Here is a 59411-nt window from a genome sequence, read left to right on the forward strand (position 1 = left end):
AAGAGATACTTACAGTTGGGGTGTCACATCTTGCTCTCACACAAACTCTTGCCTTCTTTGCAGGATTTTGTTCGGGAACCTCAACCTCTCCAACATCTCTGTTTGTCTTGTGTCCCTTGCTTGCTGGCCAACTCTCTCCAGCAGCTTCTTCCTTTGGCACTTCTTCAACACTATTGGTAGGGCTTGGATTTGGCACGTGTTCAGTTGTGCTTCCAGATTTTGATGTTTCATATTTGCACTCCAATCCCAGGGACAACCCTTCTTCATCTTCTTCCTCTTCCAATGTTTTAGGGACTTTACCTTTCTCGTTGTTTCTTGGAATTGGAATTCTTCCAAGACTCAGGGAAACTAGTTCTGATTCCTCCCTCATTTCTTCATCATTCTTCGGTTTATCAGAACAATCTTTTGTCTCCTGTTCAGTTATACTGTGGAATTGCATTTGCAGTGTTCGGTAATCATTAAGTATTCGGTTCAAACGCATCTTTAATCTTTGATTTTCCTCTATAACTTCACCCATTTCGGCTTTTGCATTTTGAAGTTCATCAACCTGCAACCATGCATGGATCATGATCAATCATACTATAATTTAATTACTGTTGAAAAAGTTCATATCCCATGCACTATTTTTAATTTCGGACGTTTTTTCAGAAAATGATCACTTTTTTTTTCCTAAATTTATACGTACTGTCACATTAATTAGTCCCAAAATTGAAAGAATTAAAAAAATTAATCTGAAAGCATAATTAATTTATAAAAGAAAGAGAAGGAAACACGTTAAACCTAAAGTCCGATCCAAATGAATAGATAACTTATAGTTAAACTTTATTTTCCTTAAGAATTAAACCCTAAGTCTGACCAATATTAAAAATACAAGATAATAATATAAATATTATAATTATTCAACTATCTAACCTCTTCTTTTTTGGATAAGCAAGAAACGTTTGGTCCAACCTCAACCAAGGATCTTTCTGGAGTTGCTAGGGATGCTTCCTGTAAACATCGCAAACCATTAAAAACTCAATATGCATATATACAAATGCAATTTAATTTCTCATTATTTTTCATTTTCTGGATCCAAAGTATCTAACTAGGTTTACCAAGGGAAACATTAGAATTCCACTACATGAAATAATTAGCATAGTGTTTATGTAATGATGATGAAGTTAGATCTTAATAACTTTTGCCCTTATTTTGATATAAGAAGAAACTGAGAATCTTCCCGTTTTGTATGTGAAATGAATTGTCATATTTTAGATATCAATAACATGACTGCTAGCTTTCCGCCACATGCATGAGTCAACTTAAAGAAGCAGATTTAAGATTCTTTTCAAAATCTATTAAAATGGTAATATGCTGAATTATATATATACACGCATGGCCATGAGTTCAATTTTCCTTAAACCAAACAATTATTAAATATATTAGTGTATGTGTTAAGGTTATAATTAATCACTTCGTTGCACAGATCAATTGAGTATTAAGTTACATAGTGCACTTCATGTAAAGACAAAGACAAAAAAAAAATATGTAGAAACTCATTCTTTCTATATCTAATAATAGATCTCTGCAAGTATGCAGTGTATTAAGCCATTAAATCACAGCAAGGATTTATAATCTTCCATCAAAATTTCATTTTTTTCAATCAAAACTTGACATATGCCGAATTCAATAATTTCAACAATTAACTAGTTTTTATTTGCAGATACAACACACCCCTTCTTAAGTATTTAAAATTAATTTTAACTATATTGCATAAATAAATAAAAAATAAAAGGTTTGAACCGATTATCCGAGTGCTAACAATAGGATGTGTTGAGAAACAAAAAGAATTTGGAGATCAGAAGAGTTTGATTCTTGTTTTTAACCTAAATCAACAAATGAAAGACCATACATATATACACAGACATATTAGATAACAGCACAGAATTAACTTCACCTGCATAACAATCTCTTGTTGACGACGATGTTCTTGACCTCCAAGAGTGGATTCAGTTCTCTTCTCTTCCTTGACTTCTTGAGCAGATCTTTCTGAACCAAACTCCATATTGAGAAAAGAACTGTTCTTTCTTTCTTTCTTTCTTTCTCATGGTCCCTCTTCATCTGTTAATATAGAGAGAGGACCTGCATGAAGTATTTGACTATTGAAAATAAAATGAAAAAAAAAAAAAGAATGAGTAATTGCAGATGGAGGAAGCCAACACGGATACACACGTACAAGTAAAATGTCAAACGTAGACCAATCCAGTTGCACTAAAAGAAAAGAAGAAAAGAAGAAGGAAAGACGTTGGAAGAATATTAAAGTATTGTTTCAATGTGGAGAATATATGTATGTAATATAAGTGGAAGAATTCAACTTCAACGTTTGAGAAAAGATGTCAGAGAAAGTGAAAGAGGGGTTGAAGCCGCAATGCTCGGACACCGCCTACTATACAAGTGGCACCGTTGAACTTTTGAGCATTGCAAGAGTCACATGTGGCCCAATTATGCCTTTCACATGGTCAAACTTTTCCCACTCCTAATCACCAAACTAACCCTTTTTTCACCAACATTTCTTCCCCTCCAAACCTCTTCTATCTCACATCTATTATTCAAAATACATTTATGTTACCTTTGTGGGACAACTTTGCCTTCTTTTTTTCTTCTTTTAATCATCATACCTTAACTAAAGATTAGATAAGATTATAATAAATGGGTTGGTAGATAAAGATTAATGGTTTTAATTAGAACTCGTTCTAAAAATTCTCAATGTCTAGGAGTTTCATATTAGCATCATAATTCTAAGGATATAAGCCACAATAGAGTCACTAGTTTCAAAACAAAATCAACCATACTTTGAAGGGTAATAATAATATGTTGACACTCTCTTAATACAATCCCATTTAACACTAAGTAATTTTTCAAAATTTACATTATATTTATCAAATTTTCATTTACACATCAATCCCACTTATCATATATTTATCATAAAGACAATAAAATTTTAAAAAATGAATGTCAAATAAACTTTTTTTCCAAATTAAATGATTGAATATCTAAATAAAACTTGATATTGAAACAATAAATTTATGACAAATTGCATAATGATATTAAACATAAGAACTTTATGAAAAAAAAATATGGTCGGTTTTAGGTTGAAGAATTTATACCAACATTATTAAATTGTATGAACCTAACACCACTTAATTTTGATTTGAAAGTGATAATAAGTAGCAAAAATGAGACGAATTTCGTCAAAAACTCCAGTTTGTTTGTGGCTAATAAATATCTGGCAGAGAGGGATGAGTCCGTACATGAAACAAATAATGTATTAGACTCGTTATATGTGCTGACTTTAAAACTAATTAAATAATACCAACTCTTTAACTTTTCTACTAACAACACCACGCTATCTCCTTTTACTTTTCTCTTTTTGGCTATGTATATGTTTCCTTTGTCTTTTCTGGCAAAGACTAGAATACAGAGAGAGCATTGGATCAATAGTAGGGTTTACGAGAATAACGCTTCCTCATTGGTGCATGTTAAGGATACTTTCAAACCACTACCTTCTTCATGCCTACCTTTAGTGTATATAACATAGACCCATAGAGTCAAAATTTAAAAGGTCAAATAAAAAAATAAACAAAGTTCTTCATTATTTTTTTTTATATATAATCAAATTCATATTTTTATAATTATATATATTTTTAAAATGTTAACTACATTATTAATCTATTAAAATTAATGAATATATATACGATAAATAATGCACTACTTTTTAAATAAGATTACAACTGCAAATCATTAGTTTTATTGGCTACTACGAATATTTGTAATTATGATATTTATGTTATAATCATTTTTTTTTGAAAAAAAAAGGTTAATTATGTTAAAAGTCTACTATATCAATTGAGATAATTATCATTGCATATATTCCGTAATTTAGTTTGTTTAACTAAAGTCTACAACAGTGTCTGAATGTATATATTTGAGAATACACGAAAAACTAGTATTAGGAAAAGATAATATTACAAGAGTGTCTTAAATTTCAAGTTGCCAATCCCTTAAACAATGTTAGTGACATGATAAAAGTTAATAATAACATTTATTTCTTAAACAATTATAATCAAGTCATTGAAATTGATAAAGTTGATTTCAATGCATGAAAATGATATATGAAAATAAAAATATATTGAAGAATAATAATTAATTAAAATATAATTACTCTCCTTTTATATATGAAGTTGAGACCTTTGATAAACTACATTGTCTACTCATACTTAGGTGGAAGAGGCTTTTTGGGATTTCAGGAATGCATATGCTGCCTCTGGTGGATAAGTTTGTCTCGACTAATGTCTTTCAACTCTACTTTATCATTTTGATGGTATACTTTTACTACATCCAATTGAGCCTTGTTTGTTTGTATCCTTAGGTTTTTTTCCTTTTGGTATCCATCAGAGTGTCAAACACATTCATGAATACATTTCTCTTTGTGTGCATAACATTAATATTAATATTACGACGTAAAAGTTAGGTTTTCCAATATGACAACCTGCAAAATATATTTTGTTTCTTCCAATTATGTTTAATATCATATTTAAAAATATTTTCTTATTATTGTAATTCAATGCAAACTGATAAGTGTGCAACCCTATTCCAAATATCAAGACTAGACAAATATGGAAGAGCATAGTTAGTCTCAACAAATTTTTTTTTTAAATGTTTTTTTATTTCTCCTAAATGGATAATCATGTGAGAGAGATTGATGGTGATAATCAAAATATGAGATCTTGTGGCTATGGTTGAGAAAAAACATCTTTGTTCTTTCCATACATATAGGAAAAGCAAGTCTACTAGAAATTATCCAATATGATAAGATGTCATAAACTTGGAAGTGATTAATTGCCCACATTAACATTGTATTTGTTTCCACATTTTTACTATTTGCAAGGATGGAATGAAGAGTGAGTTGGGTGTTTGTTTTCATGGGTGTGAAAGTATTTGCGGGTGACAATTTGAGGATGAGTACCTTATGTCTCTTCCATGCACTGAAAAGCAATGAGATAGACCATGTGAAATTATATATTTGCCTTAATCTTTGCCTGAACCTTCATACCATATAACTTTATTTTTTATTTTTAATGGAGTCAAACTTTATGGAGAACATTGCACTTGCAAGATCCATTTCAATGTGTGTTATGTATTAAATTTTATAAAATAATAATAATATTTAAAACTAATTTATAAAATAGTGATAAAATTATAAATAATAATATTAATTAAAATAAAATTTAAAATAATAATAATAAATATAAATTAAAAAATAAATAATGATTAAATAATATATATATTTTTTAACAAATATTTACTAATATTAATATTAATAATATAATTATAATATAATAAAAATAAATATATAGAATAATAATGATATTAATTATAAAAAAATAAATATAAAAATAATATTATTATTTAAATTTAATATAAAAATGTTTTTTAATTTTATTTTTATAATTATAACTATTAAAATATTGTTTATTTTTATCTAATAAATTTTTTCTGATAATTTTATATAATTCATATTTTTTTAAGTAAGCTCTTACACGGTATCAGAAATAATATTTTAATTACAAATAATTAAAATATATAAAATTATTCAACGGTATCCGGAATAATTTATAAAATTTTAATTATCTCAAATCTACACAAAATTACCTCATATTTCATTATTCAAATATTTTTAAAAATAAGGATAAATTTGTAAACTTACATTTTAAACCGTTTAAAAAATTAAAATTTTTCTCACAATCATCACACACATAAACTTCAATAAATCTTCCTCACACATCTATTCTACCTCAATCCAAACACATTTACTTCACACTTTCTTATCAAATCCTAACACATTCACTCCTCAAATCTTCACATATCTACTATTTAATCCAAACACAACCTAATAAGTCCATATCCCTTTAGTTCATAGGGTGCACAACTCATCTATAAGTGATTGAAAGAACACGTCAATCTTATACTTTAGATTTGAAGCATCTGAAATAGACGTCTAATTGTTTTCAATTTTGATTTATTCTATATTTCCAAAAAACATTTTAAAAAATTTATTTTTATAATCTTATTTGAATTTGTAAATACTCATATTATATGTGATACTTTTTATTTTAAAATTAGGGGTATTGAAATATTATATTGAAAATTCGACTAACACTACAAGAAAATCATGAAATAGAAACCAATTTTTAGATACCAAAATATTAGTTACAATAGGAACTAAAATAGAGATCATTTTAGAAACTAAAAAAAAATTGGTTTCTAAAATAGTTTCTATTATTTTCTATTATTGTTAAATAGTTTCTAAATTAGTATCTAATTAGCAACTAAGGTTTTAACTACCAATTATTTAGTTTCTAAATTTGGTAGCAAAAACCTTGGTTGCTAATTAGATACCAATTTAGAAACTATTTAACAATAATAGGAAATAATAGAAACTAATTTAGAAACCAAATTTCTTTTTAATTTCTAAAATGGTCTCTAATTTAGTTACTATTGCAACTAATTATTTTGATTTCTACAAATTGATTTTTATTTCATGATTTTCTTGTAGTGTAATATATTAGGTACATGTGGTAGTTTATGAATTGTTGGATCTGATATTAATATTAAAAAACCTAATTATATATACCTAAATAGAATTAAAAGAAAGAGAAAGTTAATATAAAAACCGATTACTAAAGGAATTTGGTTTTGAATCACTCAAACAATCGTTTATTATTAATATAAATAATACTCAGAAATAAAATAAAAATTATAATTATAATTAAGAAAAAAAACCCGATTACTCTTTTTCATTCACTTTTCTCTTTACCAATTGGACATAATTAGAAGCAACAAGCTTAAGACTTTAAAGTTGAATAATTTTCAAGTTGATGGTATAATATAATTTAAAATTTAGCTAAAAAAGGGGGGAATATTATTGAGAAAAGGAACAAGAATCAATTTACCTCCATCTCCTTAACAATAAAGAAACAATAAAATTTATATTATTGAAAGTTGAAAGTTGATAGAGACCATTGAAACCTTGTATTGACTTTTTGGGCGTTTAATTTTATATTAAACTATTTTTAAGTTCAACTCTAAAATGCAATTAAAAACAGGTAGATCATTAACTCCATGAGATCTATCTCATGACGACAAAAGTATCTTAGTTTATTGATGACACTGTGTGAACATATAATTAAGCAGATAGTGAGGCAATAAAATTTTCACTTCTAATGTTCTTTATATAATCAATTTTTATATAATGCGCTAAATTATTTCTAAATTTTATTTTTACTCTTATTTTCTATTTCATTTTAATTTCTTAAAAAACATTCACGAATAAAACTTTTAGTTGTAATATTTTCAGAAAGATCAACTGTGTTAGTAAAATTATAAAAAAAAATATTATTTTGGTATGTGAAATTATGAATCTTTGGGCATTTTTTAATTTTTTATAAATAATTAAATTGATAATTGTTTGACATATATATTATAGGCCAAAAGAAGTTGTTTAATAATTACTGGGACTAACTAATTTACTATATTATTCATTTTTATTACATTGTAAAAAATGACATCATCCATCACGTCGTTTATGAAGCAAAGTAAACAACATTTGGTGAATTAATTAGTAATACTTGCATACTTGTCAATTTAAAATGAAGGGAAGTTTAAGATATAAACTTGTGAATCGAAAATAATGAACTGTATATACAAGTTATTTTAAACTTTCTAATAGCATCTATAATGTATAGTTAGTTAAATATTTTAATTTTGAAGTAATTAAAATGTTATAGATAGGTTTAAGCATCCTACAAAACAAAGTTAGTCATTATTGAGGTGGTTAAAGTAAATGTGTTTAATTCCTTTTGTAAATCTTACCATTAACTAAATATTAATATTAAAAATATTCTCTACACTAATTTCTCATATTCAAAAAATAGTTTTCTTAAAACCTTTATATAAATAATGCTACATCATTTCCTCTAATAATAAAATTTGTTAAATTAATATTATTTAATTTAAACAAATTTTGTAATTCAAAGATAACCTAATACACGAATTAAATTCCTGTAAAAAAGATAGCTATCAATTGTGTGTGATGATTCATCACATAAATTATTAAGAAAAGTAAGCAAACTTTGATCAACAATTAATCAATAGTGTATAAGTAGTGTGAAAACAAACTCGTTACGCAACAAATAAGATTTGTCATAAAAAGAAAAATTTTGTCATACAATAATCAATGATAGATTTTATGATAAAAACATTTGTCACAAATTGACATCACAAGATTTTTGAAAAAGATTTTTCATTTCATTCCGATAAAGTAGAATATTTAATGTTTTTCCTTCACTACTTATGAGGGAATATTTCTCACAAATTATATCAAATATTAATTCCTTCACGAAATATGACTGACATTTGGTAACGAATTTCATCTCATACAAAAACTAAAAAATGTTTTTTTAATTTATCAAAATTATATATTTATTATTTATTGTATACATTTTTAACATTAATAAAATTTTAGTTAATTATAAAATATTAATAGTTATCAATTATATTATATGTAATATATACATGCTATTTTAAATAATTATATATATATATATATATATATTTATATACATATACTCTCGCACTCAAATAAGATATATTTATCCAATAAATATACTCATCGTGGTATTTTCTTTAACAATTATTTTTTTACTATCTCTATAAATAATAAAATAATCAAGACATGATTTATATTAATTATAATCCTAATTAGTTAATTAACAGGCAAGTTCATATCAACTTCTTCGTGTTAGTTGATTTAGTCAATGATCTAAACAATAAATTAAGAAAATTGGTTAGTTTTGTTTATAAAGTCTCCCCAATAATAATTGTAAATATTCATCATGTTGATTAAAGTTATGATCAACCAAAGGTAGATTACAAATTGACTAAAAAGAAAAGTGTTATGAGTAAGAACACGCATTTAATAAAAATTATATTAAATTACTAAATAGAAATTAATTTTAGATATAATAAATAATTAGTTATTATATTAAATAAATTCAAGACTATTTTAAAGATAAAGTTATTGATATTTAAATTAGTTTTTACTATTAATAAATAGTTTGTAAGTTAATATCTAATTAATTACTATTTATCAATAATAGAAATTAATTTAAAAACTAATATTTTTAATCTCTAAAAGATATTTAATTTAATTAATATAATAATTAATTATTTGTTATCTTTAAATTAGATTTTTATATAATAATTTTTTAATAATAACGTGTGCAACTCAACATTAAAATTCTACCTCATAAACAAATAACACGAAAAATTCTTTTATAACGGACAAGAATATACCCTGCACTCAGTAACGAGACAATATACAGTAATTTAAATTTAAAGTTTAAATAATTAATGTTGATAACAATTTGCAGACATAATGCATTGTGCATTAGTACTGAACCCAGATCAACCCTAATGAATCACACAGATGAATCCAGGACGTGAGATGAACAAGTTATCCTAACACAAACTATGATGGCTTACGAATCTCTCCAACCACACTACACTACACTCTTTGATGGCTCGGTTTCTTTGATTTTCTGTGAATGGAGGAACCACCTTCATGCTGTTATATAGCCAGCTTCACGCCCACCTACCTCACCCACTGCATTCACTCACCTTTCACAGTTTCACACACAGTCAAACAATTCCTGAGCTAAGTCAGGAATCTCATGGTTTCATGTGGCATGCATGCAGGGCCACTGTTCCTCTTGATTTCAGCAAAAACAAGGGCAACATGGTAAGTTCCTTCGGATGACTTGGCACTCCCACTCTACAGTGCAACTTTCTCTTCTTCTTTGAGCAGAAGGAGAATTGACTCACCTTTCTCCTTCCTTCCACCCTCACTCTCAAGAAAGCATGGATCCAAACGGGGTGCTGTTGTGACTTCCGTCATCGACAACAGTACCACCCCTGGATCCAAACGGGGCCTTAGGGTGTGTTTGGATTAGAGGGTGTGGGGGAGTGGAAAGTTGAGGACGAGTGGGAGTGGAAGTGTGAAGAAAGTGTGAAGAAAGTTGAGGTTGTTTGGATTGGGGTATGTTAGAGTGGATGTGTGAGGAAAATTTATTGAAAATTGTAAGTGATGTGATAGTTGTAAGAATATTATAAATTATTTTGAATAGTAAAGTTTGTGAAATTACAATTTTACCCTTGTATATAAAAAAAGAATAAATAATGATTAATCCTATTTCATATTTTAGTTAATTATAATTTAAAATTAAAGTATAATTATATTATTTAACATTTTATTAATTAAGAATTATTTTTTATTTAAGTTAATTTATTTACATAATTTTAATATTATAAATGATTTTATAAATTATGTTATGTTATATATATATATATATACAAATATATATAAAATTAATTTGAATAATAATTTTCATTATTATGAATAGCAAAATGAATATATTTTAAAAAGAAAATAGAAATTTAGAATATAACATGAATATTAAGTAGGTGTCAAAATATATAATATAAAATCATTACATGAAGAACATAATAATGTTAATTAGAAAAAGAAAAGACATTCCCACTAATAACATTTGAATCCTTCTTGTGGAGACCTTCAAACGGTTTTCTAAAAGACATATCTTATTCCGTTGTATGATAATAATTTCATCTTTTTCATCGGCAATGTCTTCAATGCACCATTTGAAAAAATTACAGCCTAGAACCATGCCCATTCTAAACTGTTTTGAAGAAAACAATAAAATTGAACAATGAATAATTTTAAAATAACATTCTTAAGTTCGTTAAATCTATAAAAATGAAAACCCTATAAAAATATTTTTAAAATATTGAATTTGATTCTGTCTAAATTACTACAACATTTTTTTAATGTTTTTAATTATAACATTAATAAATTATGTAAATCTTTTTTATAAACAATTCATTTTTAAATAAATAATAACTTTGTACATTTATTATTAAAATATCAATTAAAAATACAACTTATAGAATATCAATTACTTTTTAAAAAACCTACGAATTACAAATTTCTATTTCAAATTGTAAAAATATTCATTTTAAATACATTAATTTTTTTCTTATAAACAATTAAATCTTATAACAAAAATAACTAAAACAATTTTTTTAATACTTTTAATGATAATATTAATAATTTTTGTCCAATCATTTTAAATAAATAAATTTATTCTCTTATAAACAATATTTAACTTAACTTTTTCAGTTTTTCTTTAATCACTATAATAAAAATATTATTTACAAATAAAATATTATTTCTTATAAACAATGTAATTTTGAAACACTAATAACTATCTAAAATTATTATTAAAAGTTCATATTTCTTATGTAAAGTTTTTCTGACTTTTTAAATTACTATAACTTTTTTTATAACATTTAATTCTAAAACCAATAATTAATGTGAAATACAAATTAAAAAAAAATTAAGTCAAAATCATATTTTTACTCAACACTTTGACTTTTTTTTTTTAATTACTACAACATTTTTTTAATGTTTTTAATTATAATATTAATAAATTATGTTAAATCTATAAAAATGAAAACCCTATAAAAATATTTTTAAAATTTTGAATTTCATTCTTTCTAAATTAAATTTTGTATATTTTTTTTTAAAAACAATTCATTTCTAAATAAATAATAACTTTGTACAAAAATCATTCATTTCATACAAATAAATATTTTTTTAAATCTTTCAAAAATTATAACTATCTACAAAAATTAAAACAATAAATCAAATAATAAAATTAATTTACTAACTCCTTAACATAATTAACTAAGCTAAAGTCTACAAAAATTATATTACAACCAACATTAATTTACTAACTCCTTAACATAATTAACTAAACTAAATTCTAAACAAATTATATTACAAAACCATAATCATGCAAACATAAATATAAATCAGAAATAAAAAAAAAAATTTACATAAAAAAAATTAAAAACCTGAAGATAAGCAAGAACAGCAAAATAGGATGACTGATAGGATGAAGAACACCATTGCTTGAAAATCACATAAAAAAAATTAAGATACACAGAATTTCAAAAAATTTAGAACATAATCGATTATGCATTCAGTTATACACATACGATAATCGATTATCCATGGATAATCGATTATGTTAGTAGGCAAAAATCAAGCATAATCGATTATGGCAAAGAATAATCGATTATGGCCCTTTTTCCACACTTTAGATAATCGATTATGGCTCTAAATTTTTACAGATAATCGATTACTAACTTTGAAAAATCGATTATCTGCACCATAATCGATTATATGACCGGTTCTAATTCAGGCATAATCGATTATGCACCATTCCAAAAAAAGCTCTCACCTCAGACGAACCCAAAGATGAACCCAGATCAACCCTAATGAATCACACAGATGAACCCAGGACGTGAGATGAACAAGCTATCCTAACACAAACTATGATGGCTTACGAATCTCTCCAACCACACTACACTACACTCTCTGATGGCTCGGTTTCTTTGATTTTCTGTGAATGGAGGAACCACCTTCATGCTGTTATATAGCCAGCTTCACGCCCACCTACCTCACCCACTGCATTCACTCACCTTTCACAGTTTCATACACAGTCAAACGATTCCTGAGCCAAGTCAGGAATCTCATGGTTTCATGTGGTATGCATGCAGGGCCACTGTTCCTCTTGATTCCAACAAAAGCAAGGGCAACATGGTAAGTTCCTTCGGATGACTTGGCACTCCCACTCTACGGTGCAACTTTCTCTTCATCTTTGAGCAGAAGGAGAATTGACTCACCTTTCTCCTTCCTTCCACCCTCACTCTCAAGAAAGCATGGATCCAAACGGGGTGCTGTTGTGACTTCTGTCGTCGACAACAGTACCACCCCTGGATCCAAACGGGGAGCTTCTTTGATTTTTATAATTCAAAAATGAAGTGAAAGTTTTGTTTTGTTCCTATATCAAAAACAGCAAGTTGGGAATTTTGTATAAAAATCTAAAATTTAAAATCAAAATTCCATTTTGGATAAAAAAAAATTGTACAAAAAATTTGTTTTGGAAAAAAAAAATCCATAGAAACTTATTCTAGAAAAAGAGAATCGAAATGTATTTTTATGTATATAATTTTATTTAAAAGCATTTTCGTCATTTCATACTGATATTGGGTGGTGCAAGTAATTACCTTCCATGTGATAAAGAATAAGTACATGGGCTTTTACTGGTTAATAGATTTGGGGTATTACATTATGCACCCACTATACTTTTCAAGCTGTACCCTTACAAAATTTAAAATTCTAAATTTACCCTTCTAAAAATATATTATGGTGTTTTCGCTTTTTTAGTTCCAAATCCTAATTATGCAATTCGCTACCCTTCAGGATTGCAAATTCTGAAACGTTAAAAAGTAATATTTTGTATTTTAAATTGTATATTTTTTAATACAAATATTGTAATTCAAAAAATACATCCAAGAAGGATGCAAAATTTATATTTTAGAATGTATAATTTAAAATATATTTTTTATTTTTTATTTTGAAACATACATTTTAGAATACAATTTATATTAGAATCCAAAATAGAAATTTTGTGTTTCAGAATATACACGTTATAGAATGTATTTTTTTTATTTTAGAATTATAATTCAAATACATAAGTTGTATTCTAAAATGTACATTCTAAAATTCACTTTTCATTTTTTAATCCAAAATAAGCATTCTGAAATACAAAATAAAAATGCATTTTAGATATGATATTTCAAAAGATATTTTAGAATTTTTCATTCGTGCAATCCAAAATGTATTTTTTATTTTGTAATCCAGAATATACATTAATTACAAAATAAAAAATGCATTCCATATTGTGTATTTTATAGGTTATATTTAGATGCTAAAAATACATTCGGGAATCTTTCAAAATGTATTTTTTTTTTCAAGTATAACTCTGTCATTTCATTCCTCATGGGATGCAGAATAAAACCTTGAAATTTTTAGGTGTTTGGGCTTTTCATTATTTATGTTTCGTTATATATATATATATATATATATATATATATATATATATATATATATATATATATATATATATATATATATATATATATATATATATATATAACCCCGTGAGGTTTTCACCTAATGCATGTAAATGCTGATAAAAAAAAATAATGTAAATAATTATACAAATTATTTCCCTCTCTTTTTGTTAGTTCGAGTTTTCTTTTCATGCTTTCTTGTTCATTGAATTTTGTTTACTTACACCCTCAGATAATTGAGTATTAGTCTAGGTTTTATCTTTTTAACAATAGGTATATATCAGAAGCACTAGGGGTAATGAGGCATGGGATTATATTGGAATTAGGATTCAAAGGAAACTTGGGCTTTTATTACTTGGACTGTTTTTGCGATTTATATACATACTAGAAAAAATAAATAAAAATTGGAATTATAGATTCTTCGATAGTCGCTCCATTGGCTTTCACATAATTTTGATAGGTTATGTAGGGATAAATTTTTTAGGAATAGGAGTACATATTTATGGTTCATTTACATCTAATTAAATTAAAAAAAAATTCACAAATAGGGAACATTTGATAGAATAAGAAAAAAAACTCTCAATAAAATCATTAAGAACCCATTGAATCAAGTAATGTAATAGTGATTTAAAAGTTTCTTACAAACAACAAACATATTCAATTAGAATTTAAATTCATTTTTATGTAATTAATAAAATATAAAAAGAAATCCATTTTTTTATGGTGTCTCGGATTTTTTCTCATCACTCCTACATTAATTGGAGCCAACAATTACTGGCATAAATGTAACCATTTACAATGTATTTTAAACCATTATTTCTCAATAATCGCCTTACAAAAGGAACAATAATAAATTTGAAATTTTCAAATCATTTCTAACAATGATTATTTGTTAATCAAACGTGAAGAAGTGATGACAATTATAAAAGGGACATCATCGAAAAGGTGATGATGACAATTTTGTAATTAATTTAATGCTAATATAGATATTTGACAATGGTTCTAGGTCAATCATTGTCTAAAATGGATAAATTTTAAAATGGATAAACTTTTGAATGTAATTGTACCTTCATAAGAGAAGAAAAAGAAAAATGGTTGTGTCTCCCCTAGAAGAAGAACAATTGTAATGCTGCTACTACTGTGATTGTTATTGTATATTAATGAAAACAATGACAATTGCAACCATTATCGTATTATTTGATTTTTAACAATAACTAAATCAACAATGGTTCTAAAATCATCATTATAAGTTGTTTTTAACTATTGCTAGAAGTGTTTTTTTCTAGTGGTGTATCGTTCTTGAACAAACTAAAGTTTATCAATAATAAAATTGTAGAACTAATGCAAAACAATGTTATGTTTTATGCTTGGAAACGATGTAATGCTATGATGATTTCTTTGATAACTCAAACTTTGTCTCCAAAAATCACACAGAGCATAACTTATATTGAAAATATCGATCTTTTCAAAAGTGATCACTTCATATATATATATATATTCTTCTTCAAAGATAAATTTCATCAAACAAAGAAAAAGAAAGCATTTTTTAATCTAATATTTATTTTTTTAAATTGGTTGTCATACTTTCTTGTCCAAAACCACAACCAAATTTAAAAATGGTTGAATTAGTTCTAAGAAATTGTTTGTCAAAAGTTTGGATCAACATTAATCTTCAAACAACTCAGGTTTTCTTCCTTCTACCTTTCTTTATCTGCATCTATTTTATGATTTTTTCCTTCCTGTTAGTGCTTCAATATCCATTTTGTTGCAGATATGTAATGTAATATATATACCTGCACCAACTTTAACATCCCTTTTCGTTACTTTAGGTTACTATAAAATTAAAAAAAATTCTTAGGGGATATTCGGGTGAAGGGTGGTAGCATAGTTCCAAGCAAAGACAATTTGCAAAAGTTAAAGAAATTTTTTTAGAGTAATATCTGGACTGAATTATTGTTGTTCTGCATGCATTCCCATTTGACTCAGTCCTTCCGATGCCGCAATCAAATTCTGCACAACTATTTCTTTCATTTACTCCTATGTAATTGTCACACATTCAAGAAGTGTTTCCATGCAAATGCTTGGAATTCGTTATATAAAATAAGGCAAATGGTTTTAACATGTGGAAATTAAGTGTATGTGATATTACGATTATTGAGGTCACATAATTAGGATGTTAAATTTTAATAATGTACTTGATAAAAACTTGATGAAATATTGTGCTGCTCTCAAGAATAACTTGATCTTAAGATTGAATTTAATTAAAAAAATTGGCCATGTCTATAAAAAATTTACTACCTTGAAGCAAGAACAACAAACTAAGAGAGACACTCATGGTGGAGACAATAAAGACACAAGGAAAAATCATGGCAAAGGACAAGGTCGGAAATGGCAAGTGAAATGTTATAAATAGTGGTCATCAAAACCCAAGCAAGACAATTCTTACATATACCTCCACCACCACTCTAGCCAAGAACCCTTAGCTCAACAAGGACACCATTTGTTCTTTGCCTCCTAACAATCACATACTCATATGTTTTTCTTCCACTTCAAGATTGGGGATTTGAATAGGGACACAATTTCAAATGCATTCACTGTATATTGCGGTTTGTCAATGCAAACACTAAGGGTTTCAAAGATTACTTACTAGATTTGTAATAATCTAACTTTAGAGATTATCAATGTCACATGGAATGCAAGGATTAGGGGAGGTGAAACCAAAGATTTTGGAAAAAGGATGAAAGTAAGAAACAAGTGTTTATGTTTTACACGTGCGCACTCAAATCATTTTACTTATTTAATTTTCTTATATCCCTCAATAATGTTAGTACCTAAAGTCTCAATTTAGTTGACATTAATATAATAAATTTCTTTTTCGCCCATGCAACATTTGATTATATTTTTCTATTTTTTTGTTATGGATGCCATTGTTTAATTATTTAATAGAAAAATGTATTCTCATTGTCATTTTTTTGTGTCGTGAAGTTCGCATTGATGAATTTTTTATTATTTATTTTAACAATTGTTAATATTGATTTAGAGTGCACTTAATTAACTCAATGTTTTAGAATTAATTTAGTGTCACATTAAAGTTGATTTGACTGACTTTTTTTAATAATGTCTCCTTCATTGAGAGGCACTATGCTATGGTAGCTAACTAATAGTTAACATTATATGCTAGTCTAAAGTATTTTTTTACAACTTTACTTAACTTGATATATCAATAAACATTCTACACCATATAATTAATGACCATCTTTGAAAGAATTAACACGACAGATGATTTTTTTTTTTAATTTATTAATTTTTGGTATATAGTCAAAGTCGTTATACAATTTTGACGTGATACAACTTTGAAGACTCAAGTGTATTATATTAAGTCTTTTATAAATTGTCATTTAAGCATTTCTCATCATACTCTTGCATGTGCAAGGAAGTGTGTACCTATCATTTCATTCTACTCCCCTCATCTTACATTTGGATAGTTGCGTAAGGCATAAGATTATATTCTTTTCCTGATGTTGTATACAAACAAATTTTGTTTTCACTGAGATTAAGTTTGTATTATTTTTGTTCGTTTGTGTAACAGAATGATAATTATCAAAATCAATTTGAAACAAATTTCTGGGAGGAATTTCTATACAAAATTATGATAACTGGGCACGAAATTTCGGAATTATTGAAGATGAAAATTTGGTATAGAAAGAAAGAAATAGGATTGAGAACTTCATCCATGGCTTAAGAAATCTGGCTTTGTATTGTTCATTGACTGTACATTCTAGTTCTACAGTTGTCTTCATCTCTGATCCCTAAAATTACAATATATATGGGAAAAGGAAGAACAAAGCGTTCTCCAATTGTCTTCATCTCTGATCCCTAAACTTAAAATATATGGGAAAAGGAAGAACAAAGCGACAGAAAGAAATTAAAAAACCCAGAAGCATTGATCACATCGGGTGACCTGTAAATGACTTATATATAGTGTGTGTATGTTACAACCTATGTGTTTTGAGCCTCCACTTCTCCATGTTTGGTTCAGCAGGGCTTGTTTGGAATACATTTTATAGGACCTGCATCTTTAGTGAGAAAAGCTACGGATTTAGCAGACACTGCTTTGGCGTCTGTCTTGGGAAATTTTGTAACTTTTTTCCCAGACTCAACAAAGAATGCTCCATTCTCGAATAAATCACCCTCTGATCTCCAATTCCAATTCTTCCACTCACTTTCCGGAGCGTAATCCCTTTTTGTCACCTGTGTATATCATGCAACACAATGTTGTTAGTGCATGTATAGAAATTGAAAGAAATGAAAAACAAAATGTTTAAGGTTTTGTTTGAAAATTTGTTGCATGAATATGTAACATTGCGTACTTCTTTTGCATTTCTGTCTTTCGGGGCGACAAAACGGTTTCCTTGGCTGATGATGGTGGGTTGCTGGCTGCCACCTACGGCGTACATTAGCCAATGAGTGTAGTCGTTGTTAACAATGTGAAAGAAGCCCCATCTGCACCTTGGCATTCTCTGAACCAATCCTTTCCCGAAATGGTTGAAAGCCAAAGTCACTTGCATCACTTTATCTCTTGAGAAGCTATCAGTGGCGCCGAATAACAAAACCTGAAAAACCACAATGCTATTTTATGCCACACAACTACACAAGGAGGAAGAAGATCACAAAGAAAGTGTTTTAAGAGGTAGAAAGTAGAATTAGGTATAATTACGTCGTTATGCTTGACAAAATGGCAGTTGGAGATGGTAACAGCCGTTGATGCACTAACGACATCGATGAGGCCATCAGAGCAATTGGTCATGGAAACATGATCAATCCAAATATGTGTTGATCCAAACACTGAAATCCCATCGCCATCACTCATGGCGCGAACTCCGTAGTGGCTCATGGAGTCTCTTATGAAGCCACCACTAATTGGCTGAATGTCGTGGATGTGCAATCCGTGAATGATGATATTTTTCACAAATTGTATCGTCATTTGGGCACCATCTAGAATGTGCACATTGGCACCACGTGCATCGATGGTCTTGTTATCCGTTATGAGAAGCTCTGCAGTGAGCCTAATGTTCATGTTTCGCGAAAAAATGATCCACAGTGGCTCTGTCTGAATAACTGCATGTCTCAATGTCCCTGGTTTAGGGTTCACCAGGTCCTTGTCGGAATTGTCGCCTACCACGTAGATTTTCCCATCTTTCCCCCCGGTTGTGCCGTGACCAAACCCAATCGCACAATCTGCTAGCTTCTTGCGGTTTTTCTCCCAATCTGGGTCACATCTCCAACATTTGTCAATGGGGTTTGCTGCCTCGCATTCGTCATTTTTTTTCCCCAAGCCCCTTCTCGTGCTGTTGGACCCTTTCATCGCTCTGCAAACCCATACATTTTTCTCTTAATTCATATTCATCTATGGCTCATGAGTTTTTGCCAAGAAATGAAACTTTAACACATATTTTTCATTTACGTGTGTGTGCAAAAGAACAAACAATTTAATACGCAAACACAACCATGCATGCTTTATGCAGTGAAGAATGAAGAAGGAGGAAGGAAATTTAAATGATGCATATATATATACCTCATGACGTGTGTATTGAATTCAGCGGTAACTTTCATGGGGTTTGGCTTGTAAGCCTGTTTTGCAGCTTCCCTTGCTTCCTTTAATCGCCTATGCCATACATGATCGAACTGACCTATGTTAGCCTGAAGGGTGGGGAGTATAGCAAGAAAAATGACGTAAAAGAAGAGCAAACTGAAGTTGCTAGATTCCATATATAATTGTTGTTTCTCTGTCTTGAAGATCTTTGATCGTGTTGTTATGTTTTCTTTTCTGTGCTTTGTAATCTATATAGTTTTATAGCATTTGATGTTCCCGTGATTTATGCTAGAACTGATATAATTGCTGTAAAAGATATAGTTGGATGCTATAGTTGGATGCTATATCCTTGTGTGTACGAATATGATACCAATTACCAAGAGGAGTGGATATGAGTTGATTTCGGTATTTGCTATATTTTCGCTGGTGATTGTAGCCTTTTACATATAGAAATTATATGATATATCAAAAGCTTCCAATTATATAAATAGATACAAGATACAAAAATGAGAGGAAAGCCTTTTCCCTTGTTTTTAGTTTCTGCTTTCTTTGTCCAATATTTTAGTTCAAAAATGATAGGTTACTTGTAAGCAACCCGATTTAAGTGATTTTTTCAATAAAATTATTTAATTCAGTTTCTAAGTTCCTAATAAATTTTAATATTTTTAATATCAAAAGTCCATTTTATTACACGTGAAAGCAAATACTTACATAGAGAAAATAGTACCGATACTTTGACACTCATGTAATCTAAATTCACTTTACAATAAATTATTGTTTTATTATAATAATATTTTATTCTAAAAAATCTTTGTAAGATAGATATAGTTTTTTAATAGTGATATCAAAAAGGATATTCCCCTTAGGAAATTAGGGTACATATTTACACGGAACACTGAATAATTGGAGAATTTGTCAAACTCATCATCACTCATATTGAGCATGATCATTTACATATTACGAATGAGAAGTTTCAACCTTAAAACATCATTAAATAAAAATTAATATTAAAATTAAAAAATAAATAATTACTATATTAATTAAATTAGATATTATTTTAAATTTTTTAAAAATGTTAATATATAAGTAGTTTTTATTATTAATAAAATTTACAAACTAATTTCTAAATTAATATTAATTTATAAATTTTATTAATAATAAAAAATTATTTAATTTTATTAATATAGTAATTAATTATTTTTTGTCTCTAAATTTAATTTCTATTTAATAATTTTATTATAGTGCAAGAAATTTTATATTTTCATGTTAAAAACAATTTTAAAAAATAATAAATTAGGGTCTAGTGGATACTATTTATTTTATGACTATGCATGAGTATAAATGGTGGGTGTATAATTTTTTTGTTCTAAAATTGTTTATAGGAAATCTAAAATTCCATTGAACATTAAATATTATATGAATTATAATAAACGAAGCAAGGTATTGCTTTTGCATAGTGAGAAGCTACCTACATAGGTTACATTACACGGTCTTGCGGTACAAGCAGGGAATAAGAATGTTGAACCATGCAAAGCAACCCATTTCCAATTTCGTTATATCAATCCTATAAGAACATTTAGCTTCATCTGTTTTATCATACAAATTATTAATCGCTGTCACATCTTTGAGACACAAACATCTTTGGAATTTTGAGGTTTAAACTCATTCTCAATGGCCACTGAGACAGGTACAAGATCAAGACGGGTTGGAACAAGAACAAATTCATCATCACAAGCACCAGAGGTTGAAGAGATCGTACCTAATTCAGGATGGACAGACGATCATTCAGGCCATTTTCTTCTTGTTGATCTTCCTGGTATTCAAACAAACTCATCATGGTTTTCTGTTTAACATATTTTTTATATATTGAGTTGTTCATGAAATAATAATCGGGTGGTTTAATTTGAATATTGATGAAGCTATTTATCTTTATAATTGTTTCAGATTTCATGAACCTCTTTGTCATCTTGTTTCAGAATTCAAGAAGGAGGAGGTGAGCCTTCAAGTTGATGGCTCCAGTGGGCACATAATAGTGAAAGGCGAAAGGTATACAAATGAACAGAAACGTGTTCACTTTGAGCTGAAATTTGCAGTGCCAGCAGATGCAGATATGGAGAACATATCCGGAAACTTTGATAATGAAATCCTTCACGTTCACGTCCCCAAGCGAGGTTCACAAGAGCACAGAGAAAGTGGCATAGAGAAAGCTTCAAATGGCCATTCTGAAAGGCCACATGAAACTGAAAATGAGGAACACGATGGTGTTAAAGAGGAACACGATGGTGTTACCCAAAGGTATCACACTGCACACGACGAGGACAGCGAGAATGAAGAAAGAAGAAACAAGCATACGCATAAGATAGATGGTTATTCTCAAAACTTAACAAGGAAGTGGGAGCAAAAACACATATCAAGAGCTATAGTGGAGGTTCTGATGAGAAACAAGGGAGTTGTTACAACTGCTGTTCTGGCTTTTTCCTTTGGTTTGTATGTATCTCATAAGTTCCATTCATGGAATCAACCATAAGTGAAGTCCCTTAATTCACAAGTATGCATGAATATGTACACAAGTAAATAATATGGGTATCATGTTCATATTATAATAATACGTTTATTTTATCTTCTTCTTATTTTAATTAGGAAAATGATAGATTGAGAGTTTACGTTGTATATAATTATTGATGTGATTGGTTTAAAAATAAATATATATAATAAATGGTAAACTTATAATTAAATAATATGAAAAAATATTAAAATAATAATATTGAGAGTTGTAACGTGGTTGTATAAAAAATTGAGATTGTAAATTTATTATTATCTTTCCATTAAGGAAAAAAAAAGAATAATTTGGTTATGATTTTTCTTATTTCAATTAATGACAAGCATAATTTAGTTATGAGTTTTGAGGTTATTGATATTTTTACACTATATTTTAATTTAAAAATATTATTATATTATTATAAATCGTGTCAAATGTATATTTTTACTCATAGTGTCAAAGAAACTTTTATTTGATATGTTGACAACTAACATTATATTTTTCATATTATAAGTACTGTTTAATATTACAACTGATAAAAGTAGTAGAAGAAATAATTTTTTATTAAAATAAGGACCATGTGAAAAAATGATTTTTTTTTAAAGTTTGTAAATTTGTGCTATATAATTATCCAAATAACATTTTTCTTTAATTATATTCTCTTAAAAAATATTATCACATTTTGGCTACTTACATTTTTTTATAAAAAATTATTATGATAGATATTATTATAAAATTTGAAATTCTAATAGACGGACTTAGATTTCAACAATTATGTCTCATAGGATTACTAAAAAAATAAAAATAAAATAAAATACAAACAAATATTAACAATTAAGCCAAAACTCGTAAAAATAGGAATAGAATTCTTACATTTTTAAGTTATTTTTATTGATTAATATTCATCTATCATTAGTTTTTAATTTTTTTAACTGAAAATGATTGACACGTAAATTACTGAAGTGATAATGTGACACTCAGGTATATTGAAACAAATAATCTAACAAATCAACCCATATTCACTTGACACTAAATCATAAGTTGTCGTGGCACTAATCCATTTAAGTACATTAGAAACCAAAATCATACTTATAATTTTAGGAGAAAAATTGTATAATCGTTATACCCAAACAACTAAAACTATAATCTTAATTTTTGCTTAACTTTTTATTTTATTTTATTTTTTAATTTTTTTCTTTCTCTTAATTTAAGCATTTCTTAAATTAAAATAATATTCATAAACAAATAAATATTAAAAAAAAAACTTTAACCGAGCACTATAATTTTGTGAACACCCACTACAAGAAAATCAGGTATTAGCTTCCAAACTTTTGCGTCCGCCATTTTCGGACGCTGTTATCGTCGGCTAAAATGTCAAAGAACTCACGCAAGAACGTAAAATGGACGCACTTACGGATTTAATTTTTTTTTAAAAAAAATCCAGTTTGCGTCGGTCGTGGCCCACGCATATGCGTCGGCCAAGACCCACGCACGGCCCACGCATATGCGTCGGCCATGGCCACGCATGTTTATATTTTAGGATTTTAAAATTATTTATTTAAATTTATTTTAAAATTATTTCTTTAATATTATAATAAATTATTTAATTTATCAATTTTTAATATAAATTAGTTAAATTAAATTTATTAAATTAATTAAGTAAAAAAAATGTATTTAAATTATTTAAATGTTATATAAAATATTTTATTATTTTAAAGATTATTTATTCTTGTCATAAATGTTTTATTTTTCAAATTATGATGTAAATTAGTTAAATTAAATTTATTAAATTGATGAAGTGTTTAATTTTGAAATTATTTAAAAGAAGTTATCTTAAAAAGTTTATAAAGATTTGAAAACATGTAGAAAAATAATAATTAATTAAAAAATAGTGAAAAAAAAGTTTAAAAAAAATGCGTATTTAAATTTTGTAAATATTATATAAAATATACATAAATTTAAGAATATAAATTAAAGATAAAGTAATTAATTAATGCAAATGGTAATGGATGTATTTAAAAATAGAGAATAAATTTTATCTAAAAATGTTTTATTTGATTTAAGAAAAAAAAGTTAGATAAAACTTTTGATTAGTAACTTAAATAAATTTAAATGTTATATGTGTGAAATAGATGAATGAACTAGGATTTTACTTTTGATATCCATTATAATTTTGAAAATGTTATTTCTCATAAATGAATCATAACATCATCTTAAAGAATTAGTGAACATGTATATGATACAAACATATTAATGTCATTGTTATAGTTACTGAGTATGATCTCGAAAAGAAATTAATGTTTTTTCAACTGAAGCACATAATAATGTAGTAAGTTGTAAGTAACGAGATGACACATATGCAATATTCGTTATAAGTGTGTTAATATAGTTTCCCAATATACTAAATAATAGGTCTTTGACATAGTAATTAAATAATAGGTCTTTGACATAGTAATTTTAGTAGAGTTAGTTCTTAATAAATGTAACATAAATAAGTAAGTTTCGACTGGGTGTGATATAAAATGAACTTAAAATCATGGAATAGAGTTCATGATTACATTTTGGATTATAAGTTATGTACCGGTATGGGCGAGATCGACACTTGGTCTCCCTGACCGAGACTCACCTGGCTGTTTGAGACCTGGTGTACCTGACCAAGACTAGGGGGAACCAGGTCGAGACCTGAGAGACTTGACCGAGGCGATCGAGACCTGAGAGACTGGGCTGAGACCATGGAAGCTTGGTCGAGACGAGTGGAATCATCACGGTCGGCCTGGCCGGCCGACCCATACTACCGTTAACGTTCAAACTAAGGTCAGTGAAGCTAATCCGTCATTAAGGATAAGGTAATACAACCCTAAGCGAGATTCACTCCACTAATCAGGCCCAATAAGGTAAGCCCATTAAAATAAAATAAATAGCACACATCCCAAGGAGAAATGTACGTTATTTATTATTGTTCACCTACGAGAATACTGATCACCCGCTTCACTGACTTGAGCGTCGAAGTGTCTTCGCAGGTACCCCCATCCGGTCTTCGCTCGAGACCGAGAGCCGAGGGAGAAGCACGAAGACGAGAAGGACCCCAATCAAGCACTCAACAACTTGCCCGACTGAGGGAAAAAGACGAAGACTTCAATAGTTCTCTAGGTCCCATCTCCCTAGCAGGAAGAAGTTAATAACCCTAGTCCATTGTCAAGGTAAAAGTTGAACTAAGAAGTGCATTGTAAAGGTTGAAAGAGAGTATCATAAGCAATTTGAGAAATATGATTCATTTCGTGATAGTTATAGAATTAACTTAGAATCATGGAATACAGTTGATTATTAGATTTTGGATTATAAGTTAGAAGGGATGATTAGGGTATCATGAGCAATTTCAATAATAGGGTTCATTGATATTTGTGGTAGTAGATGTTATGTCACATAGAAATTATACTTAATTTAGTTTTTGTATAAATTAAAATTGTTTATTAAATCATTTTATATAAATTAAAGTAAATTTTTATTGTATAAATTAAATATAGATTAAATAATTTTTTAAAAAAAATTTAAATTAAATTATTTTATATAAATTAAAGTAAATTTTTATTGTATAAATTAAAGTAAATTTTTATTGTATAAATTAAATTTAATATTTTTGTATAAATTAAATATAAATTAAATAAAGTTTTTTTTACAATTTAAATTAAATTGATATTGTAGAAATTAAATTAAATTATTTTATATAAATTAAAGTAAACTTTTATGGTATAAATTAAATTTAATATTTTTGTATAAATTAAATAAAGTTTTTTTTTCAATTTAAATTAATTTGATGTTGTAGAAATTAAATTAAATTATTTTATATAAATTAAAGTAAATTTTTATTGTATAAATTAAATTTAATACTTTTGTATAAATTTAATTAATTTTTGTATTGTATAAATTAAATTGAATTGTATTTTATAAATTAATAAAAGTTTTTGAAATTTTGAAATCGATTTTAAATTAAAATAAAAATAAAAATTTTAAAGTATGTGTCGGATGTGGCCGACGCATACTGGACTATATATAAATTTTTTGTTTCCGGTTTTCCAACACCCCCAAATCCGAAAACCTAATTTTCTAAATTCCCTCTCCGCGCGAGCTTTCCAATTTCAGTTCCCTCCGCGCGAGCTTCCTCTACTTCCAGCTTCCTCCGTGCGAGCTCTTCATCCGCGTCGAGCTTCCTCCCCGTCATGCTCTCCCTTCGCCTCCAGCTCCGCTTCCGGTCCAGGTCTACCTCCGTGGTGAGTTGTGTTTTGAGTTTGAGTTTATGCCTCTGCACTATGTATGTTGTGTTGTCGCGTTTATACGAGCTCGTGGGTCACTCGCAATTTCTTAACAATGCTAAATTTGGTCTTTCCGATTTTGGATTCATCCACTTTTGTTGTACTGAAGAATTGTTGTAAATAATTGTTTTCTTAAGCCACTGGATAAAATTATTAAACGAATCCCGTCAATGAAACTTAATTATTCTACGAAAAACTTTTTGTCTTCACTTCTCTTTTAACTTAATTATTCTCTTAACTTTTTTTATATATTATATTTTAATTTTCTAATATTTTTATTTCATAATTATCTGCGTAGGAAAACTATCATGAGCGCTTGAAGGTCCTTCAAGCAAATAGTTCTCAAGACTCTAACACTGATGTCCACCAACTTGATCCTGCAACTAAGCTTCAAACATGGAAGGAAGCTGTCGGAGGAAAGAGTAGAGGTCGGGTCTATGGTACGGCAGACTTGGCTGCTAACTTACGCAAAGGAGTTTCTTCTCTCACTCAAGCCTCTGCTTCTGGCACTTCACAATCTGGGCATGTGGTTGAAAATGAAATGATTCGTGTTGAACTTAGTATGTGGAGTCAGAAGTATTCACACTTAGAGGATGAGCGGAAGGTTATAAAAGATAAAATTATCTCAATGGAACGTGACAAAGCTGCATCCAATAACACAACACAATTCGATCATCAATATGATCCAGAGCAAGATGATCAACCTGTTCCTTAAAGTGTATCCTATATTGTAAGTTTAACTATTTCACATTTTTATTATATATTAAGTATTTTAATTATTTCATTTATTTATTTATATTGTTTATATTTTTTTACAGGTTTATCACATCACTATGGGATTCATTTTGGTACTTTTAGTTAAATTTGTAAAGTACAATTTTAATTCTAATCTTTTTTTTTAGTATTCGTATCATTTTGAATATTTGAATTGATCAAAGATTTTGTTTAACTATTTGTATTACTTTTGTATTTTAGATGTGTTTGTGGATGTATTGTGAATGATAGTAATTTGTCTGGATGTGATTTGGTTATTATTTATTCTTTACAGGTATCCTACCTATTTATAGGTAAATTGGCTATAAAAGAAATTAAATTGTTTTTTTTTCTTCCCTTTATGTGTCAGCCATGGCCCACGCTAGATTTTTTTTTTAAATATGCTTCCGCTTTTGCGTGGGCCTAGCCCACGCAAAATTTGATACAATTTTGTGTGGGCCTAGCCGACGCATAAGCGAAATTTAAATTATGCGTCGGTTTAGCCCACGCATAAGCCGCCACATATGCGTCCGTTTTGCGTCCACCCAGATTCTGCGTTTTACGTCTGTTTTGTGTGGGCTTGGCCCACGCAAGATGCGTCCACCTTTCTGGCCCACGCTACTTTCATTTTGCTTCCACGCTTTTTTCGTCGGAGCTGGAACGGACGATAATCCGACGCATAAGCGTTCGTATTTTAACTTTTTCGTTCGTTTTTGTCCCTCGCGAAATGACTGTTTTCTTGTAGTGACCCATTTTGTTTGAATAATTAAAAAGTACTAAAAATATCAAAAAAAAGAAAATATATAAAAAAAAACTATGAGAGATGATATGTTAACAACCATGAACCAGATTACATCTAATTTTTTTTTTTACTGAAATAATTTTTTTTTTAAAGGGCAATGATATATTGACAACTCCAATTTTTTATACAACCGCATTACAACTCTCAATACTATTATTTTAATATTTTTCATATTATTTAATTACAAATTTACTCTTTACTATATATATTATTTCTAAATCTATCACATCAAGGGTTGTATACAACTCTAACAGTTGTCAAACTATCATTTTCCATTTTGAAATTGTATTGGTCGAATCGTAGTTGTAAATTTGTGTCTTCAAATTTGCAATTGTCAAAGTAACATTTTCCAAAAACTATATGTGAACCTCTATGATGTAAATCTTCAACTCATCACACACTTAACTGTCATCAACCTATTATTTTCAAACCAACATATAGAAGCTTAGAATTTACATTTATGTGTTGACAACCCAACAGTAAAGTCTTGATATGACTTCACACTCAATTTGTCAATGTACCCAACATAATGAATTATAGGTTAAATGTAATTATTATAATATGAAAAACATAGACAAGATAATATGATAATTCACATGGCTCGTAATTGTATCATTGAAATGTTTAACATATGGAGGTTCCCCAACTACCTCCAATGCTTCTAGTAAGGAAATATAGAGAGAAACAACAATAGTATTAACACTAAATACTTTGTTTTCTTACTATATCTGCAAGGATTTCCCTCTCAACCTAGGTAATATGGTCCAAAGCTGAGATATGAGATCATCCTTAGCTTCTGGAATGTGATCGTCATCAATAACATTCTCTCATAACTTGTTTATCACGACGGACAAAATCCTAAACAAAAGGCAAAGTGTTAGTTCAACATTGAAAGAAATTATAATAAAAAAACTAAAAAAAGATAACACAATGTAATATTGTGCTAGTACTAAGATTGGCAAGATCAAATGTCTAGGTCAAGCCAAAAATGTGTCTAAAGTCTCCCTCATCCATTGAACATTTGTATTGGACAAAGGTATTAGAGTAGCAACATCTTCAACTTCATCAACCACTACCCATGCCCATTTGAATAGCAGAGGAACACAATGAATGGTTAATCGTATTTCTATTTGTTGACCAATTGCCACTAGATGTGGGGGTTATCTTCAACATATAACTTACACTGGTTTAGTACATCAATGTGAGTATAATCCATTAAGGGATAGCAACAACACAACTCTCTTTACTGCTCACTCAAACAATCTCAAGAACTGTACAAGGTGTTCCTTGAATCTCTTGAAGAGAACGAGACAGAGTCTAATATGCCAAGAGTTATAATCGAATGGCACGAAACTGCATATGGTCCTTGTCACCAATATGGTACTTCACACAAGGAGTGTCATATACTCTCGTGTTAAGAAAGTCTTAAAATCATTTCATCTGGTGCCAATGATAGGTAATATCTTCTTCTTGACCACCTCAATGTTAGGAATGTCAAAATCTTAACAATCAATATATCTTTAGCACCATCTTTATCAACATCATCATCAAAACCACCTCACTTATTCTTCTAGGAAACTTGGCTTGATTCCATCCCTCATGTTGACCACTTTTGGCAGCACGGATTAGGAATGGGCTTTAGACTGCTGAAAGGAAACTGATATACGCTTTGGTGTACAACAATGTGGAGTATTTGGATCAAGAGAAACAATGTTGTTTTCATAGATGAGGTGTTCATAAGGTGCTGCAAAGTATTTGTTTCTCAATTTAATTTTGGATAAAATTTAAAGATAAATCCTTCAACCAACCATTTAATGGTTGGCAAGTTAATCCGAAAACGTGCTTTATTGAAGAATAAGAAGCTAAGAAAATATGATTTAATGTATTTGGAGGAGAAAAATGAGACGAACCTCCCAATACTAAGAGATGGCAAAAAACACCAAATATAAACACCTGTGAAAAAGGAATTTTTACCTATCAATAAGAAGCTACATTTAATTGCAAATGTGAAGAGTCTATCAAATTTTTATCATTTTGTTCATATGGGATGTTTGTACTACTAGTCGCCTTTATTTTGTAGTCATGTTCTTTCACCTTTCTATGTTGTCTTTTCCTTTAGGCTTCTGTTGTTCCTTTTTTTTTCCTACTTATTGGCTTAAATTCTTTTGTTTATAGTGTTTTTCTTTAAATTTGTAGTTGTGGTATTCTTTATACCACTTTTATTCTGCTACAATATTTTTATTTTTCTGATATTTATCTTCGTATGAAATGTTTTTGAATAAACAGAATGTTAGATGCTAATGTTAGTTTTTATTATTGAAACACTCGAATATATACTTATTTATTCCTTACTTCCAGTTTTAGCACAAGGTAAATTTGATAAAGTTTGTGTGGCAAAAGTTCTAACTAGAATAGTAGTCCAACGAAAATTTGAAACAAAATATCCTAAAATATTGAACAGCGCTGGTGGGGACATGGACAAAAGTTGCTCCTAGGTTAATGAAATTTGCCCCTCACAGAATTTCCACATTTTTTTACCTTACACTCAACAAATGAAAGCTCATGTCGGAGAAATTGAAATTTGAAAGAAAAATTATAGTATGACAACAACCCGGAAGTTGTATAAAACTTTCTACTGTGAGAGTTTTAAAAAAAAAATTTGTAATTAAATAATATGAAAAATAATTAAAATAATGATAAAAATAAATTGTTAATATATCATGGTTTAATTTGAAAACCATTTTGAATGCAACGGAAGGAACGGAACTTGAATAATGATTTTGGGTTAAGTAAATGTTTCCAAAAATGTACCAAATCTCTAATAAGTGAAGTCAGATTAAGAGTGAAGCAACAATGATTTAACTTGATTGCAAAATGTTGATTTGAGAAGTGGACATTGAAAGGTACTGGTGTAGTACTATGAAAATATAACTCAACTTGATTTGATCCCTTCTTGAGTTGTAAACGATAGTTGCAATTTGATTGATGGAAATTTCGCTTTTTGGTGTTCAAATGTTTGTCCTCTCTCGCACGAGGAAGCATCGCTTGATGCAGAACCAAGCGTACTCTTCATACCTTTCCTTCCCAATAAACAAGTATAATACTTGTAATCACTCTTCATGGCAAAATGAACCAGGGTCCGGGCTTATATTTTGATATTGGAAAGAAGGCCAGAGGTTTTACAATTTTCTTTTCTGCTTATTATTTTTCTTTCTGTTTCCATTTTAATCTTTCATTAACATCTCCTCTGCACTGATGTTAGATGTTCTTCATAAGGACTATTGTCAACAACCACCAATTCACTTTAACTACAGATTCTTCGATTGGAATTTAGATCTCTCCTGTGAAGGTAATCTATCACCTCAAACCCTCTTCTCTCCTTTTTTATCTTCTTTTTATGCACTTATAGTCTACTCAAGGCTTCATTATGTTCTTTTTCCATTAGGTGGAATTAGGGAACTCACACATTGGTCAATGAGACTCTTTTTTTTGTACTACTGCACAAAGTTGCATATTTAAGACAACTACATAACTTCACTCCAAAATAATAATTCTGTGAAGAAGAGAAATTTGTCAATGTTAATTGGGTTAGTATGCAAAAGTCCTGTAGACCCAGTTTGGTATGCTATTTGAGCATACAAATAGAAGGAACCAGTTAGTCCTCAAAGATGTACATTTACATCATAATATAAATGCAAATATCTCAACCCTAAAAAAATTATGGAATTGCATATCTGACTATACTTCCTTTGATGGTGTATCTGTTGGAGTAGAAGAACTTTTGCATGGACTAAAGGGCATTTTCGCATGTAACATACCTGGCTCTGGGAAGGTACAACTGCAGTTTACTGGTCTAAATAGTTTCATCTTCAATAATTGAGTCTTGATTTTTCATTGCATCTAACTACTTCTGGGATCAAAACTTTCGATTACAGTTGGAACTTCGACACTTGAGTAGATTCAGTGGGTTTAGTGCAAGCATTGGATTATTGGGAGAGGCAGAAAAAGGATATAACCCTGTAGCAAACCTCTCTGGTCTTATAGGAACCAGAATTCTCAACCTGGGAGCTAATCTTGCCTATGACCTATCAGGAGGAGGAACAAGGACAACTAACAATCTGAATGCTGGGTTGAGCCTGAACAGTCCCTACCTTGTTGCTTCCGTGACCTTGTGAGTATCCTTTAATAGAGGCTAAATTTGTCAGAAAATCTACACTAACATCAAATTTGTGATCAGTACTCTAGCTCAAGAGTATATTAAATTATAGAAGTTAAAAGTTAGCCCAAACTTCAACTATCCATGTTGCAAACTTTTGTTTTTGGCAAGGTAAATAAAGAGCAACACTTACAATCTTTACTTTAGGTGCATGTATGCACTACATATATTTAGATGAGCACCACAAACTTGGTATTCCATCATCTCCAAAACAATAAAAATAAAATCTGTCCAACTTATTCAATTATAGGGAATACAAAAAAATATACTGACGAAGATTTTAAGATACCTTTGCAATGTGCAGGTCCACATCTAAGTTAAGCACGGTTAATGTTTTTGTCCTCGGTATTCTTATGTTTCTTTCTTTAGACCAAATGACTGTGCATGCTGAAGTTTGGCGCATGTTAATTATGCAGGCATGACTATTTTCAAACTTTGAAAGGTTGCTGTTATTTTGAAGTGAATCCCCTGTCCAAGACTGCAATTGCAGCAGAGGTGAAGTATGACCTTGCAGATGATGAGACTATTGGTGTAACAGTTGGTGCTCAGCATGCATTGTTTCCTTGGACGCTGTTAAAGGCTCGACTAAGCAGTAGTGGCAGGGTAGGCGCTCTTATTCAACAGAAGTTAGGGAGGAAGTTTTCCATAACTGTGGCAGGAGAGGTCAATTTGAATGAGAAAGATAAAGAAAAGTTTCCCAAGGTTGGAGTCTTCATGGCTATGAAATAATTTCAACAAGAAAAGCTCTTCATGTAGAAACAGACAATGAGATGTCATGAAGACTTCCAAAAGATGTAAACTGCATGGATATTTTGTTTTGCCCCGTTCATTTTGTTCAACATTGGAGAACGGTATCATATCCTTGTTCAGTGTTCTGAGAGTAATGTTTTTGAGGACTGAAAAGAAGTCATACACAGTTCATGAATAACTAGTGCTAGAAATATTTAGACATCTATTTATCAAAGATTTGTACCAGTAAAATTCAAATTGACTTCTGTTTCTTATGTAGGTAACTCTCTATAAAACAAAATGCATTTTGCAAGAATTAATTTCTGCCTTTGCTGATCAAGATAAGATGAAGTGGTAGTAGCAACATATATTTCTATGCTTTATTTGGTTTTGGAGAACTAATTGTTCATAGAGAGAAGTAGGGTTATATTTACTTTTGTAAATAATAATCATTTACATGTAAAAGCATCTAAACCATACTATTCCCTGCAGGAAAAATATGTCAACAATACTTCATGTAACAATCAGCATGAAGAGCTCTAATGAGTTAGTTGAAAGGTCAAAATTTAATTTCCTGCTAATCAAAATTGTATCTGCAATGATAATATGAACTTGGTTCTGCATCATTCACATTTTAGAATACTCCTATTAACAGTGGTAGTGGCAAATTGATTGTCAATTTAAAAAATACCACTGAACACACTATGCTCTGAAAGACAACCACACATTCATATAAATAGCAGCATTCATCATACTCACATGGCTTATACAAGAGCTAGGTGCAGTAGAAACTACTGATTATAACCCATAAAATGTCCATTAATGAATATGGGTAGCTATAATCACTAACAGAACTAGGTCCAAGGGAAATGAAAGCAGCTGAAGACTTGGGGGAAGCACCAAGTTCTTTCTAAGTGTCAAAATACTAGTGACAAGGATCATGTCAAGGACATCTCTTGCAGTTGTATGAAGTTGTACCAGGTACATATACATTGACTAGTTCATAAAGGTATGTGGGGGTAATTATACGCAGTCATATATCCTCCAATATACAAAGATGTTGTTTTCAGATTCAAATCCATGACCAACTGATCGCCCAGGTTAATCCTCTTGTCATTAAAAGAAAACAAAAACAGCAATGAACAGATAGCAGAGAGTGTGGTACATAAATAATCATTTGAATCCAAATAAGTTAAGACTCCATACCGTATCCAGTTTGGCTGTTTAACTAAAGCATAATTCACACAAGATTAAGTCAAATCATGATTACTTGAAAGGTTATTTTGAATACTCGTTTATCATACCAATTTGATATGTAGCACAATCCATACCGTATCCAAACACTGACACATACACACTGAACACTTTAACATAATTTTTAAGATGTAGTACGCGCATGGATACAAATTTATATATTATTTATTATTAATTATATAAATTGACAATCAAGATTTATATGACTAAGTTTTTTTGTGTGGTAGAAAGATGTTTCCTGTGATAGGGTCAAAATGATCTGTTCCTTATTTTTATAATCATAATAAAAACTTATATAATAGATTTGAGGTTTTAGAAAATCGATGTATTTGTCATTTTTAAAATTATGTTAGAACCGTATTTAAATTATGAGAGACCCAACAAATATTTTTTTAGATTGAACACTTGACTGTTACGTCTTATACAAATGTCGTACAGACACACAAATTTAAGAGACGTATCCGAACTTCATTAATTATATCCCATTTTGCATTCTCATTTGATTCAACTAGCAACAACTATATACTCATAATAATACAGTTTTCCATGTTAAGAGAATAAAGCAGCAGATCAAATTATATATAGGAACATTTGAGCGAATTTTTTTAGAGATTCTATTTTAGTTTTAATTCTTAAAGATTTTGGACAACCTAAAACAATTACAATCCAACAGAATTCGTCCTTCAATAAATTATTTCACAGCATAATAAAAGTATTACAATACATAAACTTTAAACAAGTCACATAAACCAACTATAATGTCCGATTCTAGTTGTTAATAAAAAATCGTGTAATACAAATCCAAATAGTCATTAATGTCACACAAATAATTAATTGTTGAAAAATGACTCAACTTCCTTACCCAAACATACAACTTGAAAAATCATAAACAACATTCAATTATTTAACTAAACCAAAGACTTACTTATAGCAACCCATAATAAAATTATATATAACTTGCATGACAATAGCAACCAACATCACATAACAAATGAAAATACCTATATCAACCAATATCGCATAACAAACTTAACATTGGACTATCATTTTCATTTCAATTATATTTATATTCTTCCAGATTTATATTTCTTTCCATACACCTTTAACTTTAAGATAAATGACATTTCAATTACCCTTACCTAAATATTATAATATTTTTTTAGTAAATATAATTTAAATATATACTTTAGATAAATTTTTTGAAATGTTATTACATAAATTTATTATTATACTGCGATAAATATATAAAATAAGTTCTAGTTAAACAGGTTCAGTTTTTTAATTGACTTATTTTTACAATTTTAAAATTTATTTTTCTCGCTATATTTATTATTAATATTTTTTTTATCACCAAATTTATAACATAATATTAATTTTTTACTATTTATTTCAAATTAATTATAATTAATTTTTTAGTATTTTTTTCATCATTTAAAAAATTAATTATAATCATATACATAATTATTAAAATAATAATAATTTAGATTCCACCTTCTACATTTTTACAACAACACAAATTAATATTTATTTAATTTGTACTACTTTATGCTCTTATCTATAATTTAAATTATTTTAAGTTTTTATTAAAAATTCTTTTTACTTTCTTTTAAAAGAAATGCAAAAGGAAAAATAAATCAATAATCTGATTTAATGGAACAGAGTTTTAGTTGGAATTCCCACCTGCAAAATTCACAATTTTCAAAAACCAAATTCTGTACATATACACTAAATCGTGTTATTAGGATAAATAATTAGCACAGTATATTATTAGGGGAAAAAGAACATAACTATTCCCGAAAAAAATTTAAAATATTAATTTCCATCAGAGGATAAAGCTATTCCAATACGATTGGTGGATATCCACAGTCTAGATCGCGTCACATAAAAAAAACACCACAAATATTATTAATTAATTAATTTATTTATTTATTATTATTATTATTATGACAGAAATGTCCTCTGGATCTCTCTCTTTCTTCATCATCGTCCCACGTGGCAGTTTCGTGGAGATAACAAGCAGAAGAGAAGCACTAGTTCCGAGACAACAACCATGGCGGTTCCTGCAACATCCTCCGCTTCAGTTCTTCCACGCCTCTCCACCACCAACCGCTCCTTCTCTTCCCTAATCCGCCGCCATCGCTCTCTCCCCACTCCCAGCGCCACCAAGCCGCTAACCGTGTTCGCCATGGCTCCCACAAAAAAGGTAAAAACTCTTTGTAACTGTGTGTGTTTGGTTTGAGGTTGAATTTGAAGGATTGAATTGGAAACTGAGAAGCTGTTGAGTTAGGTGAACAAGTACGATGAGAAATGGAAGAAAGAGTGGTTCGGGGCGGGGCTATTCTACGAAGGGAGCGAGGAGGTGGAGGTGGACGTGTTCAAGAAGCTGGAGAAGAGGAAGGTGTTGAGCAACGTCGAGAAAGCGGGTTTACTCTCCAAAGCGGAGGAGTTGGGCTTCACGCTCTCTTCCATCGAGAAGTTCGGCGTCTTTTCCAAGGCGGAGGAGCTCGGCCTGCTCAGCCTGCTCGAACGCGCCGCCAGCTTCTCCCCCTCCCTCCTCGCTTCAGCCGCGCTCCCCGCCTTCGTCGCTGCCATCGCCGCCATTGTCCTTATCCCCGATGACTCCGCCGCACTCGTCGCCGTCCAGGTCGTCGTCGCCGCCGCCCTCGGAGTCGGCGCCGTTGGGCTCTTCGTTGGCTCCGTCGTGCTCGGCGGATTGCAAGAGGCTGATTAATTTTAGAATTTTGTTCTTTTTTTTTCTGCCTTTCTAGTTTTAGAATTGGTAGTCTGTTGTGCTGTAAAAAATATTGTAATAATAATTAAAAAACAACTTTTTTAGTTAAAATATATTAATAATTAAAAATAGCGATTAAAAATAATGGAATTGACTTTTTTAGTTAAAAATAAATGTATAAATATTTTTTTTAAAAAAAATTTAAAGAACTTTTATAAGATTGTTATTGGCTTCTTCAACTTTTACAAGATTAACTTGTGAAAAAGTTTTTGTTTTTCACTTTGTTTTAAATTTACGCAAATTTTTTTTTATCTAAATACGTTGTAGTCTTTCAACCTTTTCAAATTACATCAGTTTATTTCACCAGCAATGAAAAAGTAATTTAATTATTAATAGAAATATTTTATGATTTTTAATAACAGCATTGCGAGGTACTTATTCATATTCATATGTAAGATAAGTAAAATTTAATAAGTTTTAATATATATTATGCTGGCAGATATATTGATATTTTTTAACAAGTGAATGAGATAATAATAACGAACAAACTTATTCAACTTAAAAACTGAGTAATCGTTAATCTATTATTAAAATTAATGTTAAATAGATGTATTGTTTACTTTTTTTATTTAAAAATGACTCATTCTTCTAATATGGTGTATTTTCGATTCCATATCTTTAATAACAATAATTATTTATGTGAAATACTTAGTTATTTATGATAAACTCTTGCATTTAAGTATTAAACCCCGTTAAATCGAAAAGTGAACTCATAATTTGTTTGGCATTTTATTTAGATTAGAAATGCATTTAATTTAGAATGATGTCACTAACCCAATACAATTTTTTTTGAAAGAGATAGGAGAAAATATTATTTGAGAGAGAGAATTGAACCGTTAGTTTAAATGTAACAAGATTATTAGAGTAAGACAATTATTTAAAAAATACTTAAACACTTTTTTATGTTATATTTAAATATAAAATTATATATTTGATGAAAATTATTTAATAAAGAAGTATATAGAGTTATATATTATACAAAACTACAATTTCAATGAAACTAACACTTACTTACATAAATGAAAAATGGGAACAGAAAATACTGGAGATGAAACTGAACTCAGTTAACAAAATCATATAAGTACATAAATTAAATATATCTCTAAAATAGTTCAATCTAGAAACTAGTCCCACCAATTCTAACCCTCTATACTATTGCAGGTAACAAATTTATTAGCACATTTATTTCTTTTTTTCAAAAATGTAAAAATATTAAAATGCATATTCTTAACTAACTCAATTTAACATTTAACTTATAATAAATAAATAAAAAATATGAGAGAACTTTTTAATTTTAAAATCTAAGAAAATAAATCATGTAAATCTTCTTTTAGGATTCATGAATCCATCAAGGTAGGTTTGACATTCATTTTTTTATTTCAAAACTTTTGAATAAATTGCGGTTCAAGAAAATCATAAATACCAATACTTCTCAAATTTATAATTAATTGATTTACATACCTTCACTGTTAACATAAATATCAATAAAAATTGTTGATCTAACGAAACATTACTTTATTTAATTAACATGTAACCACCCATAGCTGAATGAGTGTAATGTTCAACGTTTGATTACCCTAGATGATTTGAAAGATATCATGCATGTTTACGTACAATGGTATATTACCATAGTCAATACCAAACATTGTGGCATTCCAAAGAAGGACACAATGTCACAAGATGTCTAAAAAAATCATGTTAAACCCTAACAAACTCTTGAATTGGATAAACAATTTGTTGGAGTTGTGGCTGAGACTCAAGGCTTAAATCACCACCAATTTGGGGCATTTTCTCTACTCATCGGGTTCTACAAAACATAATAACAAACATTCTATATCAATCTTAATACCATTAAGAGAAATTAATGAAGAATATCTAATAATTTTTTGAAATTGCCTTAATCAGGTGTGTAGGACATGCAATGAATGTTCCAAGTGATTCTCTCACTAGTTTAACCTCTGTTCTGGGCACTGGAATTGCAACACTTACATCTCCAACATCTCTAACCACCACTTTAGTGAAATCATCATTCATGACAATGATGTGCATTGTTGAACCTCCTAGATACACTCTACCAATGGCCATTAGAAGAGGAGGAACTTACTAAATAAACAACCTACAGGAAATATCAATGTGTTTCTTCCTCCTCTAAGTCATCTATAGCACAATTATCTTTTGTGCTAACATGAGTAGGAGTTACTCTCTATCATCTTTGTTGTGGTTGAATGTGAGACCACTAATATTTATATATCACACCATAACATGGTTTGTGCCTAATTAATTTCTAACGGTCATAACTTCATCTATAATGTGTATGCAAAAGAGAGAAATGGTTGGATTGAAGACAAATTTGTGCATGTGTACTACATTTGACAAAACTAAACAAAACTTTATGAAATATTTTAAAAACGCATTACTCCAAAATATGGACAACAACAATCTTTTTCACATTATATGTTTAAATTATATGTTCCATTTTATGACTTCACTTGTTTCATCTTGCGTACAAAATATGTAATAAGTACGCCTTGTGTACAAAATATGTAATGGGTAATCCTTGATTCAACTACTACTTCTACCTAATAAGAAATATCAATAAAAAAACAACATAATAGGTTAACATTATTATAAGGAATAAGTGAGAATTTACATGAGATGAGAGAAGATATTAGGAACACATGACACCCAACGCTACTTACACTAGGTTCAACAAATTATTTACTAAGAGATGAAAGAAGGTACAAAAAATTATTAATATTGGTCATGTTTATTCCAAAGTACCAAAAAAGAATTTAAAAACTTCTTAATCAAAGACAAACACACACTCACAAAATACTTTAATTTGATCATGGAAATAATAAATGATTTTTGTGGAGTGGATGATTGATGCAATAAATGTGTGACCAATTTGGGAATTATTTTTTATATTAAGTAAATGTGGTTCGATTATGGAAAGTTAAAAAAAAAAAAATCACCTACCTTATTAACATGTGTTTGCCACATGCAACATGCCCACTTTGATTATGACACGTACATTAATCGTGTATACTTGTTGGATGAAATAACTTCCCAAAATGTCAAACTTTGGAGCTTTAAGTTATAATAATTTAATAACATTACATTAGATGTTAACCTTGTATTCTTTTAATGTATCACAATGGAAATAATAAAACATTTATTTGTGCACATGCTTGAAATTTATAAATGTGTTAATTCTAGTAAAATTGCCTCAATCTACATGTCAAAACAAGTGATAATTGCTTTAATCCAAATGTTAAACATGTGACACTCTCCTTATTCTACATGTTCAACATGTGACACTCACATTAATTTTCATGTTAAACAAGTGGCAATCACCACAATCTGCATGTTAGACAAGTAGTAATTACCTCAATTTGCATGTTGGACAAGTAACAATTACCTCAATTTGCATGTTGGACAAGTAACAATTACCTCAATTTGCATGTTAGACAAGTAGCAATTACCTCAATTTGCATGTTGGACACGTGATACTCCAATCCACATGTTAGACATATGACACGCACCTCAATCCACAAGTCAGACATGTGATACTCAAATCAATCTACATGTCTCACCCACATCAATTCACATGTTCAACATGTGTCATTCTCCTCAATTTGCTTGTTCAACATGTGACATATACCTCTATTTGGAGGTCTGACATGTGACAATCCCCTTAATTCTCAATTCAAACAAATATACTATTCATGCATAATTAGCCAATCATGCATACCAAATTGTTGCACATATGTGACTACTCATTAACAAGTTATTGTTCAAGCAGACAATAAAATTATCATGCCACATGAGATTATTTTTTATGCATGTAGAATCCTACATCAAAAACACATTGTCATTTTTTATGGATAAATGTTTCTTCATATGCAAGTTCAATCCATACCATTCAATTTGTTGTCAAAACTTAGATCATACATTTCGAACAACATGAATATGAAAAACACAATCATCACCTATAAAAATAACAAAACAGAAATCTAAATGAAGATACATAATAAACACAAAACTACACAACTTACCATAATATGAAGAATTTGAACCTTACTAGTGCTTTTAAATTATTATTTTTCAACTTCAATTGTTTATTCTAATGCCAAAATTTACAAAATTTTAATAAGAAATTTTAATTATAAGATGTAAAAATGTTTAAGATACTTTATAAATACATATGGAAAAGTTTGAAAAGTTTGAAGTAAAGAGTTACTAATAGGCATTTTTTCTAAAAAAAAAATTATTAACTGCATTTTCGTCAACCAAAAATAACATATTACTATTTTATGTGACATATCAACTTCTCACACATTATTAATCTAAACTTTCAATTACATTTCCTCATAACTATTGAACTATGTATTACATTTAAAAAATTCATTACGAAGAAACAATATATCTCATACTTTTCACCTCAAATAAATAACTATAATGATTTGAAATGTTTTTTTCCAATTTGAACTAGTTTGTTATGTTTAATTGTTATTTTAAATATGTCCACCTTCTTATCATATTAATTATTAATTGTCATTTTATATTTTAATAACAGAAACTTAACTGATAATATTATATATATATATATATATTATTAACTCAAATAACTAATTTAAATTGTAATTTAAAATTTCAATTTTCAATACAAAATAATTTAGCTGCAATTAAATAACATCAAATGTTAATTATTTGCAACTTCCAAAGATTTATTATATAAAAATTATATTTTATAGAAAAAAATATAATACTCCAAACATAAAAAATTTAAAAGATTTCATATTATTAGTAATCATATCAAAATAGTTGAAATAAAATAGTTACGTTAATCTAATATATTATTTAATAGGTGAAGTACAACTTATTCATATATTATATAATTAACTTAATAAATATATTTAAAAATGATTAAAATCATAGAACAAAATAAAAATTTACCCTGCAAGAAATATCATTTTACAAAACTAAAGCTAAACAACATTAAAAAGATGTGTGAATCTCCCACATGAGTTGCCATGTGCACAGTAATTAATTAGGCAAGGTAAACGTGCGAAATGAATAGGATCAAACAAAGCGAAGAAGGGTAAAAGCGCAAGGGCATCATCGTAAAGCATCATTCACCACCACCACCACCATCGTCATCACCGTCTTCGTCCACGTGCCTCATATAAACCCACCATTCCCTCCTCTTCCAGGAACCCCAACAGACCAAATTCTCTCTCTGTATCTTCCTACCTCCTTTCCTCTTCCAATCTCTTCCACTATCAGTTTTTCTTGTCTTTCAATTCCCCATCTTTTGAGAGTCTCACACATGGGTGTATGCTGTCGCTGTTCCCACACCTCACACATCACCGCCATCATCATCACCAGCTTCTTCCGCCACAAGCCTTAGATTTTTACACTTTTACTTCATCCCCGTATTTCAATACCGTTGACCACACCTCAATGCTCTTCCTCTGAGGATCCAACATGGTGGGTGGGACTGTCTTTTCCGCTGCTTCAAATTTAACCACTTTGCTTTCCAACCAAACACCTCCTTCAGCCTCTCAGTCTATCGATTCTCTTTTCCACTCTTCTTCTTCTTCCCCTTTTTTCGGTACCTTCCTTTTATCTCTTCTCTCTTACAATAAAGGCTTGTAGCACAAGCAGTCCTAGCCTACGCATTAGTTTGAGTGATAAAAATAATCTCTTTTGCAATCTGAACAAAAATTAGTGAATAAAAACTATAACTTGCACTTACCCAAGTTGTGATTGGGTTTGCCAATCACTCTACAATAATTTACAAACCTGGGTGGATGGAATAGGATTTAAGCAGTCTAAATTGTCATTTTTTTATACAAAGGTAATGATTTTTTTTTGTGGTGGCGTTGTTTGTTCAGGTTCAAGATCTATAGTGAGCTTTGGAGATGTTCAAGGGGGGAAAGGGTGCAACGAGTCGTTCTTCCTGCCTTATGATGATAATGGGGATGAGGACACGGACGAGTACTTTCATCAGCCTGAGAAAAAACGCAGGCTTTCCGTTGAGCAAGTGCAGTTTCTTGAGAAGAGCTTTGATGAGGAGAATAAGCTCGAACCCGAGAGAAAGATTCGGCTAGCTAAAGAACTCGGGTTGCAGCCGCGGCAGGTGGCGATTTGGTTTCAGAACCGCCGGGCGCGTTGGAAGACCAAGCAGATGGAGAAGGATTATGATTCCCTGCAGGCTTGCTATGATGATCTCAAGACCAACTATGATGATCTTCTCAGGGAAAAGGATAAACTCAAAGCTGAGGTGAGTTCAGTTGATGAACATACAATTTAGCTCTTGAAAGTAGTAACTTGTGTTAAATTGTTGATTTGGTAAAGTGTGTGTGTCTTCCAATTTGCAATCTGCATGTAAGTTTGTGGGGAAATTGTTTTGAACTAGCAATGTACGTGTGTTGGTTAGAATTTCATAGCTGGTTCATTGACTCATTGTCCCAAATGCAGAGATTTACCATACCAAGTTGTCAATTTATAAATAATTTTGTCCTTCTACCAATTTGTATGTTAACTTAGACCCCATTTTATGATTCATGACCATGTTTGTGATTGTGGTCTTTCTATTTAGGTAGCAAAGCTCACTGAGAAGGTGCTTGGGAGAGAAAAAATGGAGAAGGAGAACTTTGGAAAGGCTGAAACCAAGGGATATTTTCAGGAGCCGGTGCAGAAGTCTATGATTGATTCAGCTTCTGAGGGTGAAGGGTCCAAAGTGTCCATCGTAGCTTGTAAACGGGAAGACATTAGTTCAGCGAAGAGTGAGATGTTTGATTCATCAGAAAGCCCACGTTACACTGATGGAGTGCACTCTGCTCTCCTTGAGACCGGTGACTCTTCTTATGTGTTTGAACCTGATCACTCTGATGTGTCTCAGGATGAAGGAGATAACCTGAGCATGACGCTTTTGCCTCATTACATGTTTCCCAAACTTGAAGATGTTGGTTACTCCGACCGGCCTCATAGTTCATGTCATTTTGGAATTCCTGAGGAAGATCAAGCCATTTGGTCTTGGTCTTACTGAATTTTCTGTAGTAGTTTCTACTCTCAGGTTCTTCTGTTTAGACTTGAGATCATGTGGTAGACATGGTTGAGTGAATAATAAGCCAAAGAAAAATGGCACTCTACTTTTTTACTTTGCAATGCTACATTTGGATCAAATGTAATTAAATAACATCTTCTTGTTGAGGATGTAACTCTCAGTTTCATTTCAGGGATGAGTTTACATAGGAAATTAGATGAATAAAAATTAAACAAGAGAGTTTATGTTTTCCTTTGAGGCCAGTTAGCATGATTCTATTCTATTGTTTTGTGCTCATTGTGTTGTTGACATTTAATTGGTGGAGGACCTCTAGCACTTGGGTGATTCCTCGGTTCACTTGGATCATGGGTCCATGCTGTTTCAGAAACAATCATAGTAGTGGCTTCCAACAAATTAAGGAGAACCACAGACTTTTTGTTCTCACCCTCTTGCACACACTTCTGAGAAAAAGTTTTCCAAGTGGTTCTAGATATCAAGTTCATTTTCACATTGTATTAATCTTCAACCCACAAACATACACATGAATGTAATATTTTATTATAAATTCTTCTAAAACTAAGTTCATCATTTTACTTGCACTCATTTAGTTGATTAATTTATAGACATAAATAATGATACATGAGTTTAATATTCTTTTCCAATTCGGCTAGTCCTTACATACCTCTGGTTACGAAAGAGTGGACTTTAAGCCTAACTCAACCCCATAAAACCGGCTCATAGGGTTGAGGTTTGCACCCAATTATATACAATGAAAGGCTCTAATCTCTAGTCGATGTGCGATCTCCAACACCTCTCCTGATTCTTGAAAAACCAGTCTTGTAATTGCATGACTTCAACTAAGTAAAGAATAGTTAAAATCATTTTACTATAAAAAAAATAAATGAAATATTAGTCTAATGTGATCATTTTGGAATAATTTGTTGGAGATCTTATATCAACTAGAGATAAAGTATTTCTTAATATATAAGTAGGTGCAAATCTTATCTTATCAACTAGAGATAAAGTATTTCTTAATATATAAGTAGGTGAAAATCTTACTTATAGGCTGATTTTATAAAGTTGAGTTAAGTTTAAAGTTCAATTGTTAAGATAATATCATAGTTATTTAGAGTCTATCTTTGTGAGAATTTGTTAATCTTATCATGTCACTCGCTATCAGATCACCTATAAATATATAGTCTCACGTACGACTGGAGAGTCTTGACGTAAGGGAGTGTTGGAGATTTCAAATCAACTAAAAACAATTCATAGTATATAAGTGAATACAAACCTCATCTTATAAATTAATTTTATAAATTAAATTTAGAATTAAAGTACACCTTTTTAAAGACAATGTTCTAATCTAAACTAAAATGAATATTTTTGAAACGAATATTCAACCAACCTTGAGATTTGTGGTGGAGAGAGGAGAATGATATTTTTGAGTGTGGGGATGGGGTCGAAGCCCAGGGTAGGGACCATGACTTTGTTGTTTCCTTTGGAAGTAAGGAAGAAATGAAAGGTTTTGTTGATAGGTGATTACAAAGACCTTTGCCAGAGAGAGAGAGAAATTATAACTTGTCCTCATATGCACTATGGACGTCATAAGAAAACAAAAGCAATATTTTACAAATAAAATATAAGCAATAAGCATAGACTAGGAATGCGTATAATCGAAAGCCTACAAATTAAACAATACTAAAATATAAGACTTAAACATGTCTTTGTCCCTAATCATAATCATGAAACTACGAGTTTAAAATTGAAGGGAAAAGAAAGAGGAACAAATGCATATAAAACTCATAAATTCAATATAAAACTCAAACTCCAACCATCTTTAGTGAAATATTTTAATTGAATAAAAAACCTTAGTGTTCCATGGTCATCTTTAGAGTTCAAAGAATAACAATTTTAAAACTTTAAAGAAGAACATTTTCAAAACAAAGAAGAGAATACCAATTTTAATATTCAAAAGAGATTTATATATCAATTACACAAACTTGACTTTGTACTTGTGGAACTCAAGGCCAAATGTTGGGGGATATAAGATTTTGATAAATTAAAAGACATGTACATATCATAACATTGCTTAGAAAATATTTAATTAGAGTAAATTGTAAGAAAATCTTATGAATTTTTTAAACATTTCTAAAATAAATACGATTGGCATATAATTAAAAAAAAGTTGACATCATTTACATCATGTTAAAGTGAAAATTATTATAAAATATCAAAATTTTTGCATACATGAGACATTAAATATCAAAATATACCTTTTGGCTAGTGGGAAACTATGTCCGGCGACTATGTCCTTAGGAGTTAATGGCTCAAAGTTTGAATAAGCTGATTATACAAATATGATCCATACACGATTATCCAATTTTTTGTTCCTTAAAACTAACACTCTTAGAAAATTATGTATCAAATTAATTTTTAACATTACATAACTTACTACCCAATATATAAACAATAAAATTAAAAAAAAATATGATGCGGCAGAAGTCGTATCAAGTTGGCACGACTTCAGTATGACATGACAGAATCGTATCTAATTGAGACGATTTGTGCATATGAAATTGTACCGAATTGGCACGACTTGCCTAAATTTGTAATTTTCATTTAAACGGGCCCTATTTTGGTAAAAAAACAAAAAAAAATAACCCTATCATGGTCAAATTCCCTTAGTTATTATTACATATATTGTTCAATTAATTAGTGCATGCGTACTCTCATTTTAATTTCTTGTAAATATTCTTCTTTGTTGTACTTCTTCTCTATGTGTTTCATTGTGTCAATGAACAATTTCTACACATTATAAATGTTTTCTTCTTGAAGTCTCATTTGTATAAAAGTAATTTTCCTTGCAGATTTGACCTCTTATATTCCTTCGTGGGTAACCTCAAGACATACCATATTTCCTTTGCATTGGTACATATTGAAGCTCTACAAAAATTCATCAGAGTGTATCTAGAGAGAAAATAATGTTTTTAGCTCTCACATTGTAGTGAACACTTTGTTTCATCTAAAATCCAAGAAGAAATATCCTTAGGTACTTGCATATTTCAACTATTCTAATAAGAGTAAAAGATCATTAACATAAACGTCCAATACTTTTTTACCATTTAATTTATGAAAGCTTTTCATTCTAATTTTCCAAATTTTATTCCATAATAAATGCTGAAGCTTATAAATCAAAGCACCTTCAAAAAATATTTGGGAATAAATAACCCCTGAGATTGATTGTAAAGAAAAATTGGTTATACAATACTAAGTGAGAGGTAAATTAGTATTTAAATTTTTTGGCCGATTAATAAATTTGAAAATATTTTTCTTGTAACACTTGATCAAGAAGATATGGAAGTAGAAAATAGAAGCACAAACAAAACCAAAAATATATAAAGTACTAAAAATATAAGAGTGTTAAGAAGGATGTCACATATATTTTATACCGATTGACTATTCCTAAATCTACATTAAGTTTCAACATCGCAACCTTAATAAGATTGTTTCACTATCTAAGATATTATATTACAATCACACTTTACATGCAAACATTTAAGATGTACAAATATTTTTGAAAACTTATCAACAAGAGTGTTACAACACCAGGTATAAATCTACCACATGAACACATCAAACTTAGGTGTAAAAAAATTCAAATAAAGTTAAAAAACAACGAAGGATAATTATTACCCATAATGATGAATATTTCAAAAAAAAAAAAAAGTAAAAGATTATGTAATATTTTCTTAAATACCTTCAAATAAAACTATTATCAAATATTTTTCTATCATAAGTTCTTTCTTTGCTTCTTTGAAAGTTCTTAATTGATTCTTATTTTTTTTTTCATAATATCTAGAAAATACATATTTTAATAAATCTAATTTATTATTATAAAATATAATTGATTATATTATTTTAACTGAATCTATAAATTTAATAAGAATAATTTAATTAATTAATTGAACAATAATCAATTGTTTGTAAACAATTTTTAGATAGATAATTAATTATGGTTTATATCATAATTGATTAAACCAAGCAATGTACTTTTGTAGTTCACAATCTATTCAATTATATTTAATAATAATTTAGTAATATGTTCTTAAAATATTTTTAATTTTATTTATAAATGAAGTTGTGTTGGAAGACAAAGAATCAAGTGATGGACACTTAAGTTAAAACAATAAATTCTACTACCACTAGTAAAATATAAGATTTATTATCAAGGAAAATTTACTTGACTGGTTTAATTTAAATTATATATTACTGGAATGGGTAAAAACTTTGTTTCTTATATGTATAAGTAAGTTGTATTGCATGATATTATTTCACTCAACTGAAATTGTGGTAAGATGAAATGACTTTTATTATAAAAGTTCTCAAGTGAATGTTGACGAAGATGATGAAGACAACAAACTGTCATCAAACCAAACACGCTCAAACCGCAAAACAACCGTCCACCACAAGATCGTGTCCGGTTACAAAGTCGGAGTCACCGGACGCCAGAAACAGGACCGCATCCGCAACATGTTTGGCACTCAAAAACACGCCTTTCAGTCTGGAGCTCTGCGCATACACTTCCTGCAGCTCTTCGATCTCCATCGTCGCGTGCACCGCACGCGTTAACGGTGTGGCCAACCCACTCGGTGAGACGCAGTTCACCCTGATACCGTGCGCCCCCAGCTGCACACTCGCGCAACGCACCAGCCCCTTCACCGCATGCTTTGACATCGCGTAGACCGTGCGCAACATGATGCCGTGCGACCCCGTCACGCTCGCTGTGCATACGATGCTGCCCCTCACGCGCCGCTCCACCATCGAGCGTGCGGCGTGCTTCACACACGCCGCCATGCCCCTCGCATTGACGGCGAAAAGACGGTCGAAGTGGGAAAAGTCGAGGTCGAGGATTGTCTGGTCGGAGGGACTAAGGATGCCGGCGTTGCTGAACATGACGTCGAATTGGCCATAACCGTTGACCGTTGAATCCACCAGCTCTTTCACTTGCTCTTCCTCTCCCACATCACAATGGACATAGGTGCACCTGTATTACAGATCAAGTTAATACTCTTTTTTCTTCCATAATAATTTTTTTGAGTTTATCATCAACTATTTCACACAAGTGTATATTTGTGACCAGTTTCTCTTGCTTAATGAGAATATGCAAGAATTTGCTTTGTTGTACCTGTCAGATCCAATGGAAGCTGCGACTAGGTTGCCCAGTTCATCTTGGATGTCTGCGATCACAACCATTCGCGCACCATGGTTGGCAAACAGACGCGCAGTCTCTTCGCCGATGCCGCTTGCTCCTCCGGTGATAATGATAACTTTTCCGGCCAACTTTTGGGCAGTGTTGTCCATTGAGTGAGCTGAGCTAGCCATTTCTTGATTGTTTCCTCTGTAAAAGCCTGATCTAATCACACTTATTATTTCCCCACTCACTCTCATAATTTTCTTCTTTTATGTTAGATTTGGTTTAAAGGGAAAGTAGAAATTAAAAGAAAAACACAAATTAAAAAGAGATTATTTGAATTAAAAGAATAGAAACTAAGTGAAAAGTTTATAATTCATGTTATATAATAAATTTTTAAAAGATAATTCTTGAAATAAATTGCTTAGAAAATATTTAATTAGAGTACATTGTAAGAAAATCTTATTAATTTTTTAAACATTTCTAAAATAAATAAATGTATTACATACGATTGGCATATAATTAAAAAGGTTGACATCATTTATATCATGTTAAAGTGAAAGTTATTATAAAGAATTCAATCAATTAATATTTAATGGGTCTAATATTTAATATATAAAAATTTAAAATATTTTTCAAAAAAATTTATAAATGAGATGGCTTTATACCGATCATACTAATAAATCAAAGTTTTTGCAATTGATAGAATGTTGGAGACTAATTAAATCAAATTTAACTTTAAACAAAGAAGGAATACATATTTAATTAAGAAAAAAAGTAATTAATTTAGTTAGTTATTACATATATATTGTTGAATTAATTAGTGCATGTTTACTTTCCTCTTAATTTCTTGTAAATATTTTTAAAGGTATAAATCAAACTTCTCTTAAACTTTTTTATTGGTCATTATAAATTAAGTTAGATACAATTTTATAAACTAAAAAATTATTGATATCCAAAGGAATTTATTTTATTAATAAAATTTTATAAACTAATTTTTAAATTGATGTAATTAGTAGTTAACGTTAGTTATATCAATTTAAAAACTATAATAGAAATTTTTATTAATAATATAAACTAATTCATATACCAATAATTTTTTTTAATAAAAAATAATAAATTTTTAATTTATAAAATTGTTTCTAACTTAGTTAATATAATGAGTAATTATTTTTTTCCTCTAAATTAGTTGACATTTAATTATTTTCTTGTAGTACTACCATAATTTTTATTCACAATTGTGTCTGATTCTTTGCTTTTACAAAATGGTTTTCAAAACCTTCTTGGATACACAAATTAAGTATTTCTAATTTTTTTATCAATTTGTGGATTTGTATGGAATCAATGACATTTTAAAAGTATCAACATTTTGTTTATAAATGTTTGATGTGGTTGTTCAAAACTCCCTTGCATACCACCTCAAAATTTATCTTAAGTCCTTATCACATAGTTGATTAATACTTGAATTATGCTTCAAACCTTCAAGAAGTGGCACATTTTGAATTTTTCATAGAAGAAACACTTGCATTTTGTACACCTCAATTTTTTTCCTTTTTATTATCTTCATAGGCGACATGATTATCATCTTCAAATGTGATTTTTGTAAATTTCTTTTTTTGACCAACCACATGTTTCAAACATCCATTATCAAAATACCACATTATATTTTTGGTTGTTGACCACTCCATCAAAATAATTAAAGAAAGATTCAACTACCGTAATCATTATGGGTTTGTTAGGGTTAATAACTTTGTGGCTTTCTTTGGGAATCCATGTATACTTCCTACTAGGAACACCAAAATTTATGATAAAACAATTATTTGACGAATGTTCGTTTTCATACAATACAAACAAGTTGTTAAAGATGAAATAGATGATTTTTTGAAATTGATGAAATTTTTTAAAACCTTTTCTTCTTTTGGATAAGTTTATTCGATCATAGCCATATCCATTACACACTTTTGAGAATTAAGAAATGCATCTAGATTTGATCTTTCATTGTATTAACTTTAAGTATTTTCAAAAGATAATTTTATTTTCTTGACTTGTGCAATTTTCACAACTTGAAGATAAGTGGATGCACATTCACAAGAAAAAAATTGATAAACCATTTCCAAAGCATTCATATTGGTTTTCAAGTTGTTATTTTCACCTTGTAATTGTGTCAATTTACTCTTAAGCCATTTATTCTCACTTTCAAATCTATTATTTGAAAAAGTAAGTCTATTTGCTTCTTCATACAACTCATTAAATGCATAAAGCAATTGATCATAATTTGACTCAACTTCAAAGTTAAAGCTACTTACGTTGCAACTAGAAAACTATAAACCAACCATGAAACGTAAGTTTGTCTCTTTTTTACTCTGACTTTGTGTTTCTTGAAGAACTTGAAGCATTTTCCTCTTAAAAATATAAGTTTTCTACTTTTTAGAGGGTCTTTTATAATTTATCTCTTCAACATGTTGTTTCATGTTAAACAAGGGACAATCAAGTTTAATATGATAAAACGTACTACATTAAAAACAGGTGTAAGATGATGTTGACCCTAGTTCATATTTACTATACCTTTTCTTTCATAAATAGCTAGTTCATGTTCTTGTTTCTCAAAAATCTTGAGAACTTACCCTAAAATATTCATATTCTCACAATTTGAATTTTGTGATTTCTTCCCTTCTTCTTTAAAGTCAACTTTCACTATTGAATGTCATCTCCTTTTTCACATTTTCTTCTTCTTTCTTTCTTTTTTGCTTCAACCCATGCTCTCTTAATTTACTAAAAATGTAGTCATGTTCATGATTGTGAGATTTCTTAATTATGAAATTGTTGTGACTTTGAATTTTCACTGCCTATTGAAACTTTCCATAATCTGTATATTTGACTCTTCTTTGTTGTACTTCTTTTCTATGTGTTTCACTATGTCAATGAACAATTTCTACACATTATAAATGTTTTTTTCTTGAATTCTCATTTGTATAAAAGTATTGTTCCTTGCAGATTTGACCTCTTATGTTCCTTCGTGGGTAACCTAAAGAACATACCATAATTCCTTTGCATTGGTACATATTGAAGCTCTACGAAAATTCATCCGAGTGTATCTAGAGATAAAATAATGTGTTTAGCTCTCACATTGTAGTGAACACTTTGTTTCATCTACAATTTAAGAAGAAAAATTCTTAGGTACTTGCATATTTCAACAGTTCTAATAAGAGTAAAAAATCATTAACATAAACATCCCATACTTCTTTACCATTTAATTTATGAAAGCTTTTCATTCCAATTTTCCAAATTTTATCCCATAATAAATGCAGAAGCTTATAAATCAAAACACCTTCAACAAACATTTGGGAATAACTAATCCCAGAGATTAATTGTAAAGAAAAATAGGTTATACAATATTAGTGAGAGGTGTATTAGTATCTAAAATTTTTGGCTGTTAATAAATCTGAAAATATTTTTCTTATAACACTTGATCAAGAAGATATAGAAGTATAAAATTGAAGCACAAACAAAACCAAAAATATATAAAGTACTAAAAATATAAGAGAGGGTGTTAAGAAGGATGTCACATATATTTTATACCGATTGACTATACCTGAATCTACATTAAGTTTCAACATCGCAACCTTAATAAGATTCTTTCACTATTTAAGATATTATATTACAATCAAACTTTACATGCAAAACATGCAAACATTTAAGATGTACAAATATTTTTGAAAACTTATCAACAAGAATGTTACAAAACGACGAAGAAAAATTATTACCCGTAATGATTAATATTTCAAAAAAAATAAAAGTAAAAGATTATGTAATATTTTTCTTAAATACCTTCAAATAAAACTATTATCAAATATTTTTCTATCATAAGTTCTTTCTTTGCTTCTTTGAAAGTTCTTAATTGATTTTTTTTTTCATAATATCTAGAAAGTACATATTTTAATAAATCTAATTGATTATTATAAAATATAATAATATTATTTTAGATGAATCTATAAATTTAATAAGAACAATTTAATTAATTAATTGAGCAATAATCAATTGTTTGTAAACAAGTTTTAGATAGATAATTAATTATGGTTTATATGATAATTGATTGAAGCAAGCAATGTACTTTTGTAATTCACAATATATTCAATTATATTTAATAGTAATTTAGTAATATTTTTAATTTATAAATTAAGCTGTTGGAAGACAAGGAATCAAGTGATGGACACTTAATTTAAAACAATAAATTCTACTACCACTAGTAAAATATAAGATTTATTATCCAGGGAAATTTACTTGACTGGTTTAATTTAAATTATATATTACTGAAATGGCTAAAAAGTTTGTTTATTATAGGTATAAGTAAGTGGTATTAGCATGATATAATTTCACTCAACTGAAATTGTCCAATTGGCCATAACCGTTGACCGTTGAATCCACCAGCTCTTTCACTTGCTCTTCCTCTCCCACATCACAACGGACATAGATGCACCTGTATTACAGATCAAATTAATAATCTTTTTTCTTCCATAATAATTTTTTTGAGTTTATCATCAACTATTTCACACAATACATTGGTAATAATTTTATTAATAATTTTTAGTGATTAAACTTTAATTTATTTGTTTGGTGGCATCGCAGTATGGAGCCTACAGAACTTTGGCACGTACGAAAGCTGTCATATTCTGTCGTTGTTATTATCAAAGAAATTATCATGACTGATACTGTAGACAGAGATATGAACAGATTTGTCCACCACAAAGATCTAAATCAATGAACAAGTGTATATTTGTGATCCATTTTCTCTTGTTTAATGAGAATATGCAAGAATTTGTTTTGTTGTACCTGTCAGATCCAATGGATGCTGCGACTTGGTTGCCCAGTTCATCTTGGATATCTGCAATCACCACCATTCGCGCACCATGGTTGGCAAACAGACGCGCAGTCTCTTCGCCGATGCCGCTAGCTCCTCCGGTAATAATGATAACTTTTCCGGCCAACTTCTGGGCAGTGTTGTCCATTGAGTGAGCTGAGTTAGCCATTTCTTTATTGTTTCCTCTGTAAAAGCGACCTCATATGCTCGTATATAGATGTATGTATACTGAAAATAAATATTAATATTTTAATTAAGATTTTTTCTTTATTTAAAACTTTTATTATTATAAATAATAATATTTTGTTGTGGTATAAGACGGTGTCAAAATATTATTATTCCTTTTTTTATGTTAAATTTAACTTAAAGGGAAAATAAAAATGAAAAAAAAAACAAAGTAAAAAGAGATTATTTGAATTAAAAGAATAGAAATTAAGAGAAAAGTTTATAATTTATGTAATATAATAAATTTTTAAAAGATAATTCATGAAGTAAAGTTTTAGATATAATTTGATATAAATATAATTTTTATATATAAATTAAAGTTAATATAAATTTTAAATTAAAATGAAAATTTATTATCCAATCAAAACTTACTATTTTTTTATTTTTTTTATAAAAGATTCGTTTAAGCAGGAGTCCTATCAGATTATTTATTGGATGAAGAATTAAAGTTGTTTTCTTTAACAATTTGTTGATGTTAGCATTGTTAACCGAAAAAATTATTTGTTTTATGACTTTGTCTTTCAAACAAATTTCAACTAAAGATACATCGTCCAAAAGGAGATAAGGACATTCAACTATTGAAATATTGTGTAAAGAAGAAAAGAACAATTAATGTTGCATGAAATGCACTTAATGTATTCTTCACATTCAAGCTCATTAGATAAAAGAATGAACGACACCCAAGTGAGTTGAAGTTGCCTAACATCAAAAAATAGATTTGCAGCAACTATATTCTTCAATCCTATTAAAAGTCATCCATCAAGAAGAAAAAAGAGATCACGTTGCACAGTAAAAAAAATGTTGCTCAAATTTCTATGCCACAAAAAGTTTAATAGAGAACATTGTTCGTGTTCACTTAAAAAATTAGATGATAATGCATAAATCTTACATACATAAAAGACAATATTTTTCTTTAAGCAACCATGTGATTTGTTGACACTATTCAGACAAATTATTTATCTTAGTCAGGAGTGTATGTTTAACAAAGGATACTTGGTTATTAGTTAAGAGTAGCTCTGTTAAAAAAACTCTTAAACATTTTAGCTAGGGATGACTATGTTCTAAAAGAATATTCAGTTTTAGTCAAAAGTTGTTGCATTCCAAAGAATATTCAAGGAGTTAGTCAAGAGTGACTACAAGCTCAAAGAATACTAAAAGGGTTAGTTAAGAGTGACTACGAACCTAAAGAGTACTCAACGAGTTAGTCAGGAGTGGTTATGAACCCAAATATTCAATGAGTTAGCTATGAGTGATTACGATCCAAAACAATACTCATTTGTAACTTCACAACATAACTATAAACAAAGAAGGAATACATATTTGATTAAGCAAAAAGTAATTAATTTAGTGAGTTAGTTATTACATACATATTGTTCAATTAATTAATTAGTGCATGCTTACTCTTCTCTTAATTTCTTGTAAATATTTTTAAAGTATAAATCAAACTTTTCTTAAACTTTTTCATTGGTCTTCCATACATTTCTATCATATACCAACTCTGGTATGTTAAACTAACCTATATAAAAGTCATTAAATATCAATTAATTTATAAATAAAAAATAATTAGTCATTATATTAACTAAGTTAAATACAATTTTATAAACTAAAAAGTTATTGATATTCAAAGTAGTTTCTTTTATTAATAAAATTTTATAAACTAATTTTTAAATTGATGTAATTAGTAGCTAACGTTAGTTATCAATTTAAAAACTACTGTAGAAATTTTTATTAATAATAGAAACTACATCATATAACAATAATTTTTTTGCTGATTAAAAAAACAATAATTTTTTTAATTTATAAAATTGTTTATAACTTAGTTAATATAATGAGTAGTTATTTTTTTTTCACTAAATTAGTTGATATTTAATGATTTTCTTGTAGTACTACCATAATTTTCCTTCACAATTGTGTCAGATTCTTTGCTTTTACAAAATGATTTTCAAAACCTTCTCGGATACACAACTTAAGTATTTTTTTATCAATTTGTGGATTTGTATGGAATCAACGACATTTTGAAAAGTATCAACATTTTGCTTATAAATGTTTGATGTGGCTGTTCAAAATTCCCTTGCATACCACCTCAACATTTTATCTGAAGTCTTTATCACATAATTGATTAATACTTGAATTATGCTTCAAACCTTTAAGAAGTATCACATTTTGAATTTTTCATAGAAGAAGCACCTGCATTTTGTCCACCTAAATTTTTTCCCTTTTTAGTATCTTCATAGGCGACATGATTAACATCTTTAAATTTGATTTTTGTAAAAAAAAAATTCTGACTGACCACATGCCCCAAACATCCATTATCAAAATACCACATTATATTCTTGGTTGTTGACCACTCCATCAAAATATTTAAAGAAAAGATTCAACTACCTTAATCATTGTGGATTTCTTTGGGAATCCATGTATACTTCCTACTAGGAACACCAAAATTTATGATATAATAATTATTTGATGAATGTTCGTTTTCATACAATACAAACAAGTTGTTAAAGATGAAATAAATGATTTTCTGAAATAGATGAAATTTTTTAAAACCTTTTCTTTCTTTGCATAGGTCATAGCCATATCCATTACACGCTTTTGAGAATTAAGAAATGCATCTAGGTTTGATCTTTCAATGTATTAACTTTAAGTGTTTTCAAAGGATTGACTCTTGCAATTTTCACAACTTGAATATTTTACTTAAGAAGTGGATGCATATTCCCAAGAAAAAAATTGATAAACCATTTCCAAATAATTCATATTGGTTTTCAAGTTGCCATTTTCATCTTGTAATTGTGTCAACTTACTCTAAGCTATTTCTTCTCACTTTAAAATCGATTATTTGAAAAAGTAAGTCTATTTGCTTCTTCATACAACTCATTAAATGCATAAAGTAATTGACATAATTTGACTCTACTTCAAAGTTAAAGCTACTTATGTTGCAACTAGAAAACTGAAAATCAACCATGAAACGTAAGTTTGTCTCTTCTTTACTCTGACTTTGTGTTTCTTGAAGAACTTGAAGCATTTTCCTCTTAAGAAATGTGAGTTTTCTCCTTTTTAGAGGGTCTTTTATCTCTTCAACATGTTGTTTCATGTTAAACAAAGGACAATCAAGTTTAATGATGATGTTGACCCTAGTTCATATTTACTACAACTTTTCTTTGGTAAGTGGCTAGCTCATGTTCTTGTTTCTCAAAAATCTTGAGAACTTACCCTAAAATATTCATATTCTCACAATTTGAATTTTGTGATTCCTTCCTTTCTTCTTTAAAGTCAACTTTCATCATTGAAAGTCATCTCCTTTTTCACATTTTCTTCTTCTTTCTTTCTTTTTAGCATAAACTCATTCTCTCTTAATTTACTAAAAATGTAGTCATGTTCATGATTGTGAGGTTTCTTGATTATGAAATTGTTGTGACTTTGAATGTCATAGCCTATTCAAACTTTCCATAATTTGTATATTTGACCCTTCTTTGTTGTACTTCTTTTCTATGTGTTTCACTATGTCAATGAACCATTTGTACACATTATAAATGTTTTCTTCTTGAAGTCTCATTTGTATAAAAGTATTTTTCCTTGCAGATTTGACCTCTTATGTTCCTTCGTGTGTAACCTCAAGAACATCCCATATTTCCTTTGCATTGGTACATATTGAAACTCTACAAAAATTCATCAAAATGTATCTAGAGATAAAATAATGTTTTTAGCTCTCACATTGTAGTGAACACTTTGTTTCATCTACAATCCAAGAAGAAAAATACTTAGGTACTTGCATATTTCAACAATTCTAATAAGAGTAAAAGATCATTAACATAAACATCCCATATTTATTTACCATTTAATGTATGAAAGCTTTTCATTCTAATTTTCCAAATTTTATCCCATAATAAATGTGGAAGTCTATAAATCAAAGGACCTTCAACAAACATTTGGGAATAACTAATCCCTTGAGATTAATTGTAAGGAAAAATAGGTTATACAATATTAAGTGAGAGGTGAATTAGTATTTAAATTTTTTGGCCAATTAATAAATTTGAAAATATTTTTCTTGTAACACTTGATCAAGAAGATATAGAAGTAGAAAATAGAAGCACAAACAAAATCAAAAATATATGAAGTACTATAAATATAAGAGAGAATGTTAAGAAGGATGTCACATATATTTTATACCTTATACCTCAATCTACATTAAATTTCAAAATCACAACCTTAGTAAGATTGTTCCACTATTTAAGATATTATATTACAATCACACTTGCAAAACATGTAAACATTTAAGATGTACAAATATTTTTTAAAACTTATCAACAAGAGTGTTACAACACATGTATAAACCTACCACATGAACACATCAAACTTAGGTGTACAAAAGTTCAAATAAAATTACAAAACGACGAAAAAAAATTATGATGAATATTTCAAAAAAAATAAAAATAAAAAATTATGTAATATTTCTTTAAATACCTTCAAATAAAACTATTATCAAATATTTTTCTATCATAAGTTATTTCTTTGCTACTTTGAAAGTTCTTAATTGATTCTTATTTTTATTTTTTTTCATAATATCTTGAAAGTACATATTTTAATAAATCTAATTGATTATTATAAAATATAATTGATTATATTATTTTAACTGAATCTATAAATTTAATAAGAATAATTTAATTAATTAATTGATTATTGATTGTTTGTAAACAAGTTTTAGATACATAATTAATTATGGTTTATATGATAATTGATTAAATCAAGCAATGTAGTTTTGTAATTCACAATATATTCAATTATATTTAATAATAATTTAGTAATATGTTCTTAAAATATTTTAAATTTTATTTATAAATGAAGTTGTGTTGGAAGACAAAGAATCAAGTGATGGACACTTAATTTAAAACAATAAATTCTACTACCACTAGTAAAATATATGATTTATTATCAAGGAAAATTTACTTGACTGGTTTAATTTAAATTATATATTACGGAAATGGGTAAAAACTTTGTTTAT

At 29.1% G+C, this 59411-nt stretch overlaps 7 protein-coding genes across 10 annotated transcripts in view; 4 read left to right on the top strand and 3 right to left on the bottom strand.

Moving 5' to 3' along the window:
- The window catches only part of LOC137822837 (WRKY transcription factor 72A), a 3791-nt gene extending 1649 nt beyond the window's left edge, over positions 1-2142 (bottom strand). The window contains exons 1-3 of the mRNA XM_068627841.2: positions 1937-2142; positions 913-990; positions 14-547 (exon numbers count right to left, since the gene is read on the bottom strand). Coding sequence (XP_068483942.2) covers positions 14-547; positions 913-990; positions 1937-2044 — 720 coding nt within the window. The 5' untranslated portion in view covers positions 2045-2142. The remainder of the gene's footprint in view (positions 1-13; positions 548-912; positions 991-1936) is intronic.
- A 15918-nt stretch (positions 2143-18060) lies between these two features.
- On the bottom strand, positions 18061-19888 carry LOC137822664 (putative pectate lyase P59). Its single transcript, XM_068627607.2, has 4 exons — positions 19673-19888; positions 18815-19466; positions 18468-18710; positions 18061-18348 (listed from the first exon to the last, which is right to left on the bottom strand). Exons 1-4 carry the CDS (start codon positions 19864-19866, stop codon positions 18133-18135), a joined length of 1305 nt encoding a protein of 434 aa, XP_068483708.2. The 5' UTR covers positions 19867-19888; the 3' UTR covers positions 18061-18132.
- Positions 19889-21273: 1385 nt separating this feature from the next.
- LOC137822665 (uncharacterized) lies at positions 21274-22320 on the top strand. Its single transcript, XM_068627608.2, has 2 exons — positions 21274-21506; positions 21667-22320. The coding sequence occupies exons 1-2, from the start codon at positions 21362-21364 to the stop codon at positions 22215-22217; spliced, it is 696 nt and encodes a 231-aa protein (XP_068483709.1). The 5' UTR covers positions 21274-21361; the 3' UTR covers positions 22218-22320.
- Positions 22321-31127: 8807 nt separating this feature from the next.
- LOC137822952 (mitochondrial outer membrane protein porin 1) lies at positions 31128-33359 on the top strand. 2 transcript variants are annotated; one of them, XM_068627987.2, is made up of 5 exons: positions 31128-31270; positions 31357-31443; positions 31868-31926; positions 32030-32265; positions 32727-33359. In XM_068627987.2, exons 1-5 carry the CDS (start codon positions 31222-31224, stop codon positions 33037-33039), a joined length of 744 nt encoding a protein of 247 aa, XP_068484088.1. In that variant the 5' UTR covers positions 31128-31221; the 3' UTR covers positions 33040-33359. The 2 variants fall into 2 exon arrangements, with proteins under 2 accessions (XP_068484088.1, XP_090150812.1); XM_090294686.1 differs by having other exon boundaries at positions 32680-32745.
- Positions 33360-36242: 2883 nt separating this feature from the next.
- LOC137820891 (transmembrane protein, putative (DUF1118)) lies at positions 36243-37135 on the top strand. The gene is made up of 2 exons (XM_068625202.2): positions 36243-36496; positions 36581-37135. Exons 1-2 carry the CDS (start codon positions 36344-36346, stop codon positions 37022-37024), a joined length of 597 nt encoding a protein of 198 aa, XP_068481303.1. The 5' UTR covers positions 36243-36343; the 3' UTR covers positions 37025-37135.
- A 5070-nt stretch (positions 37136-42205) lies between these two features.
- On the top strand, positions 42206-44390 carry LOC137820911 (uncharacterized). 2 transcript variants are annotated; one of them, XM_068625242.2, is made up of 3 exons: positions 42206-42701; positions 42985-43373; positions 43692-44390. In XM_068625242.2, exons 1-3 carry the CDS (start codon positions 42575-42577, stop codon positions 44139-44141), a joined length of 966 nt encoding a protein of 321 aa, XP_068481343.1. In that variant the 5' UTR covers positions 42206-42574; the 3' UTR covers positions 44142-44390. The 2 variants fall into 2 exon arrangements, with proteins under 2 accessions (XP_068481343.1, XP_090151586.1); XM_090295460.1 differs by having other exon boundaries at positions 42243-42577.
- Positions 44391-48483: 4093 nt separating this feature from the next.
- LOC150025258 ((+)-cis,trans-nepetalactol synthase NEPS1-like) lies at positions 48484-54395 on the bottom strand. 2 transcript variants are annotated; one of them, XM_090295868.1, is made up of 2 exons: positions 54160-54395; positions 48484-49182 (listed from the first exon to the last, which is right to left on the bottom strand). In XM_090295868.1, exons 1-2 carry the CDS (start codon positions 54354-54356, stop codon positions 48579-48581), a joined length of 801 nt encoding a protein of 266 aa, XP_090151994.1. In that variant the 5' UTR covers positions 54357-54395; the 3' UTR covers positions 48484-48578. The 2 variants fall into 2 exon arrangements, with proteins under 2 accessions (XP_090151994.1, XP_090151993.1); XM_090295867.1 differs by lacking the exon at positions 54160-54395 and adding an exon at positions 49324-49647.
- Positions 54396-59411: the final 5016 nt, after the last annotated feature.

This window comes from Phaseolus vulgaris, chromosome 9 (assembly GCF_051622355.1).
Source record: "Phaseolus vulgaris cultivar YP4 chromosome 9, ASM5162235v1, whole genome shotgun sequence".
NCBI classification, from domain to species: Eukaryota; Viridiplantae; Streptophyta; class Magnoliopsida; order Fabales; family Fabaceae; genus Phaseolus; species Phaseolus vulgaris.

Coding starts and splice junctions, on each gene's coding strand:
- LOC137822664 (XM_068627607.2), bottom strand. CDS start 19,866: ATGGAATCTAGCAACTTCAGTTTGCTCTTCTTTTACGTCATTTTTCTT. Junction 19,467..19,672: donor TTCAATACACACGTCATGAG/GTATATATATAT, acceptor ATGGGTTTGCAG/AGCGATGAAAGGGTCCAACA. Junction 18,711..18,814: donor ATTTTGTCAAGCATAACGAC/GTAATTATACCT, acceptor GTGGTTTTTCAG/GTTTTGTTATTCGGCGCCAC.
- LOC137822665 (XM_068627608.2), top strand. CDS start 21,362: ATGGCCACTGAGACAGGTACAAGATCAAGACGGGTTGGAACAAGAACA. Junction 21,507..21,666: donor TCTTCTTGTTGATCTTCCTG/GTATTCAAACAA, acceptor ATCTTGTTTCAG/AATTCAAGAAGGAGGAGGTG.
- LOC137822952 (XM_068627987.2), top strand. CDS start 31,222: ATGAACCAGGGTCCGGGCTTATATTTTGATATTGGAAAGAAGGCCAGA. Junction 31,927..32,029: donor ACATACCTGGCTCTGGGAAG/GTACAACTGCAG, acceptor TTTCGATTACAG/TTGGAACTTCGACACTTGAG. Junction 32,266..32,726: donor CTTGTTGCTTCCGTGACCTT/GTGAGTATCCTT, acceptor TTAATTATGCAG/GCATGACTATTTTCAAACTT.
- LOC137820891 (XM_068625202.2), top strand. CDS start 36,344: ATGGCGGTTCCTGCAACATCCTCCGCTTCAGTTCTTCCACGCCTCTCC. Junction 36,497..36,580: donor CCATGGCTCCCACAAAAAAG/GTAAAAACTCTT, acceptor CTGTTGAGTTAG/GTGAACAAGTACGATGAGAA.
- LOC137820911 (XM_068625242.2), top strand. CDS start 42,575: ATGGTGGGTGGGACTGTCTTTTCCGCTGCTTCAAATTTAACCACTTTG. Junction 42,702..42,984: donor TTCTTCTTCCCCTTTTTTCG/GTACCTTCCTTT, acceptor TTGTTTGTTCAG/GTTCAAGATCTATAGTGAGC. Junction 43,374..43,691: donor AGGATAAACTCAAAGCTGAG/GTGAGTTCAGTT, acceptor CTTTCTATTTAG/GTAGCAAAGCTCACTGAGAA.
- LOC150025258 (XM_090295867.1), bottom strand. CDS start 49,586: ATGAGAGTGAGTGGGGAAATAATAAGTGTGATTAGATCAGGCTTTTAC. Junction 49,183..49,323: donor GCTTCCATTGGATCTGACAG/GTACAACAAAGC, acceptor TCTGTAATACAG/GTGCACCTATGTCCATTGTG.